The 67,496-nt window shown below is 39.1% G+C and overlaps 1 protein-coding gene and 1 non-coding gene across 2 annotated transcripts; both read right to left on the bottom strand.

The window, feature by feature from the left end:
* Positions 1-12,840: 12,840 nt before the first annotated feature.
* On the bottom strand, positions 12,841-25,399 carry Eif4g2 (eukaryotic translation initiation factor 4 gamma 2). Its single transcript, XM_063249778.1, has 26 exons — positions 25,299-25,399; positions 25,048-25,214; positions 24,580-24,953; positions 24,305-24,436; positions 24,015-24,210; positions 23,236-23,362; positions 22,893-22,958; positions 22,070-22,210; positions 21,446-21,548; positions 20,227-20,358; positions 20,072-20,138; positions 19,835-19,986; positions 19,240-19,350; positions 19,000-19,083; positions 18,816-18,914; positions 18,434-18,575; positions 18,191-18,351; positions 17,731-17,844; positions 16,849-16,974; positions 16,614-16,718; positions 16,310-16,525; positions 15,967-16,225; positions 15,451-15,655; positions 15,113-15,324; positions 14,913-15,034; positions 12,841-13,669 (listed from the first exon to the last, which is right to left on the bottom strand). The coding sequence occupies exons 1-26, from the start codon at positions 25,397-25,399 to the stop codon at positions 13,604-13,606; spliced, it is 3,780 nt and encodes a 1,259-aa protein (XP_063105848.1). The 3' UTR covers positions 12,841-13,603.
* Positions 17,536-17,678, bottom strand: LOC111755623 (small nucleolar RNA SNORD97). The gene has a single exon (XR_002790186.1). It is a non-coding gene; the product is annotated as a small nucleolar RNA SNORD97 (small nucleolar RNA).
* Positions 25,400-67,496: the final 42,097 nt, after the last annotated feature.

Below are 67,496 nucleotides of genomic sequence, written 5' to 3'. Positions count from 1 at the left end.
GCCCCCGCCTTACGTGTTTCCGGGGGCAGTCCCAGCCCACCCCTGCGCACTACGTCCTGACGCTCACCCCATCCCCATGCTGGGCATGCTCTGCCGGCGTGCCACAAAGCAGCTGCTCAGTGGCTCCTCTCAGGTGTGCTTTTTTTTACAGTTCAGCTCCGCTCAAAAGATGCTATTTTTTTATTACAATTCTCAAACCATTTAATCAAGGTTATTGGCCACCTGATAATTTTACCAGCCTTATCAATCAAAGCCTTCACCAATCTCCTGTTTAACAACTAAGGTTATAAATTCCTTTTTGCTGGAAACCACTAGCTCTGTTCCAAGATAAGGGTTTTGTTAAAATTTTATTTGTCTTGGCTCATACTACTGCAAATAATAGGTTTAAAAAAAGTAAACGTGTTCAAAATTTGACAGTATTAGATCAGTTTTCATAGACTTATTCATAAGATTGGTAAACCTTTACTGCAAAATGTTTCCATTAAAATGAGATTATACTCCAAAAGGGGGAGGGCAGACTAAAGCCTTTTTTATTAAATATATAATTCTACACAACACCCTAAAAGTGATATGCCATCTAGATAAAGCCTGTTCTCTGATTTAAAGTGCCAGTATTAAACTCCTGCATACTTACTTAATTCTACTGTAGTCCAAATTCCAAACAAAAAGGCAAAACTTGACCTTCAAACCTTATAGAGATCTTAATATGGTTTTTATGTTTTCAACAACAGAGATAATGATAACATTTGTGATACTTGGAGTTCTGAGACAGGTAAACCTACACAAGATAGAGCTGTTTGGGCGCCCCCCCCATGGACCATGCTCACATGCAGCAGAAGACATTGGGCAAGAAAATGCCCCATCCTGGCATTCTTTGAGATCTTACTCCAGGGCTGCTGGACTGTCTTGGCCACCAGAGAGTGGGTAAGCCATCCTAAAATGCCAACACTGCCAGATTTGTTGCCGTCAAAAATTGCTGCCGAAGACTGAGAGGGGTTCAGGAGCCCCCTTTGTGGGTGTCCGTCTCAGAGTCCAAGTCACACTAAAACTCTCAGGTAAGACATTCTCTGTATTTGTGGACATAGAGGCCATATATACAGAGTTCTTCCTGAGGGGTTTTTTTGTTTTTTGGGTTTTTTTGTCTTTTTTGTTTTTATCGGTACCGGGGATCAAACTCACGACTGCCTGCTTGAAAGGCAGGTGCTTATGCCGCTGAGCTAAATCCCCAGCCCCTCTTCCTGAGTTTTCAGGCTACTATATTAAGTCCTTAATCTCTATGACAGGGTATTGGTGGTCAACCTATGCCATTTATAAACAGGGCCTATTTCGTGCAGGTCCCAGTCCTAAATCTTAAAATGCTTTCACTCCCTTGTGTTTATGCAGGCTCACTTAGACACACTGAGGCCTCAGCAGCTTCCACCTGATGTCGCTGGTGGACCTCTCCTCAGTGATATAAGATCACCCCCTTCCTTTCTTATTCACCAATTTCTCAGGCAACCCTGGTCAAGACTGACAGATACATTTTGTCTTCTCACTTTGTTTATACTTTTTCAGGATACATGAAAGCCTTTCCCACAACCAGGTAAACTGCTGATACAACCAGGTTACAGCGACCCATGCCTAAATCAAAGTTGCTAGACTGCCATCCTGGTTTCACATCACTCAGGCTAAGAGGTGCCCTTCTAGCCCTAAATCTGATCATTCTGAGTGGTCATCTCATCTTCTGTCGCCTACCCATCTCCGTTTCACGAAGGCCTCACAGCCACAGTTAACAGGCTAAGTCATGTTTTGTTATCCACTTTGGTTCCTAATTTCTTACATTCTATTAATGATCATTTTTACAGCAGCACTCTTTAACACTATTGACTACAGACTCCAACGTCATGCATACCAGAGACAAGCCTTACACACCTACTCTTTTCAGATGGGGGAGTAAGCACCTCTCATAACTTCACTCCTCCTAACCCCACATTTAATTTTCAGAATTCTGCCTTACCGTGGAAATGTTCCTACCTCAACGTTGTCCTGATATAATGACATGTCTAAATCAAAGGCACCTTTCCCTCTACCTCACCTGGGTCCTTAAATATGACAGTGCCGTGTCTCCTCATAACAGCTTGTCTCTTTGTTTTTCCAGTCTAACATATGTGCATTCACCAGTGAAGTTGTCCTGGCTAAAACACCTGGCACCAGCGTCTACCTGGGCATCAACCTTCATTCCGTTAACTCCCCTAGGCTCTAGTACAGTGCCCTCTGCCAGCAGGAAGAGGTTAAAGAGAGAAATCTTCACCCCTTTTCATAATAATAATCATAAGACGGGATATGAAAGGGTTTTGGCCCAGACAGGACACTGTAGCCAGGAAAGCCTCAACCAGAAGCAGGAAGCCCCATCTCCCCTGCCCCTAGGAATTTACCTGTGATGCCATCTTCCCGCCCCTGAAAAGTTACCTATGGCGCCAAGCCTAGGACCAATGGGCTACCTGTGCATCCCTAATGCCCCCCTTTAGGTTCCACCCCAAACCGAGGCTACTTATGTGCCTCACTTCACATGTTCCACGGAGAGATCGCCGGACTCCAGCGGTGGGGGATGCTGGTCATCTCTCTCTGTGTTCTCAGAATAAAGGCCTCTTTTTGTTTTATACTTCTCATCTTTTGGAAATATTTTTCATCTTTTAGAAATAATCGTATCATTTGGTGCCGTGACTTGATTGGCAGGCGATTGACTCCTGGGACACACCCAGTTGAGTCCCCAGCTGATTCACAAACCAGATAACATCCTGGATTAATTCTGCACTTTTTCCTCTCCTGAGACGTCCCTGTCGCCAGCCACCTACACTCACCATCGGCCAGATTGATTTCAGGTGAGCACTCCCCGGGGAACTCTTGGCACTGGGCAGCCCAAGTCGACTGTTCTCCCCGTTCGTGTGGTTCTGTGGCATTTTCACGTCCTTAGGACAGCCCAGGGCAGGGTTCTTTCTGGGCAAACCTGTGTCCACACTCTAAAATCTCTCACGTTCTTTGAGTTCGGATAGCCCAAAGCAGAGGTTTTTGGACCACCCACACTGAAAGGCCCTCACTTCCCTTAAAGCCTTGTGCTTTCACGGGCAAAACTGTTACCCCACATGGGCTCCACTCGTAAATCTCTCAGTGACGACTGGAATATACGAGTTTTTGGAACCTTAGCTGCCGTGTGGTGCCACAAATGAGTGACAGCTTGTTCTCTGGACCACGGCTTATTTCTTGCCTGAATCAGTCATGGGAAACGTATTTTCTAACTCCCAAAAGACGCCTTTACAATGCCTAATTTCCAATTTATGTACTTGAAAAATTAAAAATACCATAAAAACTAAACAATTAACTTTTTACTGCTGGGAGGTCTGGCCAACCTACCCACTTAGTGGCAATTGTTGGCCCAAGGAAGGAACATTTGACCCCTGCATTCTCAGGAACTTGTATGATTTCTGTCAGGCCGGTGACAAGTTATTAGAACTCCCTTATATTCAGGCTTTTCTTATTCTGAGAACATGGCCATCTCTCATTAAGTCTTGTGCTCCCACTCAGATACTTTTATTTTATTTTATTTTTGTCTTTTTCCTTTTTATCGGTACCAGGGATCAAACTCACGACTGCCTGCTTGCAAGGCAGGCGCTTATGCCACTGAGCTAAATCCCCAGCTCAGATACTTTTAGCTAACTCTACCACGCCGCAAACTTTTCCATCCTGCGCTCTGGTGTTTTCTTGGCTGCCGCCTCCCTACCCCAAAATGGTTCCTCACCATTATCTCCCGCTGTGCAATCCTCTTCCCCTCTGTCTCCCGGGACCCATAACTCTCCCAGCAGCTCTAATCCCTCTGTTAGCACTTCCTCGCAATCTCTGACTTCTTCTTCTCCTGAGAATTCTCTATCCCCTACAGCATTCTCACCGCCCGCCCACCATACTAGGTCTCGGTCACTATGTCCTTCCAGCAGACCGCGTGATTGTTCCAGCTTGCCCAGGGAACAGTTGTATGTTGCAACCCTCTGCCACGTGATGGCGCCACCATGTTCAGACAGGTCACATGGCAACAGGGTGCCGCCATGTTCGTACGGGTCTCGTGGTCAATGGGCGCCCCCTTGTGGCTCCTCTTGACAGCAATTTTCTCACTGCAAGGCACACAGTGAGACGCCATCTGCCTGTGTTTCTTCGTCCCAGGGTGATCAGCAGCAGCCCTATAGCCAACAGATAATTGCTCACATGAGTCTACCAGATGGATGGCTGCTCAGTGGCCCTCTACTCCTCAGTCTTCTCCTCAACCTCTGCTGCCACTTCAGGAGCAAGCTGGCCCCGGGACTTGTTAACATCCATGTGCCTTTTTCCCTTTCTGACCTATCTCAGATTACTCATAAATTAGGTAGCTTCTCTGTTGACCCACAGAATTATATCAGGCAATTTGATAACAAACTTTTACAACAGGTCCAGGAGGCTAATAAAAACCCAGCTGTGTTCCTAAATCAGCTTTCTAATCCTTGCGCCCCTCGAGCAGTTCTAGCTTCGCGCGCTGCATTGGGCCACCTCCCAGCTCTCCCCCATGCGCCCTCCCAGCCTCTCCCTCCCCCGTGCGCCGTCATGGCCCCCGCCTTACGTGTTTCCGGGGGCAGTCCCAGCCCGCCCCTGCGCACTACGTCCTGACGCTCACCCCATCCCCATGCTGGGCATGCTCTGCCGGCGTGCCACAAAGCAGCTGCTCAGTGGCTCCTCTCAGGTGTGCTTTTTTTTACAGTTCAGCTCCGCTCAAAAGATGCTATTTTTTTATTACAATTCTCAAACCATTTAATCAAGGTTATTGGCCACCTGATAATTTTACCAGCCTTATCAATCAAAGCCTTCACCAATCTCCTGTTTAACAACTAAGGTTATAAATTCCTTTTTGCTGGAAACCACTAGCTCTGTTCCAAGATAAGGGTTTTGTTAAAATTTTATTTGTCTTGGCTCATACTACTGCAAATAATAGGTTTAAAAAAAGTAAACGTGTTCAAAATTTGACAGTATTAGATCAGTTTTCATAGACTTATTCATAAGATTGGTAAACCTTTACTGCAAAATGTTTCCATTAAAATGAGATTATACTCCAAAAGGGGGAGGGCAGACTAAAGCCTTTTTTATTAAATATATAATTCTACACAACACCCTAAAAGTGATATGCCATCTAGATAAAGCCTGTTCTCTGATTTAAAGTGCCAGTATTAAACTCCTGCATACTTACTTAATTCTACTGTAGTCCAAATTCCAAACAAAAAGGCAAAACTTGACCTTCAAACCTTATAGAGATCTTAATATGGTTTTTATGTTTTCAACAACAGAGATAATGATAACATTTGTGATACTTGGAGTTCTGAGACAGGTAAACCTACACAAGATAGAGCTGTTTGGGCGCCCCCCCCATGGACCATGCTCACATGCAGCAGAAGACATTGGGCAAGAAAATGCCCCATCCTGGCATTCTTTGAGATCTTACTCCAGGGCTGCTGGACTGTCTTGGCCACCAGAGAGTGGGTAAGCCATCCTAAAATGCCAACACTGCCAGATTTGTTGCCGTCAAAAATTGCTGCCGAAGACTGAGAGGGGTTCAGGAGCCCCCTTTGTGGGTGTCCGTCTCAGAGTCCAAGTCACACTAAAACTCTCAGGTAAGACATTCTCTATATTTGTGGACATAGAGGCCATATATACAGAGTTCTTCCTGAGGGGTTTTTTTGTTTTTTGGTTTTTTTTGTCTTTTTTGTTTTTATCGGTACCGGGGATCAAACTCACGACTGCCTGCTTGAAAGGCAGGTGCTTATGCCGCTGAGCTAAATCCCCAGCCCCTCTTCCTGAGTTTTCAGGCTACTATATTAAGTCCTTAATCTCTATGACAGGGTATTGATGGTCAACCTATGCCATTTATAAACAGGGCCTATTTCGTGCAGGTCCCAGTCCTAAATCTTAAAATGCTTTCACTCCCTTGTGTTTATGCAGGCTCACTTAGACACACTGAGGCCTCAGCAGCTTCCACCTGATGTCGCTGGTGGACCTCTCCTCAGTGATATAAGATCACCCCCTTCCTTTCTTATTCACCAATTTCTCAGGCAACCCTGGTCAAGACTGACAGATACATTTTGTCTTCTCACTTTGTTTATACTTTTTCAGGATACATGAAAGCCTTTCCCACAACCAGGTAAACTGCTGATACAACCAGGTTACAGCGACCCATGCCTAAATCAAAGTTGCTAGACTGCCATCCTGGTTTCACATCACTCAGGCTAAGAGGTGCCCTTCTAGCCCTAAATCTGATCATTCTGAGTGGTCATCTCATCTTCTGTCGCCTACCCATCTCCGTTTCACGAAGGCCTCACAGCCACAGTTAACAGGCTAAGTCATGTTTTGTTATCCACTTTGGTTCCTAATTTCTTACGTTCTATTAATGATCATTTTTACAGCAGCACTCTTTAACAGTATTGCCTACAGACTCCAATGTCATGCATACCAGAGACAAGCCTTACACACCTACTCTTTTCAGATGGGGGAGTAAGCACCTCTCATAACTTCACTCCTCCTAACCCCACATTTAATTTTCAGAATTCTGCCTTACCGTGGAAATGTTCCTACCTCAACGTTGTCCTGATATAATGACATGTCTAAATCAAAGGCACCTTTCCCTCTACCTCACCTGGGTCCTTAAATATGACAGTGCCGTGTCTCCTCATAACAGCTTGTCTCTTTGTTTTTCCAGTCTAACATATGTGCATTCACCAGTGAAGTTGTCCTGGCTAAAACACCTGGCACCAGCGTCTACCTGGGCATCAACCTTCATTCCGTTAACTCCCCTAGGCTCTAGTACAGTGCCCTCTGCCAGCAGGAAGAGGTTAAAGAGAGAAATCTTCACCCCTTTTCATAATAATAATCATAAGACGGGATATGAAAGGGTTTTGGCCCAGACAGGACACTGTAGCCAGGAAAGCCTCAACCAGAAGCAGGAAGCCCCATCTCCCCTGCCCCTAGGAATTTACCTGTGATGCCATCTTCCCGCCCCTGGAAATTTACCTATGGTGCCAAACCTAGGACCAATGGGCTAACTGTGCATCTCTAATGCCCCCTTTAGGTTCCACCCCAAACCGAGGCTACTTATGTGCCTCACTTCACATGTTCCATGGAGAGATCGTCGGACTCCAGTGGTGGGGGGTGCTGGTCATCTCTCTCCATGTTCTCAGAATAAAGGCCTCTTTATGTTTTATACTTCTCATCTTTTGGAAATACTTTTCATCTTTTGGAAATAATCCTATCACTTTCAAAGAGAATGTCAGCTTCCCATCATCACCTCGATTGACGTCCAGACCTTGGGAACGTGTGTACTCGGCTGGAAATGTGGGCTCCAGTTCTCAGCCTCATCTGCTTCCGGGTAGGATAGCCGATCCCTCCATGTCCTACTACACTTTAAGAACAATCTTCAAAGCTGGTTTATAGCTTTTCTAACTCTTGAGGTTGTGCAGTCTTAGACCCAGGAGTAACAAAACTCTAATTATTTTTGGACAACTTTGTAAGGGTCTCTAGAAATGTCAAGAAACTAGCATTGGTCAGGGCAATTCCAGGTGAATGTTCTCACAAAGAACAACACTGTTCAACAAAAGTAATCCAAGGGCCTCCTGTCATTGGAGCGAATTGTAATTGTCAGAGCTAAAACATCTCTTAGCTCTTTTCTGAAGAGTAATTCAGGGATTAAAAAATGTAGAGTTGGGGTGTGACTCAGTGGCAGTGTTTGCCCCGCATGTCTGAGGCCCCAGGTTTGATTCCCATCACTGCAAGAGAAACCAACAAGTGACCAGGTATAGTGGCGCATGCCTGTAATCCTAGCACTAGGGAGGCTGAGGCAGGAGGAGCATCTCAAACTTAAGGCCAGCCTAAATTAATAATAGGATCCTGTCTAAAAGAAAAAAAAAAAGCAAACAAACAAAAATAATTGTCATATAATGGGATGATGGCTTCATCTTCCTTGGCTTCAGTTTCTTATATTCAAATCGGGATAATTATGCCTTCATCACAGGATTGTCTGAGAATAAAGTAGTCAGGGTTGAAATGGCCTCTCTTAGGATTTTTCTGTTTCTGTGTGTGTGCATGTGTGCGTGTGTGCGTATGTGTGCATGTGTGTGCGTTTTGGTGATTAAGCTCTGCCTTATCCATGCTAGGTAAGTGGCTGAGCTACACTCTCAGTCCTAAAACTCACCTTTTCTTTTTTGGTGACCACTGGCTTTCTTTTCTTTTTACCCCTGTGGTATTTGGAGATTGAACTCGAGGCCTTCACTCTGAGCTACATCCAGTCCTGTTTTGAGGCAGTCTCACTAAATTACCCATGCTGGCATTGAATTTGTGATCTTTCTGCCTCAGCCTCCCAAGTGCTGGAATTAAAGTGCATGTCGCCACACCCAGCTGATTTTCTTAAGAGCTACTGGCGGTCAATCCTTTAATGTATATATGGCAAATATCTTAGCGGTTTCTTTGTCCTCAATTCTTTGAATTAATAGACAAATATTACTAGACAAATACAGTGAAAATCCTTAAATTTGAGATGCTCCTCCCATCTCAGCCTCCCCATCTATAATCCCTGCTGGATTACAGGCATGCGCCACCATTTTGCTTTGTAGATCATGGATTCCTTTTCCAGACACACGGTAGATTTTCAGTGAAGTTAAGAAAGCTAATGTATTAGTGCCTCTCACTTGTTTGGGTTCAACCTCTGCACCTAGCTTTTTAGTTATAATTTTGTGTTCTTTTTCTTAAAGAGAGTTCTCAAAATTATATAAACATTTTTACTTTCATGTTTACTTTTTTGGTTTTTTGAAACAGTCTCACTATGTAGCACAGGCTGGCCTGGAACTCACTGTATACCCAGATGGACTCAAATTTGTGATGATCCTCTTGCTTTAGCTTCCTGAGAGCTGGGATTATAGCTGTGCACTGCCATGTCTGCCTCAAAATTATATAATCCTACAAAATTTGGAATATCTTCTCATACTAAGAAAGGCAGTTCGACCCCAAATTATAGAAACTGCTTATGTGATTGTATATTTGGGGGATTATTTTTATTTTCCAGTTTTTCAATACTAAAGTGGATTACTAGTGCAATAATCCCTTAGAGAGTTCTTAGCACTAACTGGACCTGTTATTCATTCATTCATTTATTCCTTGGTTAATTCAAGACTTGCCTTCACCCTTTGTACTCGACTGAGCTGTGAGAGCAGTTGGCACGGTGGCCCTCACCGGAGATGATGATGTCAGAGTACCCCCAGTGGAGTGGCTTCAGACACCAGCAGTTGATGTTCTCAGTACTCTGGAGGCGAGAAATCTAAAGCAAGTTGTGGGTGGGGCCTCGGATGGCTGTGGGGAAATTACAGTTTGTGCCTTCTTAGCTTCTGGTGTTGCCCACAACCCTCGTTCATTGGCTCATCATCCTCCATCCTAATGATTCATTACTTGATCACATCCACAGCAGTTTCCAGGTGGGGTCATTTAGGTGCTGGCAAGGACTCCACATATCTTTTGGGATCAAGGGGTACCACTCAGCACACGGAGGGAATTGAGGCTGAGTATTCTCTGGCTCACATCCAGGCAGGAAGAGCTCGCTGCCTGCGGGTGGGTGCTTTCTTCCCCATCCTCTTTTCCTGCCTCCTCTGTATGGGCAGTGCAGTGCAGTGGTTAGCAGCACTAGCTCCTGAACCACAGGCAGCAGTTCAGGTACCACTCAGGACTTCAGCTGTGTGAGCGTGCACTTGGAAAGTGTGCCGAAGGGCCGTGACTCCTCACCAAATAAATAAGCAGCATCCATACCACTCTATTCCCTTTACCTTGTTTTATTTCTCTACAAGTAGCATGTTTACTCCGGACATTTTTACTTAGTGTCCTTCTCTCCTGTCACTGGTTCTGCTTCAGATGTCCAGCTGACCTGAGCAGCCCTTAAGTGTATACTGCTTATCAGTCACATCATGGTGACACCTGCAACTGACAGGGGACCTATTTGAGGGTGGAATTCTCCCTTGGCCTGTCTCTGTGTGTCTACTAGTCTGTCCCACTTTCTTCTGGGGTGTAGGGCAAGAACCTTGTGTGATACCTGCTGGGGTGGGCCTGCGGGGCCCAGCAGAGGGCGCTGTAGACAGCGCTCCTCCTGGGTGGCAGTGCTGGGTCCCAGCCTGCTGAGACCGCTCCAGCTGTGTGCGGTGGGGTGGGGCAGGGCGGGCATCTTGTGTGTCTGTGTCATTTCTGCCATGCTCTGCTGTGCTCAGGAATCTCCTGGGCCTGAGCTTTTGCTTTTCCTTGTCAGGATGCCTCTCAATCTAGAGACAAGCAGAAAAGTGCTTTGCAAGTCCTGATGGTTACTGTGGGCCGGCACAGTCCCTGTTGGGGTTGAGTGCCCCTCACTCACAAGAGGCGATGGAATGTGTTCCTGCCTAGAGGAGCGGTGATGGGTCTCTATGGAGGCGGGAGAAAGACAAAGCTGAGCTACCAGGCGGAAAGGGCCACCTTGCCTGGACAGCCCCCATCACTAGTTCTTTGGGATGCTTCCTTCTCCCAGCCAGCCTGGCACCTTGTCACATCCCAGAAAGACCAGTGTCCTCCCCATGGAAGGCTGCTCCTGAGGCGGTGCTCACACTTACATGCCCACATCACTAAATTACTGCGCTGCAGGGAGCCTGGTGCTGCACTGGAAGCACTGGGAATTGGTTAACTGGTGACCATCACACCTGCCAAGAACTGGTCAGATCAACCAGCATTCTCTCATATGCCTGTTTATAGCTGCTGCATAGTGCACTGGGCAGGTAAGTAGACATTCAGTTTAGGGTCAGCTAGAAAGCTCATCCCAAGTGACATGAAGTCAATGCAGTTTTGAGGTCACCCTCAATAGACTCTCAATCCTGCGTATTTTATATTTAGGAACCCATCCTCCCGCCAAACTGTTTACATTTTACATTGACCAACTTGAACACCCTGCATTTCATTACAGATCCCCAATTTGGGATCAGAGCAGTGACTGAGTACCTTGTTAAGACAGGTGGGAAGCAAATAGGGCTGAGATCGCAATTCAGTGACAGGGGTCCCATGATGGGCAGGTCTCTGGTTGGAGCTGCCCCTTCAGTTCCCTTCCTCCCACACTTGCAGAACTGAGGCCCCGAAGGCCTGATCCTCTGCTCAAGTGCAGGCCCGGAGGTATAAAGTATAAAACCCAGCTCAGCTAATTGTTACCTGTGGGCGCTTCCACTGGGGATTCCTCGCTGGCTGGCATCATAGATACTGGCAGGGGAGGTACCAGGGCCCCAGCCCAGCCACATTAGTTCTGTGCTTCAGGTGCCTATCCTTGAAGGCTTAAGTGAAATTCCAACAAACTTCCTTAATTGTCCAATTTTCTTTATAACCCCAAATTGATGTGGTACAAATAAATTAGTCTCAGCATCGGCAGAGTGAAACTTACAAGACTGAGAGCCTTTGTGCTGAGGATGAGGTGGGACACCACGGGGCAGAGAGGTGCGACACTGCGGGGCCAACAGTGGACACAAGTATTATAATAGGAGGGCCAAATTCGGGACTTTTAAGATTCCTATTGTTCTGGATGTTGTCAACAGATAAGTGATCTTGGTGGTCGGGCAGTTTTCATCAAACTGAGTGGCAATGAGGCAGAAAAATCAACTGAGTTCCTCTACCTTGAGAAGGCTTTGCGGTGGGTGGGGGTACAGCTTTACTGAGGTTTGAAGCTGGATGAGTTGAAGGAAATGTAATGAGCAACTGGTCAAAAGCAGAAATTCAGTACAATAAAGACGTACATGGCCATTTGCAATTTCTGTACATGCAGACAATGCTGGGGAAGTCATTCATGCAAGGTATGGATAGAACACACCCTAAAAACAGCATTCTCTCCAGGGGCACATGAAGTATCTCAGACACTCATGAAACATCAGGGGTGGGAAGATAAAGCACCAGTTTAACCACAGAGCAGCACACACCAACTTCAGCTCTTTCAATCCCTTCTGCTCAGTTCCCCAGCTGAACCAGAGCTTGGCTGTGAACATACTCTGGTGGCTCATGCAGCCCTAAACATGTGACCACTGCAGGTCAGATCACTTTTCTACCCCTTGGGGAGTTGGACAGAGGAGAAAACACTGCAACTTAACAGCTTTTAGTTATATAACCTTCAAAGTTAAGTCTTTTGAAACTCAAGCTTGTGCTTAGCTTTAATTTTGCTGTACCTGAAATATCCACCAAAAGTTATAAACTGTTGACTGCTCAGAACACACAAGGTACCTGGTTCAGTGACTTATCATTGGGGGAGGGGGGGCTCTCTAAAACCAAGACTGGGCTTTTAGGTACCAAGCCATGGTACAGGTATGGCTAGAGATTTCAGCAGTTTCTAAAACTAAACTTTTTAACCTCCACATAAACTTCCAATTGGACCAAGTCCAAGAACTTCCCAAGGACACAGGTTTCTTACAAAGAATGGGATCTCTGGGAAAGGCAAGGACAGCTACTGGGAGTGACATCTGTAGCACACTATGCTCAGACACAAGTCTATTTCAGTGTAACAGTATGTTACTGTTCTGATTAGTTCTAATAAACTGACATAAGGAGAAATTAGTAACTCTGAACCTTTGCCTCATCATGAAACAGGAAACCTAAGAGCACAGGAAGAAAAAATTAAGATGTCATAGACCTGTACTAACTTCACAAAGAATCACCTTGTATTACACACATATACTAATAAAAAACTGTCAACTGAAACGGGTGTCTTGCTCCTCAAAAGCTTAACAGTTCTCTATAAACCTTGACACTTAAACAAATACAACTGCATCAAGTATCACAATGTTTATTGATAGATACAAGTATATAAAATCAGGGCATGAACATGACTTGATAAATTAAGTAGACTTAATTTCAATACTATAATAAGAGGGACCAATTCAAATTCTCACCATTTGTTTCACACCCACAAAAACCACTTCAAGGGCATTAACGATCTCTCAAAACTGATCAGTTTTGTGCAAGTAAACCATGTTTCTTTTAAAAAGACTTGTGCACTTGCCCAGGCTCAAGGATATTAAAATCTAGCACATAAAGCCCATTACTAGAGGTAGAAATACAGGCAATATACTATTACGGCAACAACCATCAATTACAGTTAAGAATTTTTCTGTAACAACCAAATGGATAATCAAATATTGCAACAACTCAAGTATTACTGAGCAAAGTGCATTTCTACAGTATTCAGTGTTGCTATTCAGTTTTCTAACTTAAAACAGCCTATGATAACTGGCAGCGAAAAAGGTCCTTGCAATAGACTGCCTCTGCTTGAGAACTTATGATGTAATTATTGCATGCTGCTAATATACTATCTAAACATTAAAGATACTCCTAAAATATTTGATGGTAGACTATGATTAAGACGTTACACTACAAAAAAACCTTATGCAGAAGGAAATCCTAAACTGACGTGCTTCTGCTTTAAATATTGTGAAAACATTACAGCGGAATGAATTTTCGCAGTGGTTAGGTCAAATGCAGTTACATCATAGCAACAGTATGTTTTGCACAATTTAAGGCTTTGGCTGGTTCTTTAGTCAGCTTCTTCCTCAGATTCTTCTTCTTCAGCAGTTTCTAGCCAAGTCAGCCACTGATTTACCTGTGAATTGGATTTGTAAGTTAAGCAGTATATATAACAGATAAACTCCCATGTTTTACTTTGCACCACATATATTTTAGTAAACAGTGGTAAATGCAGTATTTATAAGTTAGTATTAGTATTTATAAATTAGAGTTTAATAAATTCAAGGCCATTTCAATTACTTTCCCAGTTCCATTTCAGGATCATTCAGACTTAGCCTAGAACTATGACTCCTCTAAATCTATCAGCCAGACTTTGGGGTGAGGATGATCCTCAAAAGCAGACATCCAGTTATACCCCAGAAGTATTTATTCCATTAGATCTTTCCCCAAACAGGGCCAAGACTCAGTGCTGCAAGGATGGCCCTCACTGGGCTAGGTATAACCTTTAGGAGTAAAGGTAAGAGGTCATAAAAATGTTTATTTTTTTGAAAGTTTTTTTTCAAAACAAAAATCCACTTTATTGGAAGATTAAAAAAAAGTACAAAATTTCAAAGCACATCAATCAGGGGCAACAACAGTATACACTGCACATTGTCAACATCCCCATATCATTTACCCAGAGCACAAGACATCTGCATTCAACTGTCCGAACAATACCAAGTATCTCTCGTCGGCAAACTCAAAATTAGTGTAACTATCTTATCTATTTTTTATATACCTATACATAGATGTATGTATTAAACCAGTGTTTATAAACCAAAGCCTGGTCATAAAAACTACTAACAACAGTATCTTATATACCATAAGATCTATCATATCAGAACCTTTGGAATCAGAATGAGAATCTGCTTTTAAATTACTCAGTAAGTGACCTTATACGTGAATTCTTCCTTGCAGGGGCTGATTCCATTCAGTAAGACAAAACCAGCAGCAAAAACCCACAGTTTCTCTCCTTAAATGAATTAAAAAAAAAAGACCCTCATTTTCAAATTTCCATAACCTCCTGATATGATTACCCAATTTGATGAGTTATCTAGTAACATTTTCAGACTAAAACTTTTAAGTATGATTTTAAGTCAGTTTTACACCACTCTGCCCCATGGAAACACGACTCCAGCAAGCTGAATCTGTTGTTTATTCCTTCTAAGGCTTTCCTGAATGTATTGGACCAGTGCCCCAAACTGGAAGTTGACATCCCCTTGGTGAGTAGTAAAATCCACACGGGTGAAGAAACCATCTTTCACTTGTTTACAAAAAACGACATTCACTTGAAATATTAAAAACCAAAGAAAAGCAAGCCAAATTTCTTTAACATTTACCTGGAATAAAGCCTTGCCTTTTCCTGGAAATTCTTGGGTTATATCTTCTTTCCAAGCCAAGAAAGCTTCCTCTTCAATAATTTCCATGTCATAGAAGTGAACAAAAAAGCGGAGTAACATGCCTAAAACCCCAAACAATCCCATTATTCAGTTGCTCTCTCAGTAGGCCCCATGCCCATCCCTGGGATGGACCACCTCACCTTTTGGGAAGTTGCTGTTGTAACAGTGCACCTGCAGAGCGTACAGGGCACTGACCTGTAGATCAACATGATCGTGAAGGAATTTCTGCATCACTGGCTTGAAAGACAGCAGCAGCTGTTTTTCCTGCTCTAGCTGTTCTTTGGAAGGAGCAGAAGAAGAATCTGTCTCATCACTGGGTGGGCTCACTTCACTAGAAATATACTGTAAGAAGCTGGGAAGGAAAAAAAGGTCTTGTCAGATGACCAAAGAGAATTTTTTGGCTTGAAGAAACAACTCACTACCACTTTTTAGACCTGCTTTTCCCCTAGATATTAAAAATATAACTTTATCATCTTACCTAGTCATTAAGATGTTCACAAATCCTTTATCTACATGAAGCTTGGGAGAGATGTTATCTTTTATCCATTTATATATGGTTTGAGGGGATGGATCCAACTTTATCTGCTTCAACAGTTCCTTCTCCAATTTGAGGAGTGGGAATAAGAAACTCAGTCCCTTTCCTTCCAAAATCTCCAACATACGGTCCTTATTCTGATCAATTTCTGAAGAGACAAAGCCATTTCTAGAATGAGCAAGTAATTCATTTTATCTAGCTGACCCACCTAAAAAGCAACTTTCCAAAAATTATTTCCCAATGTGTAAGGTTAAGTAACAACAAAGAACCTCTGAAAATCAACTAAATGTCCGATCAAATAAAAGTAAACTGTAATTCTTTATAGAAAGGCACTGAGAGATGTATGTATAGCATTGCTTTTATCATTATTTGGACACGACAGTCAAGTTGCATGACCCACATAAATCCACTCAGGGTAGTCAGAGAGTATGTACATTGAATATTAAACCATTCTCTTACCTGGGAGCATTTTCTGCATATTGACCTTGCTTTGTTGAAAAAGTTCTGTTAGCCATTCTCGATCTTGTAATTTAGCTAACTGCTGAAGACACAGTAAGAAGAGAGGAAAATGGGTGCCACTCTCCAGTGGTTGAGCTAGTTCTGAAATGCTCACCAGCTCTGAAATGATGGCACGAGCTGCAAACTGTGCTAAGTATGATTTCACCAAGGGGATATCAACCTCCAGTTTGGGGCACTGGTCCAATACATTCAGGAAAGCCTTAGAAGGAATAAACAACAGAGTCAGGCTGTTCATATTCAAACTTGAGAAATCTTTTACTACACAAACACAAAAATGTTTTACCTGCATGAAGTTGTCACTTGTGGCAATTCCTTCCTGTTTGAGTAAACTGATCAAAGAACTTGCTTTTTCTTTATCTTCATCACTTCTGTCTAGTGACAAGATGATTACTTTGCTTAACATCTCAGGAAGAAAGTGTTTAGGAGCTCTCATTTCTCTTACACCATTGACAGCCTCATTTGCATTTCCACTATTTAGATACTCAGTTACAACAGTTTCCTAAAAAAAAGTATAAATCCAATTACTTTAGTGCTTTCCCCATCCCTAATATACTCCAAATAGCAATTATGGATTGTTTGACACTCACAGTTAGTTTAAGTAGTTCTTCCTTGGATGGTGGTGGCTTTTTGCTGGTCTTGGCAGGCTTTTCCTGGATAAGTGGTGGATTAGTTTTGAGACCAAGCTGAGGTGTCTGTAAGATAAGCAGTGTGACATGAATGTTTAATTACAAAAAAGCAGTTTATGATGTTGGAAGGGAGAAAGCATCACGTGAAAACAAGTCAAAGTGTAATGACAAATGGTACCTCCCCACAGACCCATACCTGTCCCAGAGGTGGTGTTTGAGTGCGTGGTGGTTGTGCACTAGGAGGAATCATAGTTATCTGGGGCTGAAGCTTTGGCACTTGATTTTTATTCATTAGGAACGACTGAGCAGGCCTCAAGCTAATCTGAAATTGAAAACAGGTCATAATAGACACATAAGTTAACAACACATAGTCACATTAAATGTAATACTTTAACACCCTATAATTAATTCTATATACATTACAGAACCTAAGGCAGAAACAGAAATTCCTCTAAAACCTAAACAGGTTATTCTAAGCTAAGTGCTGTGGTGTAGGCCTTCTGTAAACCCAGCACTCGGAGGCCAAGGCAGGAGGATCTAAGTTGGATGTAACCCTGGGCAACTTAGTAAGATCCTGTCTCAAAAAAAAAAAAAAAAAAAAAAAAAGAGAGAGAGAAAAAATGGCTCGGAATAGTTATAGTAAACAGATCCAGAGTCAATCCTCAATACCACACAACAAAAAGGATCATTTCATGTTAACAGGTTTAATTTCTGACAACTAAAAAATCTGATTGACATATTTGTACCAGAATTCTCCTAGAATTGGCATAATCAAAACAGTGGCGGAAAAAAAGTCTTGCTTTAGTCTTAGCTGAATCACACTACTTTCAGAAACACAGTTATCTTGACAACCATTTTTCTTACTCTTAACAGATTTTTATACTTGCCCTCATATCTCATAATCTTCGCTCATAGGACGCTGGACATCCAAAGAAAGAAAAAGTAGTACAGAAAAAAAGAGAGAAAAGAAAAAGAACTCCAGCATAAGTCCTCTTAATAACGCGTCTTTTTATAATCATCGGGCAGTAGATTTCTGAATTGACAAACTACCATATATAAATAACATAGGCAAATGTACCTCATCTGCATTAAGCTGTCCTTTCTTAGAAAACCGAGGTGGCATATCCTTCGACTGTCCTTGCAGCTGGGATAAGAGTCCCTGACTCTGGTTATGGTAGAGCTGGCTTAGCCCCTATTTCAGAAAGGGAGAAAGAAAGTCTAGATAAAAAGGGCGTCCACAAATTATGGTAATCAAGTACCAAAGGGATGAGCTAAGCTATAAAGAAAGCTTAACTGAATCTGCCCAGAAAAAGTAGGAGACTAAACAGGGAAGAATATAAATCTAACCTCGCTATCAAATAAAGCAATACGATTTTACTAGTGCCTTATTCATTTGAGGACAAGCACTTACTGAATTTTAAGTAATGGTCATGAATGTAAATTTGATTTTAGAAAAAACATCTAATAGCTATACTTCAAGAAAAAGCATTCTAGGATTTAACACTTGTTTTCCTAATCACTATTAATTGTCTTCTTACCTGGCTTTTCATAAACTTGCCTCCCATCTCTCCAAACTGTGATTGTGTGGGAGGCATGATGTGTCCCCCATGGCCATTAAAGAGCTGATTTGAACGATGACGTCCCATGGTGGGTGAAAATCTATCCTGGATAACTCCTGGACCAGTACCAATTCCGCTACCTTAAAATACACACATGGACAACTCTTAAAACTCTGAAATGCTGACATTTTTAGTCTAATCAAGCCTTTTGTTTAAAATTACCTGGCATTTGTCCAAACATATCAGCAAGTCCTCCAAGTGGGTCCCTATCCATTTTCATCCTGGGTGGCATGAACGGCCCCTCCAGAAAGAAGTCACTTCTCATCCCTTGAGCCATAGGAGCAGGAATAAACACTCCTAGATCCTTTGGAAATAAAGCAAAAATTCTCATCTCTGGACACTATTTTACTTAAAACTAAAGTTTATACTCTGGGGAAAATAGGAAAATTCTTATTCATTAGATTGCTACTTATTTCTATAAATATCTTCTTCCCAAAATGGCATATAAGACACTAAACATTAAATTCCACCAAGATGAAACAGCTTTAAGAGGTAAGATGGGGAACTACCTGTGCTACCACAGAAACATGGGAAACTAGCTTACTTTTACTGCATCTTGACGGATTTGATTGATCGTCTTTGGTCCATTGTCAAGAAAAGCCTTGCGAGGAACCCAATGGTGCTCTCGCAACTCTACGGTATCCTTTAAAACAAAGACAGTATAAAATTTTAATATTCCTACACAGAAAAACTATGTCCACCTACATCTTTAAAGAAACCAGTTTTACCTGCAGCAGGAAACGAATCCTTGCTGGCAATTCCTTACTTAACATCAAGGAGCACATTCGGGCAAAGTACTGATCCATTAAGGACTGATAAAATAAAAATACATAATTGGAAGATTTAAAGCAATGTGTACTACTTTAAGACTTTTGATACCTGTACATTATAACCAAAGTAAGTGACTAAATAAAGTGATTCCCTATGTCACAAAAAGGTGCTAGATTTGAATAGAATATTTGTCCTACCTTGGCTCGTTCATGGTCTAACCTAGGTCCCACTGTCCTCATTATCTGACAGAGGCACTCCAAATCCTCTCCCATATCTTTGAGTTGGACTCTCTTCTTCTTTTCCAAAAGCTACCAAATAAAATGCCACATGTTGATGAAATTTCAGTTATTCCAGTTTACACAGTGCTTCTTCCCCCTTAGGTCTGTATTACTCCCAATTCCTATAGCAGCTAGTACAGTGCTATCTATGGGTCTGTGTTGAATTCCTTCCACAAATTATGCAATTTAAAAGCATACAATGGGGATTTAGCTCAGTGGCATAAGCACCTGCCTTGCAAGCGTGTGGTCATGAGTTCACTCCCTGGTACTGATTTAAAAAAAAAAAAAAAAAAAAAAAAAGCAAGCATACTATGACTTTACTTCTACTTTTTTTTTTTTAACTTGTACTTTTGTAAAACCCAGTGTATACTTCCATATTAGTTACCTTTTGGTGGCCATCTACAGGCTTAATATCCACACACTTTCTCAGCTAGCATAAAGCAATTAGAGTTGACTGATTCTCAATACTGTTCCCATTATCTTAATGGAAACCTAACCTGTCCATCATACTTACTGTTTTGATGCACTTATGAAGGATAGATTCATGAATAAGATCAAGCTTGCCAAGTTCTCCAATGAATTTGATGTTCCCCAACATCTTGATCTTAGCAATGGCTCTCTGTTCCTCCTCCTCAGGGAGAAGGGGATTTTCACGCTTATCATAGACTGAAAGGAGAAAAAAAACAACAAAGTCATTACTTGGCAGTCAGCATTTCATGTATATTTCTATTTAATATAAAAAAATTCTTACCATCAACATTTCTGGTTCGGTTTTCAAATTCATCTTGTAATTTGGAAATTAGGAGGCGTCTGAATGTCTGTTTGGAAACAAAACCCATTTGTAGGCTTCACTAATGTAGTCTTTCAAACCAACTTTATAATAAGCAAACATAAACTACTACTCACTGTGCTTTGCTTCTGTCCTGGTTGACCCTCTGCTGCTGGGCCATCAAAGTTTGGTGCATCTTCTGCCAATCGCAGACATAGCTGAGCATAAAGCGAGCTATACTTTGGCTCTTCTAGGGCTTTGTCCACAATCTAGAGAGAAAATGTTATTTTATTTATATTTTTGGTACTGGGGACTAAACTCACAACCTTGTGCTTGCCAGGCAGGCACTTGTGCCACTGAGCCAAATAATCCCCAACCCAAGAGAAAAATATCATTTTTAAAATCTAAACTGGAACCTTTGTTGTGGTACAAGGGACTGAACTCAGGGCCTTGCCTTTGTAAAAACTCTTATCACCAAGCCCTTAAAAATATGACTCTAAGTTAGTAGCTGGGATTGCAGATGTGCTATAGTGGAAACGCACGGTCCAACAAATTAAGACTTCATCACAAATTACTTCTCTGCCTCATTTACAGTAAGGGAAAGAGAATGTTTCCTGTGTAAATTAAATTAGATAATACAGACCAACTATTTAGCAGACACTCTGGGAAAATTTCAACTTAAATGTAAATGTTAAGCCTGTACACATTGCACCAAAAATATCCAATTATACTGATTTTCATGTAGTTGCATTCCTCTCCTCCCTATTGGAAAATACCTTGGACAGAACAACTAGACACTGGAGGGCTGAGGATGTAGCCTACGTTAAGAGGGTACGCCTAGCAAGCTTGAAGGCCATGGACTTAATCCCCAGTACTGCAAGACAAACCAAAACAATACTGGAAGCATTATTAACTTTTAAGTCCAAAACAGCATCTTTTTTTTTTTTTTGTCTTTTTCGTTTTTATCAGTACCAGGGATCGAACTCATGACTGCCTGCTTGCAAGGCAGGCGCTTATGCCGCTGAGCTAAATCCCCAGCCCCTCCAAAACAGCATCTTTCACAAAAGGTAAACCAAATGCTGATAGCCTCAGCATAATTCTCTATGCATAGTGTAACAACTTAAAATTTAAAATTTTTGAGACAGACTATATATTCCAAACTTGAGGCAAGCCCTCCTCAGTCTAACACTTAAACTGATGCCAATTTAAAAGTCAGCAGTTCTTTTATCTCTACTAGTATTCACATAAATATATACCCATCTAGCAAACACCTCATGACTTTAATAATTAGTGGTAAAAACACCTAAGGCTTGTTAAACGTTTCCCTTCTCCTTTGAGCCAAGGTTTAAAACTTACCAGCAGTATGACCCCTTTAAGGATGAGTTTAGACTCTACACCCACATTGAGGAGCTCAAGGCATAGCTTGTCAAACTTCTCAGGAGTAAGCTTATTTAATATGCTATGGGAAAGAAATCATGTTTCAAACATCAGCTGATACAGAACTGTAGAAGTAAAAAACTCAAATTGTGTATTTCTACTTGCTCCCTTTTATACCAAGACATGCATTCTTATATAACCAGAGATGTTAAAATGAACTTCTATCTTAGAGTATTACAGTACCTGTTATGAGGTTTGACAAGAAACCTTTCTCTAAGCCCAAAGCGCAAGGGCCTCATTATCAGGGATGGCCCATAAGCAGTGACCATTGTACTCTATTTAAGAGTTACATACCAGGCCAAAATAGAAATGCCAGCACAAGAGTTATGAGTTATAACTCAATAACTACAAGCAACTGTAAACCCTGCTTCAACTGATGCGCTGCTCAGTTAAAAAAAAAAAAAAAGTCAACTGTCATCACTACCTTTATCAAAATCAACTCTCTGGATACTAAGCTTGCTTTGTGAATAGCACACCATCACCCACAGAAATACAGCTAATTCACACATCTTCCCTTTCATGAAAACAGACTTAGAAACTTACCCTCTTACTTTCCTGAAGATTGCATCATGTCGTTCTTTTTCATTTGCGGAGTTGTTTGCTGCGGAGTTGTCATCTCGTCTAGTGCTTCGTGCAGGAATCCATTTCTGAGCGTTTTGCCCTGGGGTTTTCCCCAGGAACTCGCTGATTAATAAAAATCAAGTAAGACAAGAAAGCTTTAAAAAAAAAAATCCATGATCTGGGATGTAGCTCAGCAGCCCAGTGCCTATATGGCAAGCATGAGACCCTGAGTTTGATTCCTGGTACCCACTCCCAAAATCCAGCCACATATCAGATGCCACAATGCTCAGAAATTCTGCTATATACAGTAAAAATGTAGGCTCTTCTCAACTTCCCCCACAACAAAGCAACACTGGAAATCACTGGTTTCTAACCTTTAGTACATATAAATATCACTTAAAGGACTTTATAATATATAGGCCATTCTGTTTTTGCTTTAGCAGGAGTGGGGCAGTGCCTGAAGAATGCATATTTTAGTACACACTTTCAGGTGGTGCCAGTGCTACAGAAGTCAGCAGTTAAGATGACTTTTAAGGCCACATTCCACACACTTTACTAATACCCATTAGAAGAGATTGTAAGGGATTTCAGAGCAACCCTCAGTAAACACAACTCAAGAATAGGAGCAGGAAAAAGTCACTTTGAAAGCCTCAACTCACATTAGATGATCTAGAAATGGAATAAGCTAAAGGGAACGTTCTGTATTTAGCATTAGTTAGCAGAAACCAACACTCCCAAAAAGATTAAGATTCTTGATCTCTATTACCATACACTGTTTTAGGCTGTTTTTACCCGTTTATCATACCTGTTGCCAGCAGTCTTGGGATAGTGCTGAGGTGCACCCCTACTTCCTCCTCCGCCCGAAGAAGCACTAAATACAAAGTGGAGGATTAAAAAAAACCCCTTTACTATACAGCACCAAGTATTTAACTAAAAAGAAACGATTATTTTGGATTGCAAAAATTATACCACACATGCAGACTAAACATGGCCCCAAAAGAACCCCAAATAATCACATTTACTAGTAGTAACTACTAGAAAGCTGTCATAAAATTTGAGGTCTATTAAAAATACAGTACATCAAGTCAGAATTATTTGCGGTTTTGATTCGACTTTTCACAACAATGCCAAAATAAATCTACTCATACCTGAAACGAGAAGCACCCCCTTCTGCAATCGCACTCTCCACTTTGGCGGCTTGACAACGAAGAACCCTCAAAAGAATAATATTAATGGAAGGGGTGGGGAGGGGAGGGGATGGGAGAAATGAAAAACCTAGAACGAGAAAGAGTACCAATATTAGACTTCACTAACAGGGATCTATAAACCTTCACGCAACTATTAAAATACTTAAGGTGGGGGCACTGCAGTTGATTCAACTTTCACTGCATTGCGGGGCTCATAGGACTAAAATGGAATGTACTCAGAGACACAAATGGACAGTAGATTCTATTTTGCTTAGCCACCTGGAAATTCCCCGGCGTTCAAGACCGCGAAGAACAGCCTTCACGGAAACAACGTCTCAAACCGCTCGGACCCAGGCGACACTCCAGGGCCCTGAAACCTGGCCCGAAGGACCCACGCCGCCGCACATGTGGCAGCGCCGCCACGCTCCGTCCCCTCCCGCCGCGGGCGCGGGGCCGCTGGCCGCAACATGGCAGCAGGAACCTACGCCGGTGGCAAGCCGCGAACAAAGGAGCGGCAGTTCCTCCCGCCGCCCCGAGTCCGAGAGCGCGGCTGCGGCCCCCAGGCCGGGAGGCGCCGGCCGCCTTGCCAGCGCAGACCGGCCCTTTGTTCTCGGGCAGGAAGGCGCCTCGCACCACCGCCGCCCACAGGTCCCCGGGGACGGCCGCCCCACCGCCGCTCGGCGACAAAGGGCCGCGCCCGTCCGGCCCCCACTCCACAGCCCCGCGGCAGGCCCGCACACCTCCTCCCCACTGGCGGCCGGACCCCGGGGAGCCAGTGCCTCGCCGGTCCCGCGCCAACGGCCGGGTCCTGCCCGCGTCCTCGTCGCTCCAGCGCGCGCCCCCGTCAGGCTCGCCCGCCGGCCGACACCGCGCTGGACTCCGTCGCCCCGGCACGACCCGGCGGTAGCCACAACAGGATGCACTTTCCCTTCTAGTCTGTCAGCACCGGGAAGACAGCAGATACCAGGAATTTCCAGGCGTCCGAAATGCAGAAGAAACGCTCAAACAGAGACGCCCCGCCCGGCTCCGCCTGCGGCCGCCATTTTGTACCACTCAAGAAGACACGGCCAGGGACGGCGGCCATTTTAGAGCGCTCATCGGTGCCGGCGGCGCCGACTCCACTCACCTTCACCGAGAACTCAGCAGCTGCCGCCGCAGCTGCCTCCTCAGGATCCGGTCGTCGGGGACGGGGAAGGGAGGGGGAAGGGGAACGGAAAACAAAAAAGGGGGAGGGAGGGGGAGGAAGTTTCGCGGACTGGAAACTCTCAGCTCAGAGGAGTCGCTGCTGCAGCCACCACCCGGTACCCGCGGCCACCTCCATAGATCTCCAACTCGCTGCTGGCGCTGAGGCGTGTCTGAAGCCGAACTTATCACTCTAGGGCAGCCGAACCCACCAGAGCCGCCCCGAATGGCTCCTTTGCTACCCAATCGGCAGCCTGGTTTCCGCCCACCACCAATCCGCGCCCGGCATTGGGGCGGGGCCACAGGGCAAGTTTGGTTGCGGCGCAGCCCCGCCGCAGTGCGCAAACCCGTATTCGCGAAAGGCTCTGGGGCCAAGCCAGTGGCGTACGGACGGGGCGTGGAGCGCTGTCGGGCTGCGACCGCCGGTGGAGGGCGGTGAGCCCCTGGAGTCTGTGCTGCTCTGCCTGCCTTCTCTTCCTGCACGGCCCCTTTGTTCCCTGCGTGCGGTTCCCGTTGCACGGGCCCCTTTTTTCTCACCCTCGTTTTTGCCACGGGAATACGGAAAGAAAACGCGCCTTTCTCTCACCTTACTCGACTCCGGCTCGTGCTGGGGCGGAGCACTGAGTTTCCTGGCGCCCCCGCGGAGCTGTGAGCGCAGTCCCGGGTCCGACCTCCCTGGGGCCGGCCGCTGGGCCTGGCGCCCCGGGGACGCCGCGCGGGGGATCGCCTCTTGTGTCCAGCTCCTCGCCTTCAGCAGCCTTTAGGGAGATTCCTGAGGAGTCGAGGCATGCATCCCAGCGCGAAGGGAAGGCGTTCGCGCCTTGTGGAATCGCCCTCCGCACAGTGGAAGGCCGGGACGGAAGGAAGGAAGGAAGTCCGGCTGGTTGACCGTGTCCCTTGGGCTGGAGTGTGTGGTCCGCGGCTGCCGGGGATGCCCACTCATGCCAGGCTTCCCAAGTGTGTGCACAGCGCGGGCGTCGGAATTTAAACTACTCGCTTTATTTTTATTTTCTATAAAGCCCGTTAAAGATTGTAAATGAATTTTCATTTTATGTAATGTCTACATAAGTGAGATTAGGGTTTTCAAAGCTGGCAGGTGGAGCATTTGTACTTTTCAGATAATACTCTAAGGATGAGTTGGTGTTCCATCGTTTGCGACAAAAAATGGAGTCCTAAGTCCCGTTTCCAGATACTTAACAAAAATGTCCCTATCTCCATTTTGAATATATAGTTCCTAATACAATGTGTAATAAGTGTGTGTGTTTTAACATGCATGACCCAAAAGTCATGCGTGTAAAGGGCATGATTTTCAAAGCCCCAAACTTTGTTTTGACATGTTAGAACATGGTTCTGAAAGCATAAGAGTAGATAATATAGTTTTTAGGAGTAGCGCAACGTACTGCACATCCCAATCTGGTAAGAGGGTGTGGTGTGGCTCTGAAGGTGTCTAGTACCATTCTAGCGTCCTGTAGATCTTTGCCATAGAATATTAATTAGTTTCCCACGTATTACATTACTGCAACGAGGGCTATTAAATCAATGTCACTTCAATTTTAACTGGTAAAGTCATTGTCAGTCTTGGAGCTAGTTTCTGTGTTTAAAAAAGAGCAAACGTTTTTGGGAAACGTACAAATTTTGTTTCAAATATAAGAGGTTTCACTGTGATTTTGGGACACTTCTAGCTTCAGAATACAAAAATGCTTTCATATATGTGATTTTTGCATAACTTCTTTCACATTTCTCGGTTCTGATAATAAATACTGTACATTTGTTTGACAGTTTGAAGAATAGTGTTTGAAAACATACTCGTCTAGGTGTCAAAGAGAATAGTCATTTTGCTCTATAGCCTGGATGTTCTAATAAGGAGCTTGAAACTCACTAAAAATTCTAAAGAAGGTTCTACTTTGCTAATTGTGAATCCCTCTGCTATGAGCTTTGCAGCAAGTATGAATGTATGTGAGAGACTGAGGGAGGGCATAACCAAGGTACAAAAATAAAAATATGGCTGAAACACAATCTTTCAATTGTCTTTTAATCATTGGGAGAAACAAACATTCAAAGTTTTGAAATGTTTCCATTACAGTTTGAATACCTAAAAATTTCACTAATTATCTGGAATTTATGAAGTGTGACTGTAAAATGTGGAAAAGTTAAATTAAAAACATTATGGAATGTCCTCATTCATCTTTATTCACTGGCACTGGCACCTGTGACTTCTGGCTCTTTGCCAAAGTCAAAATAACCATTAAAGGTAAATGTTTTAAGACAAGGAGGCAACCTTGGCAGTACAACTAAGCACAAAGAGAACTTCCAGGGTGCTTCAAAAGTAGCAAAAAACAAAAACAAACAAAAAACTGTGCCAAGGAGGAGTATTTTAAAGGAGAGTAACAACAATGTCTTTTGTGTCTTTTACTGTAATAAATTTTTAAATTTAAATATTCACTGTATCTTGTGATTATAACTTGTACTTTTTAGTTCATAGAAAATTGAAATTTACTTTTTTTTTTTTTTTTTGGTCTTTTTCCTTTTTATCGGTACCGAGGATTGAACTCACGACTGCCTGCTTGAAAGGCAGGCGCTTATGTGCTGAGCTAAATCCCCAGCCCCTAAAATTGAAATTTATTTATTTAGGTCTTTTGAGATGGGATATTGTGCAGTTCAGGCTGGTGTTGAACTCACCATCTACTACAGGCTGGCCTCAAACTCTTAGTGATCCCTTGCTCAGCCTCCTGAGTACTGGGATTACAGGTGTGCACCATCATACTCACTTGAACTGATAGTTTACACTTATGTTTTTCATTTTTCTGCAAGAGTCCTAACTTAACATATATAAAACATGTATATACACTTTAGCAGTTACAGTCACTTTGAGCACCTCTTGTAGAAACCAAAGGTAATTTGTATTAATCTTATGTTTCAATAAATTTACTATTAAAATATTTATATAGGCTTTTCTTTTCCTGATGTATACATTTTTTTTTTTTGGACAGACTGTATTTGCGTTGTTTTAACTAATGTCAAATGCTGGTTATTATTCTAGCAGTATATACTGCTATAGCATCTACTACCTGCACTGTGCTTGAGGATTCCCTTAATCCTGTATCTCAAGCCCAGCTCTTTCACTTTAAATCCAATTTGAATTTCCTTTTGATCAGAGAAGCAAATTTGTAGCCATAGTTAGTTTGGGACACATAGTTTTAAACATTAGCTGACATTCAAATACCGGGAAATTTTACATACAAATCCAGATTTCTATCTTTTCATGAAACATCTTGAAGTAAAACACAAAACCTGAAATTCCTATGGGGCAACATTTAAGCACAGTTGAGTAGGAACTACTACTAAGTGTTTTTTCTTGGGACTGGATATGTAGCTCTCGTAGGACACTTGCCTTGCTATGAAATTCTAGGTTCAATCCCTGCACTGCAAAAATGAATGAATCTTTTTCTATGGTTAAATCCATTTTTTTCTGGTACTTGGAACTGAACTCAGGACCATGGCTTGCCAGGCAGGCACTTGAGCTACTAAGCTATATCCCTGCCTCTCTCCCCTTTTTCTGAGACAGGGTCTCAGTATGTAGTGCAGGCTGGCCTTGAACTCACCTTGTATAATGAAAGTTGCCTTGAACTTGCAGTAATCCACCTGCCTCAGTCTCCTAAGTGCTGGGATGACAGGCATGTGCACTATGGCTGGTTTAAGTTAAATCCAATTTAATACACATATTTGTGTTATTATCTGGCCTTTATAAACATTTTGCTTTTTTGTGTTGTTCAATTTCAACAGACTCAGTGTATAACTGAATTAAGAAAAGGGAGTCAGACTGTTTGAGTTGAAATATCTCCTCTATCACTTACTGTGTAATTTTGGACAATTTGTTTAATTGCTTCCTCTTTAGTTACTTAATCCCTAAAATGGGAATGATAGCAGTATCTGTGGAGTTGTAAAAACGAAATGAAACTGGGTATAGTGGCACAAGCCTATAATCTCAGCATTCAGGAGGCTGAGACAGGATGATCACTGCAAGTTCAAGGCCAGCCTGGACTACAAAAGTGAGTTCAAGGCCAGCATGAACTGCATAATGAAACCCTGTCTCAAAGACACACACAAAAGAAGACTGAATGAGACAATGTACATAAAGCCTATAGCATAGACCCTGAAATGATGTGTTACCAATGTTAACAATAAATCTGATTAACCATTTCACAACCATTTTAGTTTTGCAAAGAATTTACTACATTGGAAACACATACTGTTAGAACCTACATTTTCCTCATTCCTTCTGGTTAGGTTTAACATTTAGTTACTGAGTCCAAGGCGTTATTTCTGTGTAAATGTTTCTTGCATTTATTTTCTCTTACTGTGTCACTGCTGCATGCTTCCCAGACCCCAGTAAGTTTTTAACTACTGAAAAATTCTAGTTGTTTTTCTAGTCTTTTCCCTGTACACGCATATTAGTCTTCCTTAAAACACCTTTTTTCCTAACATATTATTACCATGCCTAAGAATCTTAGTGCTTCCCTATTTTTCTATACTTGTTGATCTCAATGTTGGCTGCAAAAGGGGATCTATCATCTGGCAAACTTTCAAACAATCTCAATGTCCAGGTTGCTTCCAAGACCAGATAAACCTAGGAGCAGAATCCAGACATCAGTAGTCTTTGAAGCTCTCTGTGTGTTTCTAATATACAGTCAGTCAATGTTTGGGAACCCCTGGAGCAGGTCAGATCTTCATAGAACATTACGTTAACAGCTGAAGAAAATCCTGGAATGTAGGAAATGTGTTCTAGAAAAGAAAGGGCCTTTCCTCAAGAGGGAACCAACCAGGCATCGGAACCCAAGAATCCTGGGTCATATGCTCTTTTGCCTGCCTTTCAAGTCCTTCATGCTCTGGCCCTACCCTACTTCTTCACTGGCCTTATTTTCACCACTCCCAGACACTGAGTCTTCTCTCAGGGAGCCAGTTAGACTGGTATTGCTGCCTTAAAAATCCATTCCCACTAATGTCCCTTTGCTTGCAATTTTAAGGCCACTCCTGTGTCCCCCTCAACTATACCAATTCATCCCCGAAGCACAGATACGAGTATCAAGACTTCATTAGCTACAGAAAAACATTTGAACTCCTAAGTTTGGCATAAAAGGCTTTTGTAGACTATTTCCCTATTTGTAGGTACATCCCTCCTTCATTCCTTTTTTTTTTTTTTGGTACCAGGGATCAAACTCATGACTTCACACTTGCCAGACAGGTGCTTACGCCACTGAGCTAAATCCCTAGCCCTCTCCTTCATTCCTATTTTAAACCTTAATCTAGTTCTAAGATATTCAAGCTTTGATCCATTATAACATCAGTGTTCTACATTAAAGTTTAGTGGCCTTTGTTCACTTGGTTAACAAAAAGAAAAATAACAAAACCAAAAAACTTAAGCAAAGAGTTTAGGCATAATCTATTTTCAAAGGGCTTGTGATCCAGACAAAGAAAACATAAATACACCGATTACAAAGGCAGTAAAGGATAGAATCAATGCTAAATTAGGAACCAAGGCTGTAAGAGTTCATAAAGGAAATAGTAGATGAGGCTGTAGCCATTCTTCCTTGAGTACCAAAACGATGATCTGGTACTTGACTACATAGGCAAAGAAAGTTCTTGAATGCACCATAATGCTGATCACTTTTGTTTAAAGCTGATAATTTTAATTAGAGTGCTATCATAATGAAATTAACATTATGGTCTGTGTAGAATGAATTGGAGGAAAACCTGAATAGGGAGACAAGTTAGCAGGCTATGGACTATATTGTATATGGTGCTTATGTTTATTTCCTTTCAAAATTATAAGATTCTTGAGATTGGTTACTTCTCTGGCATTACCAGTAGAATTTTTTCTTTTTTCTTTTGCATATATAGAATCTTGCTGATATTTTGTGTTTTCATTTTCCTCTAAGATTACCTCTTAACCTCATTGGCTCCTTTACCACCAATTCAGCTCATTTTTGCTGAATTCTCTGCCTCTTATTGGCATCGAAATATTGAAGTACTCCAGTGGTTTGTTCTGGGCCTTTTTCTCTCTTCTGAAAACTTTTCCTTAAGATAACTCATCTATTCTATGATGATATACCAGTCATATAATAATTTCCAAATTTTTATCTCCATCTCTTACCTACCCTTCCTCTGATGCAAACAACATATGTGTTTCATCTATATTGAAATGTGATTTATGATTTCTCCTTGGATATTTAATAGGTATTTTCAAATCTAACTTTTTAAGAATTTTTTTTAAGAATATTTTTCCCTCAACTGTTGACTTTCTGCAAGATGCTAAGGTCCAAACTGTATGAGTCACTCTTGATTTGTCTTTCATCTTCCATACCCAATCCACCAAAAGTTATGTTGAGTCTATTCCAAACTATATCTTAAATTGGTACACTTTTCTTGGACTTTTATTGGTCTATATTATTATCACTTTAACGTACTCACCATTCTCTCTAGCTTGGATTACTACAATAATCGCCTCCTCTTTTACCACTGTTTCTCACTCTCCAATGTTCTTTGCCCAATCATCAAAATGTAAACAAGATAATGCCATTTCCATGCTTAAAATCTATTAATCATGCATACTTATTATTATTACTATTATTGTATGTTTTTCTGTCTTTTAGAGACAAGGTCTAACTGTGCAGTTCAGGCTGGCCTTGAGAAGACTCCTGGCTGTCACTGAGGCATGAGTGTGGTTACAATGTCTAGTCCCTGGCTTATTCCTTTCGTGTGCTGTGGTTCTTGATTTCACTGAAGTGAGCAGCTTTGGTCCACTATGCCCTTCTGCCATGATGCTCCTGTCTTAAAGGCAGCCAACCATGGGCTGAGTCCTCTGAAAGCATAGGCCAAATTAAACTTCTCAAATTGTGGGTGTGGGTATTATGCCCTAGTGACAAAAAGCAAAGACATCAAATTTATGAAAAACTTTCTGTTTCTCAAACATGTAAAACCTATGGCTACTTCCAAGTTTCACTGCCCAAGAAGTTCTTAAGTTTTTTTTTACATGCTAGCCTTTTTTTCTTTCTTCCATAATTTAGGTTCCAACTTGAATAGCCATCTCTTTAGAAAAGCCTTCACTGGTGATCTTATATAATGTTCCTTCTTCCAAGCACTCTATCACATTACCCCATGTAATTTTTTTTGTAGTTATCATTATCTGAAATATTTTTTTTTGTACTGGGTATTAAACTCACAACCTTGCTCTTGCCAGGCAGGCACTTACACCAACTGAGTTAAATCCCAGCTGAAATAACTTTTTTTGTGTTGTCTGCTCACTATATTAGGTTATAAGCTCATTGGGGGAAAATAGGGAAGAGGAGGAAGGGAAAGTAAAAAGGCTCACGCACTATGCTTAGGTACCAATACCACATGTTGAATATATTTATCATGTATTTCAAACACTCATTAAACAGGGAGGAAAAAATTAGCTTGCAAGCTCAACAACAGCGGGAACTGTATCATGTTATATCTCTCAGAGCTTTAAAAGATGACTGGCTTTTCGGCAGAGAATGCATTAGAGAACAACAGATTAAGTGTTTAGAATAGTTCCTTCCATATAGTAGTCATCAGTATTTACTGGATATGGATATACATTCTCTCAGTTGAATCATACTATAAAATCATTTGGGGGTAAGCAAAGATGTGTCATTCCTCCCATTTTACAGATGCAAGAAATAGCTAAGTTTTCTAATAACATGGCAGAATCTCATATGTTCCAAAGTGTATCAAGCTCTCCCCTATTACAACATGAAGACTATAATGAGGATATTCTTTTTTCATTTTTGTATATAGTAAAATGCTTCTGTTAGTTTTCTCTGACTGCCATAACAAATTACCACAAAATGGATAATTTAAAACAACAAAGGGTCTGGGTGCTCAGCGGCATAAGCACCTGCCTTGTAAGCAGGCGGTCGTGAGTTCGATCCCTGGTACTGATAAAAATGAAAAAGACAAAAACAAAAACAAAAATTTATCTTCTCATATTCTTGGAGCCAGAAGCTCAAAATGAAGGTGTTAGCAGAGCAAAAATTTCTATGGCAGCTCTAAGGAGAATCTGTGTCTCACTTCTTGTGACTTCTGGCATTCTTTAACTTATGGTCAGATCTCTCTGCTCTGTATTCATAATCCATTCCTCTGTGTAGGTGTATGTGTGTGTTCTATGGATCAAGAATCCTTCCATGGCTGGGCGTGGTAGCGCAAGCCTGTAATCTCAGCACTTGGGAGGGTAAGACAGGAGGATTGCTCAAGGCCAGCCTGAACTGCATAGTGAGACCCTGTCTCAAAAGACAAACAAAACAAAAGCAAACAAACAAAAACTCCCATGCTAGCTCTATAAGAATACACACAATTTTACTAAGATAATCCAGGGTAAATGTCAGCTCTAAAAATCCTTAACTTAATCTAATCTTTTGCTATAAAAGGTAATAGTCACAGGTCACAGGGGTTAGGACATCAGCATATGCTTTGGAATCTCATCATTCAGCCCATCATAGTGTGCATAGCTGATCTAAATTCTTAGAACTCAGTGTAATGATCTAGTCTCATTTAGTACATATCCATCTCTCATTCATTTAATAACTGGTTAGTGAGCACTTAATACATGCTGTGTATAATACTAAAAACTGGGTATACACTGATAAATAGCAGTAAGAACTTTATCCTTGGAACAAAAGGGGATGTTATTAATGATCTCACTGGAGTTGGGAGATGTGGCTCAGTGGTAGGCTGCTTGCCTAGCATGTGTGAAGCTCTGAGCTCACTCAACCCTCTGTACTGTAAGCAAAACAAAACACTGGAACAGTAAGCAAAAACCAGGACTATAATAGGCAAAACAGGGCCTATGATTACCTTCATTACAATACATTTTATTATGCCAAAAGAATGTAATATACTGAACTGCTGTTATATTTTTCCCTTAGCGATTTCTAAGTCAAACTGTGTGTGCCCATCCCCCACCTCCCCAGGGCTGGAGCTCGAACCCAGAGTCTCACATGCTTGCCAAGTGCACTACCTGTTGAGTTATATCTCCAACTCTGTTAAGTTTTTAAAACTCTTAAATGCATAAATATTAACATGACTAAGGTGATCTCAATAGGCCTCATCAGTATAGAGATCATTTACAAGTATACCTTTAAATATTGGACTTTCGTAAGTTGTAAATGGGAGCTTCCTTTTCATGGAAAATTTTTTTCTATACTAGATAGAGATATATTTGAGCCTTGAACTAGAAGACAACAACTGATACTTTTAGTTTACTGTAATTCATAATTTATTTCATTTAGAAAAACTAAAGTTAGAGAATGAGTGATGTTCATCTGAAAAAATCACTTCTGAAAGATGATTAAGAGTACTGACATCAACTTCAAATTATGCACAATTCTTAGCATTCCTTTTTTCCAAAGTAATAAAACACACATCAATACAAGTTATATTAGGGTTTATATTGAATCCATTCTGATTTATTAAAAAGAAAATCATTTTCAAACTGTATATTTTAGTATTTTTTTAATTTTTAGTTTTGTAGTACTGGGATTAAACCTAGGCCCTGTACACTGAGCCACATTCTCCTATCCCCTTTTTAATTTGGGAGAGGATCTTGCCAAATTGCCCAGACTGGTCTTTAACTTGAGATCCTCTTCCCAGAGGGCTGGGAGGGACTAGAGGTGTGAGCCACCATGCCTGGTTTAAACTCAGCACCTTATAATCTTTATTATTGACAATACTTATATATAATACATTTTATAAGCAAATGTGATTTTTTTTAGCAAATGTGATCTTAAAAATATAGCTGAAGCAAGGTGTTGTCTCAGAAAAAGAAAAAAAAATGCAGCTGACAATCACTTTCCAAAAAATGCAAATTATTGAACTGCAATAGAGAAATATAAATGAAATATTATGTTGTGCTTTGGAGGGCAGAAAGTAAAAATTGAAAGCACAGGTTATATACATAAATAACAATTTGTAAAAGGTTCGTGCTTATATTTTGAAGAATGCTTCTGTATGCTGGAGTGTTTGTGTACTCATGTCTAGGAAATGAACCCAAAGCCCCACACCACACTGTGCTACACTCCCACCCAGGGAAAAATGTTTCCATTGTACAAATGAGGAAGAAACTGAAGTTTGGAGAAACTGACATCTGTATCTACTTTTCCTTGACTTTAGGCATCACCTCTTAATAGACTACAGAATGAGCAGAAACAAATGAGTATTATAAAAACCATAGAAAAGGCCAATGAAATGAAAAGTTAAGTTTTTTAAAAAAGTAAAACTAGGGGCTGGGGATTTAGCTCAGCGGCATAAGCGCCTGCCTTGCAAGCAGGCAGTCCTGAGTTCGATCCCCGGTACCAATAAAAAGGAAAAAGACAAAAAAAAAAGTAATATAAATCTCTAAGTGGATTAAGAAACAAAGACAAAAGACAAAATAAGAAATGAGAAAACAGAACAGTTGACACAGAGTTATATTCATCTTAGGAATGCAAGATACTTCATACACGAACCAATAAATGTAATAGATTAATCAAATGAAGACAAAACACATATGATCATTTCAACCGGTACAGCAAAAGCATTTAACAAAATTAAAATTCCTTTCATGATAAAATGCTCAGCATATTGTGTATAGAAGCATGATACTGCTGTACAGGAAAGTCCATATTAACAAACCCACAGCTAATATGAGTCAACAGGAAAAGCTGAAAGCTTTCCCCTAAAATCTAGAAACAATGTTTCCTCTCACCACTTCTAATCAACACAATACTGAGTAATTGAACATGAGAAAGAAATAAAGAGCATTTAAATTGGAAGTTGGAGTTAAATTGTCCCTGTTTGGAGATGACATGGTTTTAAATATAAAAAACTCTAGGGGCTGGGGGTTTAGCTCAGCGGCATAAGCACCTGCCTTGCAAGCAGGCGGTCGTGAGTTCGATCCTCGGTACCGATAAAAATGAAAAAGACCAAAAAATAAATAAATAAATAAATAAATAAATAAATAAACAAACTCTAAAGATTCCAGTAAAAATAGAATTCAGTGAAATCGAAGGGTACAAAAGCAACATAAAAGATAGTAGTGTTTCTATACACTAACAGTTTCTAACAGTGAGCTATCTGAAATAGAAATAAAACAATTATGTTTACGATAGCTATAGAAAATATACATAAATACATCCACAGAGGTAAAAGATCTTTCTTTTGAAAACTATAAAAGAAGGCCAGGGATTTAGCTCAGTGGCTCAAGTGCCTGCTAGGAAAGCACAAGGTTGTGAGTTCAATCCTCCGTACAAATAAATAAATAAAATATAAAAAATCAATTATAATGATAAAAAATTAAAGAGAAAAATTGAGTAAGATAACCCCCAAATGGAAATATACTCCATGTTCACTGATCGGAAGAATTAATATTATTAAAATGTCTACATTTACATGTTCAGGGAACCCCTATCAAAATACCAGTGGCATTCTTCACAGTAATATATGTGCTGCTGAAGTGAGTGCTCTTCACAGTAATAGAAAAAAACTTTTAAAATTCATAGGGAACCACAAAACACCTGCAACATTCAGAGCATTACTGAGGAGAAAAATAAAAAACAAAACCAAAAACTCAATCCCTCTCCCAAACCACAAAGAAGTAGAGCTAAAAGCCAGGCATGATGGTGCAGCCTGTAAGTATAGCTCTTTGAGAGGATGAAGCGGGAGGGCAGCCTGGGTGACTGTCTCAAAATGTTTAAAAAAAAAGAGGCTGAGTGTGTAGTTGAGTGATAGATGACTGGCATTGGTTCAATCCCCAGCACTGAAAAACAAAAAAAGAAAACTACAAGTAGGGGCACCACACCATCTGACTTCACACAGACCAGTGGAACATAACAGTCTACATACTGATAGCCAATTGACATACAATAGGGAAAGGAACACCTTTTTTTTTTGTCTTTTTGAGACAGGGTCACGCTATGTAGTTTAAATTGGCCTTGAACTCACTTTGGAGCCCAGGCTGGCTTTGAACCCACAGCAATTCTCCTGCCTCAGCCTCCCAAGTACTGTGATTATAGGCATGCGCCACCATGCCCAGCTACTTCTGTTGTTTTTTAAGAGAGACTTGCTATGTAGTCCAGGCTGACTTGAACTTACTATTAGCCTAAGCATCCATCACCTAAGGGATTACAGCCATGTAATACCATGCCTGGCAGAACAGTCATTGCAATAAATGTGTTAGTAAAAATAAATAAATTATGTTGGGGGGGGGCTGGATATCCACATGCAGAAGAACAAAATTAGATCTTTATTTAATGACAATTCAAAATGAATTAAACACTTTAATTCAGAAGTTCTAAAATTACTTTAAGAAAATATAGAAAGAAAGTTCCATGAGGTTTGTTTGGACAATGATTTTTTTGGTATGACCCCCAAAGCATAGGCAACAAAAACAGAACAGACAAATGAGATTATATCAAAAAGTACCACCAAGGAAATAAGAGAGTGAAAAGAATGTAAGGGTAGGATAAGATATTTGCAAACCAGGCATCTGCTAAGGGGCTTATATTCAAAATAAATACAGAATACAGACAATTCAATAGCAAAACAAATAACTTGATAAAAAAACTGGGCAATCAGGACACTGAGGCAGGAGGCTCCTTTGAAGCCTGCCTGGACCATACATCAACATTCTGTCTCAAAAAACAAACAAGGGCCCCCAGGAATATAGTGGCATAAGTGCCTGCTGAGTCTCAGTACCAAAAATACACAATGACAGCAATGAAACAAACAAAACAATAACAACAAAAAAATGAGTTGGTTATGGTAGCACAGGCCTGTAATCCCAGCACTAGGGAGGCTGAAGCAAGAGGATTACTGTGAGTTTGAGGCCAGCCTGGGCTACACTGCGAGTTCAAGGGTAGACTGAATGGAGACCTTGTCTCAAAACAAGAACTAAAACAAAAAACAACTCAAAAACTAGGCAAAGCATATAAACAGACATTTATTAGAAGACATACAAATGGCCAATAGGCATATGAAAAACTGTTCAGTGTCATTTACTAGCATTATCAAAAGAAATTAAAAATAGACAAGTGACATGAAAAAAATGCTCAGTCACTTAGACTACTGCAAAAAAGACGAAAGGTATCAAGTGTTAGAGAAAAGGGAGACTTTGTATACAGTTGAGGGGCAATACAACTTAGCCTGGTCATTATGGAAAGCAATATGAAGTGCCTCTAGAACTGTAACTACTATGTGATTCAGGAACTTCACTACTGGGTATATAAAATTAGTATGTCCAAGAGATGTATGAACTCCATGATTATTGAAACATTAGTCATAATAACCAAGACATGCAATCAACCTAAATGTCTATAACAGATGGATAAAGAAATGTGGTATTTATACAAAATGGAATACTATTCACCACAAAAGGGAAACTCTGACATTTATGACAGTATGGTGAACTTCGAAGACATTATGTTAAGTGAAATAAGCAAGGCACAGAAAGACAAAAGTTGCATAGTCTTATTCATATCTGGAATCTAACAAGGTTGTTCTCATAGAATTACAGGATAAAATGGTGATTTCCAGGGCCTGAGACATTTGAGGGGTTTTGGAGAAATTTTGGTCAAAAGAAACACGTTTTCAGTTAAGAGAAATAAGTTATTTCAGTTAAGAGAAATAAGATATCTATGTACAAACATGATGATTATAGCTAGTATATACTGCATTTTTGAAAAGTGTTATGAGATGGATGGTAAGTGTTCTCAGCCAAAATAACCATGTTAGGTAATGCATATGTTAATTAGTTAAATTTAGCCAGTCTATAATAGATAGATAATTCAAAACATTATACTGAAAAAAAAAAAAAACCAAAAAACATTCAACAGTACATGGTGAATACATACAATTTTGTCAGTTTAAAAATAAGAGGATATACTGTTCATAATTAAGATAATACATAAGAATGTTTAATGCCACTAAACCATTTATCTGAGACTGAATAATATAATTGAAATAGCTGTGTTGGTTAACTTTATGTGTCAACTAACTTGGGTGATGATATCTAGATATCTGGCCAAATACTAATCTGGATGTATTCCGTGAAGGTGTTTTTCGGAAGAGATTATCATTTCAATTAGTGGACTATGTAAAACAGATTACCCTCTAATATATAGATGGATTATATTCAATCACTTCAAGGCCTTAATAGAACCAAGAATTATCTCAGTAGGGCACGACTGCCTTTGGATTTAACCTGTAACTCTTTTGGACTCACCAAGCCACACATTTAAGTAGGCCAATTCCTTTAAGTAATCAGTATCCCTCTTTCTCTCTCTCTCTTTCTCTCTCTCTCAAACACACACACACACACACACACACACACACACACACACAGGTTCGATTTCTCTAGTGGCTATGTAGAAAATATTCGACATTAGGTAGAGTTGTTTTCTTAGAGAAGCTGCAACAAATCTCATTCTCTTTCTTAGCAACATTGACAGCTAATCATGACTGCTCACTTGCCAGATAGGTGCTTATGCCACTGAGCTAAATCCCCAGCACAGCTATTAACTTTTTTAAAAGGTTTAGTTGTATGTAACTTTTAAAGTGGAAGTACAGTTATGAAAGACATTTAAAATACTAAGTTAGTAAGGAGTGAGTTTATAATGTTGCTTTGACAGCCAATGCATACATTTATATGTACTAAAGTGGAATTCTGGCTCTGGGCTAACTACTAACTTGTTTAAAAATTTGGGCAAGTTACTTAATTTTCCCAGAGCTATGCTATATGAATATATATGTCTGTCTTTATAAATTTACCTGAGTTTGTCCGATGAAAGGGACATTAAGAGTAATTATTCCCACAAAAAGAGAAAGCACCAAATACAAAAATGATGACAGTACTATAAGGATAATGTGTTGAAGTATGTAGCACTATTTTTCTGCACAGTCAAAAGCCCTTTTCCATGTCAGATCTTAGCATCCTTAAAATGGGATGATAAATGATGGGCAGTAGAATCATAATTCCACAGATGATTAAACTGAAGCATGCTAAGGTCTATATTTTGGGTCTTGTCCCTAAAGTTGCACAAGGCAGTGTATAGGACACTAAATTCCCTTGCCAATTTCTCCCTTTTGAATTTTGTTTTCTTCATGTTTCCTTGGCTGGCAATTCTGAATTCCAGATTCTAATCCAGATTTAGGCAATGAACTAGAGGTGTACTTAGTGCTCCTAATAACGTTGCTATAGATTGCAGTGTAACCTTAAAGGACCACTTCAATGATGGGGAAGAATTCCATAGACTTATAAATACTATCAAGAATCTATCAAGACTATCAAGACTTATAAATACTATCAAGAATCCCTGAAATCTAGTACTCATCATGGCTACTAACTTTGGACTGATAATATTAGTGAAAATGAGAAAGATAATGTGAGAAAATGGCCCAAGTTTTGTGATGCCAGATGAAGCAGTTGGCAGTTTTTATAGTGTAACCAGCTGTGTCCTTTCTTCTTCTTCTTTTTTTTGGTCTTTTTCGTTTTTATCGGTACCAGGGATCGAACTCATGACTGCCTGCTTGCAAGGGAGGTGCTTATGCTGCTGAGCTAAATCCCCAGCCCCCCCTTTTTTTAACTTTAAAGAAAAAAAAGCAAAACAGAAAAAGGGTAGAAATAACACACAATTTCAAAAAAAATAAACAGTAAGAAATCATTGGTTGATGAATTACATATTGTCCTCTTAGAAATAATTGTTCAAATTACAAAATTAAAGCATACAAAGTGGCCATTCAAACAGTGAGGCTGCAAACAGTTCTGTTAAACAATCCAACAAAAACTTTGTAATACGATTATCAACCCTACACACTTAACCATACATAGCTGTGTCCTATTTTAAATCTTAAATTTTGGCACTGAAATTAAAATACAGGATATTTCTTTATTTTTTCCTCCTCAAACTGAAAAAAAATTAAATGCAACTGCCCTGGTTCATATAAACATAGGCCAAAGCACATTTATTCTAATAATTTTGGTAGAATTTTTGTGATCTTAAAGTTTGTTAAAGATTAAAATAATTTTAATTGTCACTAAAACAACTTTAGTTATCACTGGTTAAATAATGATTGGCTTTATACATAGAGAAAAGTGAGTCAGTACAAAAAGAAGTGAAGACTGTGGGAGACCTACACAGAGCAGTGAATTTTGGCAGCTATTGCATCAAATATCTGCCTATCCTTTGCTACACACAGTTTTCTGGTTGACACTTAGATTTTATTGTGATTGATAAGGTGCAGAGAAAGAATGTGAACCACGAAGGAACTCAAACATAAAAGCGATGCTGGCCAGTGCTGACCCAGAGACTAGTCTCTGCCCACAGCATTGCACAGTTCTTCATTTTCATGATCCTAATGTTGAGATTGGGGCTTTTCTAGGACTCCTCCTCTCCTTTAGAAGAGCTACCGCTTGTCAGAGTACACAAACAAAGTATCTTTGTTTTGGGTGACAATGATAAACCAGAACAAAGTATTATTTTTATTTTTTAGTCAATTCAATATATATTTTTACTCTCCCCCAAGTATTATTTATACTTGAACTTTGTATTTTGTTTTATAAAGGGCTCTTTATTATCTTCTATTGAGACATTTTAAAAGTTTCTTTCCCTTCTGTATTCTTTTATTGTGATCATAAGTCAAGCTGGATCTGAAAAACAATTGGTGAGAGTCTTAAATAAGAATGGATATCAATGGTAAATTCTCAGATGCCTGATTCCAGCTTAGCTTTTCACATCTTACTGTTGCCAAAATGAAAATACATAAAACCAATCATTCCAATATTAAAAGTGAAGATATCTGAGAAACTGAAGAATTAAGAATTTGGGAAAAAAATGAGTTGTTATTCATTTTTAATTATAAGAAAAATAATTTTAACAATCTGGTAAAGTTAGGAGTAAAATGAAGGGGAATCATTGTTTATGATTATAAAATATGGTTCTGACTTTTTGAAGAAAATAATATTAGAAGTCAAAAGTTGAGCATTGTTTCTTGCATTCAAAAATCAATACAAATAATAGTAAAGAACTATCTAGAAAATAGCTATTCCAAGGGGCTGGGGATTTAGCTTACCGGCATAAGCACCTTCCTTGAAAGTGTGCGGTTGTGAGTTTGATCCCTGGTACCAAAAAAGACAAAACAAAACAAACAACAACCAGCTATTCCTTTGCTTTTAGTACAAGCTCATTGAAACCAGCATTCGTTTCTCTGTGTTCTGCCTACATGTTTTCTGGTGCTTGTGGTTACTGCACAAACATCTGCTGAATTATTAGTGTGATTTAAGTAACATAGGTCTCTCCCCGACAAGGTCATGGAAAAATTGATAATAAAAAGCAGCAAACACTAAATATTCACCATATTTGAGACTGTGTTTTACATTTTTACCTGTATACAGTAACCTTAGGAGAGAGCTGATCTTCTTCTCTTTAATAGATAAGGAACTTGAGGCATAGAGAAGGAAGTCAGCAGTTGTACAGGGATTTAAGATTAGGCAGTAAAGGTTCTAGAACCTAAATGATACACCACCACTTATAAACCACCCCAGGTTCATCAGGAAAGAGCCCCAGGCTATCTCTACAATGTGTCAAACCAGAGCTGGATACTGCCTGACTCATAAACCAAGAGGAAGTGCCATACTAGGCTGGGAATTTATACGTATGTGGGAGTTGGCTGATAGTATGCCCTGGCAATCAGGGAGGGTCTCTGCTAGCTTCTAGAGTAGGGCAAGCACATTCACTGTACCCACAGTTTGGTTAATGAATAATAGACTAGTGAATTTCAGGAGATCATAAACCCCTGGCTGGATACCCTAATGCTAAAGCAGAAACTGCAGAGAGCAAGAGGAAGGGAGAAGCGGGGGAGGGGGAAGAACAGAGAAGAGGAGGGAGAAGAGAGAGCAAGCAAGAGATTAAAAGTCAATGACCAAAAGTGGCAGGGGGTGTGGTTGGGGAGCAGATAGATCAGGACACCAAGCTCAGAAGTTGAATTACTTATAGTGGTAGCATGCTTAAATTTAGAGTTTAATGTTGTACCTCAAGTCCATCCTTAAATACCTCCCCTAAAACATCTTGCTCCTGTTGGTCTGAGGAATATAAACACTGATAAATAATAAAAAAAAGCCTTTTATAAAAAAGTACCCTCTCTATGGTCTGAATGTTTCTGCCCCTACCTCCACCCCAAAGTTCTATATGGAAACCTTAACTCCAAAGGTGACTACTATGAAGTGGGGCCCTTGGAGGTGTTTAGATCAAGAGGGCAGAGGCCTCATGAGTAAGATTAGGTTGCTAGTGTGTGAGGACAGTGAGGTGTGTCACCTGTGAATCAGAACAGCAGAACAAGGGCTCTCACCAGACACCACATTTGCCAGCACCTACCTCCACAAACTCTGAGAAACAAGATTCTGTAGTTTAAGGCTACCCAGTGTATGGTATTCTGTTTTAGCAACCTACTGGTGCTACAGACTCTCAAACCTATTTTTACATCACAAAGACCTGAAGGTGAAGTGATACATGAAATTTAACTTCACTTGAATGGAGTTGTTAAGTTTTATTTGGCATAAGTCTTTCTAAAGGAGAAAATTATGAAGAAACAGTGTTAATGATTAGACAAGTAATATAGTTTTTTTTTCTAAAGGAGAAAATTATGAGGAAACAGTGCTAATTATCAGATAAGCAACTGTTTTTTTTTCCTCCCTCTTTGACTAAAGAGGCTTGTGATCTCCCTTGGTTCAATCATTATAGACAGATATACAGAAAGATACTCTTCTAACAGGCACCAGAAGAGTACCAGCACCTAAAAAAAGAAAAAAAAAAAAAAAAAAAAGACCCACATACAATATTCCTTTCATGTCTAATATCCTCCAAGATTTACATACTTGAGAGCTCAGGAAAAGAAGGGGAGAAAGGAGAAATACTGTAGGTGAGTGACATGGTCAAGTTGTGAGGAACACATTACATAAGCCTGGGCATTAAGCAGTCTGTGCTAGAACATAAAGCTATACTTTCAAAATTTGAATTTTCCTTTTATGTAGCTTCTTTGTTCAACTTTCTTTTGGAGTCTGTTATGTTTTTTTTTTTTTTTTCAGACAGGGTCCACTCTGTAGTGCGGGTTGGCTTTGAACTCATAGTGATCATCCTGCCTCAGTCTCCTCAGTGCTGGGATTACACGTGTGTACCACTATTGTTTTAGTGAAATTCATTTTGCAAAAAACACCTAAAAAAGAAAACCCCAAACCTTCAGTTACAGGTATTAATAGAGAAAGTAGTTAGAGATACTACAGGTATCAGTAGAGAGAGCAGCTAAAGATAAGCAGAAGAAACTCTCAGTAAAAAAGTAAAAAACTAAGATGAAAACAGAGAATACTCAAGAATGAGTGAGAAGCTAAAATCTACCATTCTGGAAGTTGAGGAAGGTATAATTTCAGTTTAAGCCATTCTGGGCAAATTAGTGAATTAGAGAGACGCTGTCTCAAAGTAAAAAAAAAAAATTAAAAGAGCTGGGAATGTAGCTCAGTGTGAAGGCTCTGAGTTCTATCATGAGTACTACAGAAACAAACAAACAAAAAAGACAGTTATTAGGAGACCACAAGTAACACCTTAAGGAAAGCACAAGAGGAAGGTGTTATGGGCAGGAGTAATGAGAAACAACATCTTGATTGAACTGTCCTATTATAGAATTTATTGGTGAGCAATTCTAAGGCAAGGCTAAGTGAGCAAAATTTGGGTCTAAAATTATGCCAGAATTTCTCAGCCTCAACACTACTGTCATTTTGGGCCAAATAACCCCTTGTGCTGGGAACCTGTTCCACGTGTGGTACAGTTGGAAGGATCCCTACTATCTATCGACTAATCCAGTTATGACAACAAAATTGACTATCACTACCAAATGTTCTCTGAAGGAAAACATCGGCCCTCATCACCAGATGAGACCCACTACACCGGACAACTGTACCAGAGAAGAACCACTCTACCATGGTGGGCCTGGCTGATGACAGGGGCCAGTTTGACAACATAGGAGAGATTCAATAAAAGGGAGATTATGGGTGAAAGGGGAAAAGAAAGTAGGGAAAAGGCAAAAAATGAAGTCAGTAATACCATTAGTGTCTCTTAGTTCATTAAAAAGGAAGATTTGTGCTAGTATCTATTGGAGAAATTTTAGCTCACTGTTTTTTTTAATCGGTACTGGGGAACGAACTCACAACCGCCTGCTTGCAAGGCAGATGCTTATGCCACTGAGCTAAATCCCCAGCCCTATTGGAGAAATTTTTATGCCTATATCTTTGTTTTATTTTGTTTTTTGGTACAAAGGATTGAACTCACAACTTGTGCTTGCCAAGTGCACTTGCACTTATGCCACCGAGCTAGGTCCCTGGCTCTTTATACCCATATCTTGTATTCTGAGCAAGTACTTTAAAGATAAAAATATGTAACGTATTAACTATTGTTATTCTGCTATTATTCTCCTCTTATTTTGATATGAAATTGTTTCATCTTTTTTCCATAAAATAAAAAATATTTAAGGGAGATGAACCATTGACAAGACAAGATAGCTATTTGTCAGTCAACTAGGGTAGCAAATTTGATAATAAGTTTCGGTAAAAGGGAAGATAAAAAATACTCAAGTAACTATCTCTCAGGGATTTGAGGATATAATTGTATCAATATAAGAGACACATAAGAAATACTGTTTCAATATACAGAAGATGAAGTATGCATGAAATGGAATGGGTCAAAGCAAGATGCAAAATTTCGCTTTTGTTAAATGTCTACTGTGTACCAGGTACTTTCATTTAATCCTCACAACTTTTATTTGGTTTTTATCTTCTCATGACTTTGTGAGAGGCATTACAACTCTTAGAGTACAGCTCAGATTTAGATGGGTTACTAATTTGCCCAGGGATGTATAGCTAGTAAGTGAATAAGCCAAAATTCAAATCCTGATTCGTGTGGACCCAAGCCCTTGATCTTCCCAATCACCAAACTATCTTCTAAAGTGTAACAAGAGAGGAAATGATGTGAAGGAAACTCTGCTTTCAATAAGGGGTTGGGGTTAAGGCAATGAGTAAGGTCCCACTGAAACAACTCTAAGAACCAGTCTTATAAGAACTCGCATAAAAATTCCTAGTAAACATTTAATAAATGTTTGTAAAATAGCACTGTTTTAATTGCAGAATTTGTTTGAGGGAGGCACTGGTAAATGCAAGTTATTACAAATATGAATTCAATTTTATTAGTTTTTTGGTCTTGAGACAAGGTTTCACTACTCTGCAGTACAGACTGTCCTTGAATTTCCAAGATCGAACTTGCAGTGATCTCCTGTTTCAGCCTCCCGAGTGCCGGGATGACAGGCATAAGCCACCACACCAGGCTTATCCTTGTTTTTAAAAAACTCAATCTAATACAGCCAATACAATCAACGATTCTGTAGTATAATTAATCCTTGATCTAAACAAATGTTATGAGCTGTGGATTGATGTTATAAGAATGTTACAGAAATGTAACCCTTTTCCAATCTGCAAAGGCTGGTAAGCTAACAAGATATATTTGTTAGATTCTCTTTCAGTTAAGACTCCAGGTTCAGTGCAATGTATTATGTGAGAAATGATTTCAGAACTAAACCATGTGAAGAAGAAAGGTATATGGATTCTAATTACTGTGTGGATTTTTCTGAAGTGATGAGACTCTGGAAGCAGCAAAATCCTGTAGGAGCAGCAACAGTAGCAGCAGCAGCAGACATACTGTGACCGCTTGGTGCGCAACAATGGCAGCAGGTTCCCTGATGTAGAGGGAGCTATTCTAACCATGGTAGAAACGTGGTGCACAGTAGTGAGCATCGTAGGTTGTTTCAAGGAGCTGGACTTAAAAGCTTGCTCCTTTAGTCCTTGGGCAATTTTGTGAGTTTCACTATCTTGCCTTAAATCCTTTCGCTGAAATGAAACTGGATGCTCTGCTATAAGTTACTTAAAGTATCACCTGAGAGTTGCTAAACTAGAAAATGTTAAGACAGTGATCCTCTCTGCCATCAAATGGAAAGAGTCTTCCTGGGAAACAATACTACAAGAGGAAAGCATAGGTGAGAAATGGCAAGGATGCATTCTTAACTCTTATGACTTGAGTTGTGGATTCAGGTCTATCCATTGACTTTTCAGTTATATGAGAATATACACTGTTTTTGCTTACAATTATTATCTGAAGGTATCTGGAATGAAGCATCTATTAAAGAAAAGTCTTTAGTGGATCAACTGGCTGCAGTGATGGAACATTATGGAAGGCAGGCCATAGGCTGGTGTCTAATTGTGTTAAATAATTTAAAATGGTAAGACTCAAGATTTTAAATTTTTAGCTGAGGGCACATTCAAAAACCACATAGCTTTATGATCATCCTGAAAGTGTCCTTATCTCTATAGCCACAAATCTCACTTATCAAAAATAAAAGCAGATTCAGTGTAATGCTTACTATAATTGAGGTAGAATTAATAGTGTTGCTTGATCTCCAATGTGGAAGATAGGGCACTGGCTAAAAAAAAAAATGGGACTCTAAAACTGGCATTCTGTGCTCCCCAAACCTATTGAATGTCTCTTGCTTATAGAAGTAGCCTCCTTTCTCTCCTAGTAAGGTTGTTTTACCTTTTTTGAAAACTCTCATGATCTTATGGTAGAAGAAAGCCTTGGTGATCTCCAATTCCTACTTTTAGGTAACTGTATAATCCCATCCCATAATGCATAGGGAAACCTATAGAATATTGTAGAAATGATGGCATGTGCTTTCTGAGACTAGGTCATAAAAGATTGCAATTTTTTTTTTTTTTAGTCTTTTTCGTTTATCGGTACCAGGGATCAAACTCACGACTGCCTGCTTGCAAGGCAGGCGCTTATGCCGCTGAGCTAAATCCCCAGCCCCAAAGATTGCAATTTTTACTTGGTTCTCTGATCTGGAAAAATCCAGATACCAGAACCTGAGGCCTCCAGCCACCAACTGTTAAGGCTAGCTTATTAGATATCTAAATGAGATATTTTAGAATCAGATCTTCTGGGGCTGGGGATTTAGCTCAGCGGCATAAGCACCTGCCTTGCAAGCAGGTGGTTGTGAGTTCGATCCCCGGTACTGACTGAAAAAAAAAAAAAGAATCAGATCTTCCCTCTGTGGTCAAGCATTCTGATGACTGTGGCCTCATCTGACATCTTGATATCAATTTCATAAAAGAACCTAAGCCAGAGTCACCCAGTTAAAAGATAATTCTAGATTCCAGATCTAAAGAAACTATGCAAGATAATGCTAATCATTTTCAATTGCTAAACTTAGGCCAATCATTATGCAATGGTTAATAATGCAAGCCTTATCCTGAACAGGAATATTAATATTCTTCCTCTCCACCCTATCCTCTCTTACTAACTGTAGACATATAAGGTGAGTCAGATCCCAGCATGACCTAGAGAATCGATTAGGAAGTAAATCTGGGAAGAGAAGGATTACATGCCAGAGAAATGACAAGATTTACTGAACTACATTAGCAAAAAATCCGGGGACTGTGTAGGAACAGATTCTGAGGGTGCAAGATCAGAAAATGAAGAAGACAATGTTAGAGTGGGTTGAATTTATTGATATAAAAACACTTACCAGAGCTTCTGTAATCATGCTAGTTTAGGTAGCTTGGATTATTCTAGTTGTATTCAGTTGGTTAATTACAAACTAGATTTAACTGCTGCTGACTGAAACTAAATAAAGCTGAGTTGCCAAAATTTTTAAATCTAATATTGAAGACAAGCTCATGTTTTGAGAAGACAGCAACATTAAAGTGGGTTGCTATTTGTATTGGATCACCCACTCCTGTTTTTTCCAAAGGACTGGGAGCATGTTACTGTCCTACCACAGCATGAAGAAAAACACTGGTGGGGATAGCACAAGCATCTCTGTACATTACTGAAATGGCTGTGCTCGAAGGATGGAAGATGAATCCACTGGCACTGAAATGGGCTAATTTCAGTGATGGTGAGGGATCCTGAGGTGGCAGAACACAACTGCTATAGTCACACTGCACACAGTTACCAAGTAGGGTCAGAGTACTAACTAAAAGGTCTGACCTACAGATCTTTGGTGGTGGCTAAGTGACCGCAGAGTTCGTAGTGCTAAAATAGATGGATAATTTACTGAGGACTTAATACCACAGAGTATTCTATGTGCCTCTGAGAAAGGAACTTGTGATTACACTACAATTATGATGCGTAATTCTTTTTCTCAACCCCCCCCCAACCATGCATATTTGCTAGCTTAAAACCATGGAAGGGGGTGGGTAAGAGAAACATTCTGACATTTAAATACATTGTCAGACAATAGTGTTTCTCCCTGGTAACCCAGAATACTATACTCACAAAAGTCACTGTTCTTACCCATACCTATCCTATCATCCAGAAGCAGCTAGCCTTTTGGAGCCTTGAATGGCCTTTAAAGTCTCAGTTTCAGGGCCAGCAGGAAGGAATACTTTGCTAGACTAGGTGTTACTATCAAGGGGTTAGCAAATTACAGTCTGAGGGCAAATATGGCCTTGTAAAAATGGTTTTTACACTTTTAATAAGAGTTGTAGACCAAAATAAAGAGTATGTGATAGATACAACTATCATATTTATGCCTATAATATTTATACTCTGGCACTTTAAAATAATAGTCTGCCAACTGCTGTCCTGCAGCATTATGTGCAATGAACCAGTAACCAACATAAAGTGCTTTCTCTTGTATCTGTATCTGTATCTGTATCTGTATCTGTATCTGCATCTGCATCTGCATCTGTATCTGTATCTGTATCTGTATCTGTATCTGTATCTGTACCTGTATCTGTAATACATCAGCTGGGAAACTCAGGATTAAAAAACATTAAGTTATACCTACTGATCTACTTAGAAAATGTATTGCTTTCTATTCCTACAACTTTGAACTTTGCCTACTTAGAGGTCTCAGCAGCAAAGAAAGGAAGGATCATCCCAGAAAATCTAAGAATGATTTCACTTCCTTGGAAGTTTATACCATTAGTTGATTATCTTGAGTTCTGCATGCCATTAGAAAAATAGGGCAGAAGGGTGGATACTTTTTAGACCCATTATCAGGGAAATGCAGGGCTGCTATTTACTGAGAACAAGGACCAGTGTCTTTTTTTTTTTTTCTTTTTGAGACAGGATCTCACTAGGCAGTTCAGGCTGGCCTAGAACTCACTACATAGCCCATGCTGGCCTGGAACTCACGGAAATCCTCTTGCCTCAGCCTCCCAAGTGCTAGGATTCCAGGCATGCACCACCACACCAAATGCTAAGGATGAGTGTCTTGAAACATTGGAATACTTTGCACTTCCTAGTATAATCATGCACAACAATAAATGTCAAAAGGAAACAACAGCAATCCAGGCAGAAACAAGCACTCAAATTTCTCAAGTTTGAGACCATCAAATCATATCAAAACTTCAACCAACTACTGGTGCTGGCAAAATAAATATGAAAGATGATGAGAGGATATAGTAAACAGTGGCCTCAAGACCAATGGTACAAATAAGGGTGTAGTAGCTATCCATCTTTTCTATTTAGTATATATTTATATAATCTTTTCCATTCTCTTGTTTTTTGTCATAGTTTATACAATGTGTGTTTGTATTCTGGTTAATGGTTTTGTACTTATGTTAATTTTGATAATTATAGTTATTATAAGATGTTAACATTAGAGGAACTTAGATGGAGGGTATTTTTCCATGTTTCTATAAGCCTAAATTTATTTCAAAGTTAAAAAAGTGCAATTCTTATCAAAATAGTATCATTTTAGAAATATATATTATAAAAGTGATGAATTTTAATGCAACTTGGCAGTAAAAGATATTTACATGTTTGCCCATTCTTTTTAAAAATGCAAATTAAATATACTGTGCAAGTTATACTAGAGTAGTACCAAATATTTTTCTTCTGTCATTTATTTAATTGTTTCTTTACCCAAATTCATTCATCTCTCTTTGAATCTATGGAGATACTGAAATCTCTAAATTTGCCTTACCAGTCTCTTAAGTCACCCACCCCCAATCTTTGTTCTTTTGCAGAATTTCAACTGACTCTTCCAGTTTTGCTGATTGGCTTTTGGTCACAGTATGTCTTTCTTTCTTTCTGGTACTGAGGACTGAATATAGGACCTTCTTACTGGGCAACAGCCCCCGTCCATTTTTTATTTTGAGACTAAGGAAACTGAGTTGTACAGTCTGAGTTTGAACTTGTGATCCTCCTGCTTCTGTCTCTCAGAATATTGGGATTACAGGTGTGTGCCATACCCAGCTTGTTCATCTTTTAAAAATTTGAACAATTTTTAGCTCATTCTTTTCAAACGTTATTTCTTGTTTCAAGGATGCTTCATTCTCTCATACTCCTCTGTGGATATCTTATAAGGATTACATTTTAAAAAATATATTTAAGGAAAATTTCCCAAACATGGGGAAAAATCTGATATGCATATAAGTGAGGCATATAGAATACCAAACAATCACAACCAACATAAATCTATACCCAGACATATAATAATTAAGATCCCAGACATGCAGCATTAGAACAGAATCCTAAAAGCTGTTAGAGAAAAGACACAACTCACTTATCAAGGAAAGCCCATTAGAATCACAGACTTTTTAGCACAAACCCTCAAGTCAAGATGAGCTTGGAGTGAGGTATTTCAAGTCCTAAAAGAAAACAACTTTCAACCCAGACTGATATACCCAGAAAAATTTTCATTCAAATTTAATGGAGAAACAAGATACTTCCATGGCAAAGAACAACTGAAGAAATTCATGTCTGTCAAACCAACCCCAGAAAGAGTGTTGAAAGACATACTAGATAGAGATAAAAATGACCACAATCCTCAGAACAACAACAGAAAGAAATCATCAGGTAGAACAAGCAATTAAACAAAGGGGAAAAGCAGAAAGCAAACAACTGGAACATGTTATGACATGGGAAAGTCAAGCCAGTATATATCAGTTATATCCATAAATGTAAATGGCCTCAATTCTCCTATCAAAAGAAATAGGTTGATAGAATGGATCAAGAAACATCATCCTACAACATGCTGTATACAAGAAACACATCTGACCCAAAAGGAAATCATAGATTAAAAGTCAAAGGATGGAAAACAGTATTCCATGTACCAGGAACCCAGAAAAAAGCAGGGGTAACTATTCTATTTGCAGACAAGGTGAACTTCACCTAAAGTGATTAAAAGAGATAAAGAAGGTTGCTACATACTCGTTAGTGGAAAAATTCAAGAGGAAGAACTAACAATTTATATATGCACCAAATACAGGAGCACCCAACTATACAAGATAAACACTAATGTACATGAAAAACCAAATACACAAGAACACAATTATAACAGGGGATCTTAATATCTCATTGTCACAAAAAGACAGATCAACTAGACAAAAATGTTAGCAAAGAAATAATAGAGCTGGGAGGAGTAAAGATAGCGGATAGATAACAACTTGCTACAGAGGCTCCCTGAGATAGTCAACTTAGAATTCAACATAATACAGGGTGGGGAGCCCCAAAACAGAGGGAGATGAATTCTCTCATCCCAAGAAGAAATTAAGGCAACTTGCCAACCATCTGAGGTCCTGCCATGACTTGCCGAGGTCCTGCCGTGACTTGCTGAAGTCCTGCTGCGACTTGCTGAGGTCCTACTGCAACTTGCTGAGCTGTCCAAGGTCTCACTGCTTCAACTCACTGGAGGTGTAGTTACATTGAATCCAGGGGTCAGCGAGCCGAACAGACAGCTGAGTTGGCAGGGTGCCTACATTGACCTGTGGTGAGTGACAGGAGTGGAGCCATTCCATAAATAGGGGGGCTCCAGTGGATGACATTCTGGGACCCAGCAGGACTGGCAAGTGCAAGGGGCAGCAGTGACTTCAGTCAATTGTTCCCTTCCCGAATGGGATTGGTGAAGTGAGCTAGGCCTGGGACACGTGACCTGACTGAGACCCAATAGGTCAAGTCCCTACAGCGGTGGCGCACACTAACCACACTAACCCAGTGAAGTCTCAGAAGTTTACCTGGAGGCGAGTCAGTGCAAAGTAATACACTGTAGGCCACAGCAGCTTGACTAATCTGGAGGGGAGAGGCCAGTATACGCTATGCCTGCTGCAACTCACTAGCACATGGCAGTGTGAAGGGTCATCTAGCAAGTGTGCTTCAGAAGAATTGTAACCAACAAAGAAAGAAACTGGGCCTCCCGGAAGAAGCAAAAAAGATGGGTCCCAGGTCCCAACCCTGAGAACACTGACCCAGGACAGGTAAATACAAAGGAGAATGAGAACAGCAAACATGCAATATCAGACACAGCATCAGTGGACATAAAGAGATATATTCAGGACTTCATAGATGAGTTCAAAAGTGAAATATTTAGCCAAATAAAGCAAGATATAAGAAGATTAATAAAAGAGACATTAAGCACCCCTCAAGCAGATACGAATAGAAGAAGGGAGGAACTCAAACAAAGGAGAGAACCATTTGGTGAAGAATATAAAAAAATATAGAATACATGAAACAGATTCAAAGAGATCACCAGGAAATTAAAAACTCTATGGAAAGATGGCAAATCAGCTTGAAAGAAACTAAGGATAGATTATCCACACTGGAGGACAATTTTGCAATGCGGGAGTATGAAAGGGAAAACTTTTTAAAAATAGCAAGGAAACAAGCAGTAATAATACAAAGGCTAAAAGACAACAAAAGGATCTATAACTTGAGAAAAAAGAATGTCAACGAGGAAGCTGGGGTATAAACAATGGAACTACAAAGGTTATTCACAGAAATAATTAAGGAAAACTTCCCAAATGTAGGAAAAGGAAGTGATATTCTGATATATGAGGCATACAGACCTCCAGCCACCTACAACCACAACAGAGCTACATCCAGGCATATAATAATCAAGATACCAGAAATTCAATATAAGAACAGAAAATTAAAAGCTGTTAAGAGACAAGAAACAGATAACCTATAAAGGAGGGCCAATCAGAATAATGGCAGACTTCTCGACACAAACCATCAAGTCAAGAAGAGCCTGGAGCGAAATATTCCAAGCCCTGAAAGATAATAACCTCCATCCCAGACTGATATACCCTGCTAAACTGTGTCTAGAAATTTATGGAGAAACAAGATGCTTCCAAGACAAAGAGGAACTTGGGAAATTTGCAACCACCAATCCAACTCTACAGAGAATACTGCAGGGCATTCTAGAGAGAGAGAAAATTCCTAGGATTTCACGAACAGTGCAGAAAGGCCTCAATGAATGGAGCAGAAAACAGAATGAAGAAGATAAGCAGACAACTGATGGCAAAAAAAAGAGCATAACAGAAATGAGGCAGAGAAGATTTTATTCAAAACTGGTATGATTGACAGTATCAAGTCTGAGAGTATAGGCAACTACACTGAAGATGACAAGAGACTATGATATACATTCTGGTTTGATAACTCTGGTTTTCGAAGTTTATACTATATACAAAGTTGTGTTTTTATTAATACTGTTATGTACTGATATATTCAATTATACTATGTCTGATGATATAGCCAATTCTATTGGAGATAACAAGAGACAACACAGGAACCATGGTAGAACTCTTTGTACAATGGTCTTATAAGTTTATTTTGCTTCATGTGTTTATAGGAATATGTTTTGTTTTGCCATGCTTTGTTTTGTTTCTTCCTCTAATATAGAAAGGACAGAAATACATGTTAAGACTCATGCATGTGTAGAATCATAAACAGCTTATGAGAACTGATCTTATGACACATGATGAAATGAACAGATACTTTTGAAGAAAAAGAGACACTAAAATACCCAGTGCTGATCCATGATGTGAAACCCAGCAATAGTATTATTCTTTTTTCAAAGTGATATTAGCCTGCTTGGGTTTATACAATCTCAACATAATTGAAGATATGGAAAACAGCATGTATTTTTAAGTGTATAGGATTGATAACCATATTTCTAAGTTTTTGTTGGATAGTTGAACAGAATTGATTGCAATGTCACTGTTTGAGTCCCCACTTTATTTGTTCCACTTTAGTATCTTGAATAACTATTTGTAAGAATACACTCTGTAATCATCAACTAGTGATTTCTTACTGTTTATTTTTTCTTTGAAATTATGTATTATTTCTACCCGTCTTCTGTTTTGTTTAGTTTTTCTTTAAATTAAATTTAAAAAAAACAGATACTACAGTACTCAGTGCTGATCATGGAGTGTCATGATGTGAAATCTAGCAATACTATTATTCTTTGTTCAGAATGATTTTAACCTGCTTTAGTTTGTTTAATCTAAACATAAATGAAGATATGGATAACTGCATGTATATTTAAGTGTATAGGATTGACAACTATGTTACTAAGTTTTTGTTGGACAGTTGAACAGAACTGTTTGCATTCTCACTGAACTTTACATGTTCCATTTTTGTGTCTTGAACAACTACTTGTAAAATGATAATATGTAAACATCAACTAGTGATTTCTTACTGTTTACTTTTTCTCTGAATTTATGTATTATTTCTACCTATTTTCTGTTTTGTTTAGTCTTTAAATAAAATTAAAAAAAAAAGAAATAATAGAACTGAATCATACCTGTGAGCAACTGGATGTTTACAGAGTGTTCTACCCAACCACATCAGAATATACATTCTTCTCAGCTGCACCTGGGACATTCTCCAAAATAGATCATATATTATCCCATAAAACACTCTTAAGTAAATGTAAAGGTGTTGAAATTATCCTATGTATAATATCTGATGATAGTGCACTGAAATTGGAAATTAATGGCAAAAGAAATTGCAAAACCTGTACAAATGCATGGAAATTAAATAACAACCTTCTGAACAACCAGTGGGCTACAGATGAAATTGAAGAAGAAATAAAGTGATACCTACAGTTCAATGAAAATGCAGAAACAACATACTGCAATCTGTGGGATGTAATGAAAGTGGTTTATGAGGGAAATATATAGCAATAAACTGTCATATCAAGAAAACAGAATGAGGGGCTGGAGATTAGCTCAGCGGCATAAGTGCCTGCCTTGCAAGCAGGCAGTTGTGAGTTCGATCCTCGGTACCAATAAAAAGGAAAAAGACAAAAAAAAAAAAAAAAAAAAGAAAAAGAAAACAGAATGTGTATAAATAAACAACCTTATGCTTCACCTCAGGCTTCTAGAAAAAGAAGAGCAAGTTAAATCCAAAACTCATAGAAGAGAGGAAATTGTAAAGATTAGAGCATAAATCAATATAATTGAAACTAAAAAAAAATTACAAAGAATTAATGAATCAAAAAGCTGTTTTTTTGAGAGAATAAACAAAATTGACAAACCTCTAGCTAATCTTATCAAGAAAAAGAAAAAAACCCAAATTCATGTAATAAGGACTGAAAAGGGGGAAATTACTACAGATCCCATGGAAATTCAAAAGATCATGAATACCTGCTTTGAAAATCTCCACTCACAAAGAGTGGAAAACACAGAGGAAATGGACAGATTTCTAGAAACATATGAACTACCAAAGCTCAACTAAGAAGATACAGTAATTTTGAATAACCCAATATCAGCTATTAAAATTGAAAACATAATTAAAAACTTACCAACAAAGAAAACCCCAGGTCCTGATGGATTCACAGCTGAATTCTACAAGAAATTCAGAGAAGATTTTATGCCAACACTCCTTACACTCTTCAATGAAATTGAAAAGGAAGCAGTTCCCCTTAAATCATTCCTGGAGGCAAGTATTACTCTCCTACCAAAACCAGAGAAAGACCCAACCAAAAAGGAGAACTATATGCCAATCTTACTAATGAACACTGATGCAAAGATTCTCAGTAAAATACTGGCAAATAGAATGCAACAAATCATCATGAAGATTATATATCATGACCAAGTGGGATTCATTCCAGGAATGCAGGGATGGTTTAACATATGCAAATCAATAAATGTAATACATCACATCAACAGAGCCAAAAAAAACCCCTACATGATCATCTCAATAGATGCAGAAAAAGCTTTTGATAAAGTCTAACACATGTTCGTGATAAAAACCCTTTAGAAACTTGGAATTCATGCTGTCTACCTCAATCTCATAAAGGCCATCTATGACAAACCAACAGCCAACATTATACTAAATTGACAAAAATTGAAAGCTTTCACACTAAAATCAGGAATAAGACAAGGATGTCCACTATCACCACTCCTATTCAGTACAGTTCTGGAAATACTAGCCAGGGCAATCACACAAGAGAGAGAAATAAAAGGAATAAAAATAGGAAGGAAGAAGTTTTAACTATCGTTATTGCAGTGATATGATACTCTATGTAGAAGACCCAAAAAAACTCCATTAAAAGACTACTAGAGGTAATAAACAAATTCAACAGTGTAGCTGGATACAAAGTCAGTGCTCAAGAATCAATAGCATTCCTGTACACAAAAAACTCACTGAGAGAGAAATGATGGAAATATTGCCTTTCACAGTGGCATGTAAAAAAATGAAATGCTTAGGAATCAACCTAACCAAGAATATAAAAGACCTATATGCTGAAAATTATGCTAAGCTAAAAAAGGACACTGAAGAGAGTATTAGAAAATGGAAAGATATTCCTTGCTCTTGGCTAGGAAAAACCAACACTGTGAAAATGGCCATACACTCAAAACTGTTACACAGATTTAATGCAATCCCAATCAAAATATCATTGACATACCTCATAGACCTAAAGAAAACACTCCTAAAATTCATTTGGAAACAGAAGAAACCTAGAATAGCAAAGGCAATTCTGGACAACAAAGGCAATGCAGAAGGTATCTCAATTCCTGACTTGAAACTATACTACAAAGCCACAGTGATAAAATCAGCATGGTAGATTTAGAAATAGACCTGAGGATCAATGGAACAGATTAGAAGATGCAACAACAACTACAAAGACACTCAGCCACCTGATATTTGACAAAGGGGCTAAACTCGTTCACTGGAAGGACAGCCTCTTTAAAAAATGGTGTTGGAAAAACTGGCTTTCCACATGCCGAAGACTGAAACTAGACCCATGCATATCACCATGCACAAAACTAAACTCTAATGGATCAAAGATCTAAATATTAAAATAGAAACACTAAATCTACTGGAAGACAAGATAGGCAGAAACCTTGGAGACATAGGGGTAGGCATAGAATTCATGAACAAAATGCAAGTTGCATGGGAAACACTTCAAAGAATCAACAACTGGGATCTCATATTATTGAAAAGTTTCTGCACTTCAAAATCACCAACAAAGTAAAAAGAAGACCCACAGAATGAGTAAGAATTATAACCAGCAACCCCTCAGACAAAGGACTTATATTCAGAACATATAAAGAATTGAAAAACATCAAGCTCCCCAAATTCAAAGAGCCTCTCCAAAAATGGGCACCTGGGATGAACACGTATTTCTCAGATGAAGACATGCAAATGGCACATAAATACATGAAGAAATGTTCACCATTCACTGTTCATTCAAGAAATGCAAATTAAAATAGCATTGAGATTTCATCTCATTTCGGAAAGAATAGCTGTCGTAAAAAAAAAAAGAATAGCTGTTGTCAAGAAAACAATTGATAAGAAACGTTGGCGAGGCTGCGGCGGGGGTGGGGGTGGGGCGTGGGGAGAAACATTGCTCCACTGTTGGTGGAAGTGTGGGCTGGTGCAGCCACTATGGAAATCACTATGGAGATTTCTCAGAAGAGTAGGATTCGAAGTTCCATTCAATCCAGCTATTCCCCTCCTGGGTTTTCCCCAGAAAATCTGAAAAGGTCATGTTGCAGTGGTATATGTGCATCTATGTTTATAGCAGCACAATTTGTAATAGCTAAATCTTGGAAACAACCAAAATGCCCATCAACTGCAGAGTGGATGAAAAAGATGTGGTATTTTTATACAATGGAATATTACTCAGGATCTTGAGGCCTTCATAGGTAAATGGAGACAACTTGAGACTATCCTTTTTCGTTTTTACCCGTACCGGGGATCAAACTCACAACTGCCTGCTTGTAAGGCAGGCACTTATGCCGCTGAGCTAAATCCTCAGCCCCCATCTTGAGACTATCCTAAGTGAAATAAATAATCATATTTATAAATATCACATTGTGTCTGTAGTGTAAAAAAGTCATAAGAACTGTAGAAGTAATAAAACCCAAAATATGTAATTGCTATTGTAAAACAGAGAGGAAGAGAAAGTGCTCTAAAGGATATAACTGCATGTATGTTTAAGTGTGTAACACAGAATGACCATATTACTAAGTTTTTATTGGATCACTGAGCAGAACTGTTTATAGTCTGTTTGAATGAACATTTTGTATGCTTTAATTCTGTAACTTGAAAAACTATTTTTTTTTTGTATTTTTGTATTTTTACCGGTACCAGGGATCGAACTCATGACTGCCTGCTTGCAAGGCAGGAGCTTATGCCGCTGAGCTAAATCCCCAGCCCTATTTCTTTTTTTAAAAATTTTATTTAAGGAGAAAAGAAAAAAAAAAACAAAAAGGGTACAAGTTATACAGAATTTCAGAAAAAAATAAACAGTAGGAAATCACATATTAATAGACTACATATTGTCATCTTAGAAATAGTTGTTCAAGTTACAAAATTAAAGCATATAAAGTGGACATTCAAACAGTGAGACTGCAAACAGTTCTGTCAATGATCCAACAAATTCAGTAATATGGTTATCTATCTTATACACTTAAATATACATGCAGTTATGTCCTTTTGAGCACTTTCTTTTCCTCTCTTTTGTACAATGACAATTACACATTTTGGGTTGTATTACTCCCACAGTTCTTATTACCTTTTTTTTGAAGAGAATAAAACCAAATATGACATAACAGAACAGAGTCAATCAAATCAAAAGGATGGACATAATACATAATGTAAAAACAAAATACAAGGTAATCAACAATGGTTACCACAATGCCTCTTGCCATCTTAAAAAGAATTGCCTGTATCATCAGTTATAATAAAATTGAACAAAATAGTAAAGAACAAAACCAATAAAACCAAAACATTGGAGACATTAGAGGACTTCAGAAGAAGATAATAGTCAACCAGAATGGGCGTCATAAGGAATCTTATTGTCTTCATAGTTGTTGCCAATACTTTTGAACTTGGTACCATCAAGCAAAACAGAATAGAGGAAAATCAGTCAAAACAAGATGGTGAGAGCTATACAGGGTTTCAAATCAAGTTAATAGGAAATCAAAGTGGGTTACTATAATATAACCTGCTATTTTTAATTTATTTTTCCTTTAATTAAAAGGATAAAAATGAAAATGTAAATAATAAAAAAAAGGAGATTGAGATAAAAGAGGTCATAACAACAAAACAGCGCAGGTCAAAACATAACCATTTAAGCAGAATAGTGTTTCACCACAAGATAATCCTGACGTAAAAGTAGTTACCATAGTGTCTCTTTCTTTGAAATCTTTGAGTATAACTTCGTATACTGTAGCATGAAACATATCAAGACAATGTAAAACCATTCAAGAGAATGACAATATTAGAGGGTATTTAGAATCAACTAACAGAAAATAAACAATGGTTTCTGTATAATCTCCTTGTCTATAAAGTTTTTGTTTATAGTATCACATATAATAAAATCCAATAAGATACAACATGTTAAGACCGATGGAGACAGAAGAACAAAAGCTTGATGGGACTTCAAAACAAGATGATATTAAATCAGCACTAGCTATTATTGATGTCTTGTTTTCTCCAAAATAGCTGTTCCTACCATCTAACCTTCTCTGCCTCATTTCTGTTGAGCTCTTTTTCTGTCATTAGTGGTCAGTTTGTCTTCTTCATTTCACTTTCTGCTCCATTCATTGTGGCCTCTCTGCCACTGTTTCTGGAATCTTGGTATTTTTCTTTTTTAGAATGTCCTGCAGTATTCTCTGTAGAGTTGAATTGGTGGTTGCAAATTCCCCTAGTTCCTCTTTATCCTGGAAGTACCTGTTTTTCCATCAATTTCTAGGGACAGTATTGCAGGATATATCAGTCTTGGCTGGAGGTTATTATCTTTCAAAGCTTGAATTATTTCCCCCATGCTCTTTGTGATTTGATGGTTTGTGCCAAGAAGTCTGCTGTAATTGTGATGGGTGTTCCCTTGTAAGTGATCTGTTTCTTGTCTCTGATGGCTTTTAATATTCTGTTCTTATATTGGATGTCTGGTATTTTGATTATTATATGCCTGGGTGTAGCTCTGTTTGGGTTGTAGGTGCCTGGGGTCCTGTATGCCTTATACATCTGAATATCTTTATCTTCTGCTAAATTAGGGAAATTCTCCTGGATTATTTCTGTGAATAGCTTTTGTAGTTCACTTGTTTGTGTCCCTATTTCTTCTTCTACATTCTTTTTAAAAAAATTTTATTTAAAAGGAAAAAGAGAAAAAACAAAACAAAACAAAGCAGTATAAGGGTACAAGTAATATAGAACTACAAAAAAAAAAAAACAGTATGAAATCTCCAGTTAATGGATTACACATTATCATCTTAGAGATAGTTGCTCAAGTCACAGGATCAAAGCATACAAAGTGAACATTCAAACAGTGAGACTGCAGACAGTTGTTTCAATGATCCAACCAAAAACATTAATATGGTCAGCTATTTAACACCCCTAAACACACTTGCAGTTGTATCCTTTAGAGCACTTTTTCCCGCTCTTTTTTACAAAATTTACACATTTTGGGTTTTATTACTCCTTATTTCTTATACTTTTTTTGGAAAAGAATAAAGTCAAATATGGCAAAACTTCTTTTACATTCCTAATACTTTTTTTTTTTTTTTTTGTCTTTTTCCTTTTTATCAGCACCGGGGATCAAACTCACCACTGCCTCCTTGCAAGGCAGGTGCTTATGCCGCTGAGCTAAACCTCCAGCCCCTACATTCTTAATTCTTAAGTTATACATACTTTTATCATCATCTAGCCTTTGTATTGTTGCTGTTTGTTTTTTTTTTTTTTTGTTATTTTTAAGTTTTTCATTTCATGCTCCCATATTACAAATTTGCCCTCCAGTTCAGGTAATCTATCCTTAGTTTCTTTCAAGCTGTTATGCCAGCTTTCAATAGAGTTTTTAGTTTCCTGGTAATCTCTTTGAACCTGCTTCACGTATTCTATGTTTTCTCTATTTTCTCTATCAAACAATTATTCCCTTTTTTTCTGTTCTTCCATTCCACCATCTGTCTTTTCTTGGGCGGTACCTAGCATTTCTCTAACTATTCTACTTATATCTTGCCTTACTTCATTAAATGCTTCACTTTTGAACTCGTCTATAAGGCTCCGGAGATATCGCTTTATGTCTATTGGTGCCGTGTCTGATATTGCATGTTTTCTGTCCTCATTCTCCTTTGCATTTACCTTTCCTGGATCAGTGTTCTCAGGATTGGGGACTGAGGACCCTTTCTTGTTGCTCCCTCTGCCTATACTTTTTGTTCCTTCCATACAAGCATATATAGGAGGCCGTTTTTTTTTCTTTGTCTGTTACAGTTTGTTTGAATCCGCTGGCTAGGTGTTCCCACCCACTGCAGTGTACTAGGGAGACACAGACCTGGGTAGTCTCTGCTGGGCCCACCCCTCCAGGTCAATCTACTGAAGGCTTCACTGCTAGGGTGTACCGCCAGGCACTGGGACCTGGCTTGGGCTAGCCTACTGGATCTTAGTCTGCGGCATCAACCAAGCCAAGTGCTCCCCACCAATCCTGCTTGAGAGGGGACTATGTGACTAAAGATACTGCAGTGTCCTGTTCTGGCTAGTCTGCCTGGTCCCAGAATGTCCTGTTGGAGCCTCCTAGTCTATGAAAAGGTCCCCATTCCTCTCACTCACCACAGGTTGATGCAGTGCTCCCCACCAGTCTCGCTCTGAACTCCATTCGGTTTGCAGATTCCCATTTTCAGAGCTTTTGTGCGTCTCTCTCCCTGCTGTGCTGATTCAGATGCAGCAGCATCAGCAGGAAATTCAAATCATGACTTCCAGAGGCACGGGTTCCAGCTTCCACGCTGAAATTTTATCTGTTCCTCTTATAGTACCGGGATTGCATTTCTAGTTGGTTTCTTTCAACTTAGTTCATTCTTGGGTCAGCAGGGTATATCTCCCCTTGCTTAGGACTCCTCACACTGCATCATTCCTGGATTCTAAGCTGGCAATCTCAGAGAGCCTCCATGGGTGCTGTTATCTGTCTGCCATGTTCTCCCAGAAGTCTGAAAAACTATTTCTAAGATGACACTATGTAACTTATCAACTAATTATTTCTTTTTTTTTGTTTTTTCTTTTTTTCCTTTGGAATTCTGTATTGTTGCTATCCTGTTTTTTTTCTCATTAACAATTACAATTTCAAAGTACTTTCTCTAATAACTGTTTAGGCATTAATTCTTTGTTTGTTGATTGGTATCATCTTTTCATAGTATTTGTTTTCCTTGGGTGTTTGGTGGTTCATGATTTTCTTCTTGCCTTGGTATTTCCTGTTTTCTGTGCATGACATCTTTTCGGCTTATCGTAGTTTGTTCTAGTAACTAAGTAAGATGCAATCTTGGACAGGAAATACCAGTGGCTAATGTGGGTGTGAAGAGAGGATTCTTTTCTTGGACATAGCTACCTGCATACTGCCTGGCTCATTTGCTCCAAGTTTTCAGTCACTGTGCTAGCTAGAGGCAATTCCATTCTGGAGTTTGCAGAAAGTGAATGGCAGCAAAAGCCATCTCATACAGAGGTTCAAATCCCATTCTCCAACAATTATCCTTTATGGGTGTTCTAGGGCACTGTATGCTTTCCTTCCCCTTATAATCCCAACTGCATCCTTCTATCACCTCTGAGGGCTTGAAGTCTAACTCTTGTTCTGCCAAATTTATTCCAGTTTCATCTTCTTTCAGAAAGTTCTCAAAATTTCAAATCTGACAGCAATCTCAAGCACCAATCTTTTTAAAAAAACAACCTAGGAATTTGGCCAAATGTTAAACTCAAATTGATGGCTCAAGATTAATGAATTTTTTCCTAAATTAATTTCTTTGATCATATGTTTTCTGTGAATTTCAGTTAATGCTTTTCACATTCCTTTATTTTTATTTCAACTGGCTCTGTCTCCTCTCTTCTAAATTGTGAATAGATGAAATATATGCTCTCTGAAAGTCTAACAGTAACATACCTACCACATTATTTTCTTTACCTGGTCTTACTGAAGTAACTTCCGTGTTTTAAAACAAAAATTCTAGTATCATTAAAATTTGGAAGTTACCATCCAAATTAAGAATGAAAAGGTTGACCTGGTCCTATCTATGAAGAAAATGAGTGGGATGTACAATCTAGGAAAAGCAATTACAATAAAGAGTGTTTACTCTATCTTAAAGAATAAACCAATTTTTAAAAATCATTTTAGAGTGATTGATTTCTAGGGAAAGGGCCTAACAAACATCATCCCTTTGGGAGCAGAGTAGTAGATGGAAACATTGTAGACCTTGTTTTTAGGCAAAAGTGATTTGTAACCTCAGTTTGCTACATACTAGCTTTGTCAAATTGGATAGGCAACTTGAATATTTTCAGTCTGTAGATGACTTCTCAAAGAGCCCACAATCATCTCTGCCTCCCGGTATTTGTGGCTTGTGTATTGTCCCCACCTGAAGCATGGGTTGGATCCAGTTATCTGCTTTCAAAGAATACAGTATAATAAAAATGACCGGATTCAATTCCTAAAGTAGGTTTTAAAAGAAAGATTTTAGTCTATCTTACTTTGATAGAACTAATGGGCATGTTATAAGCTGCCCTACAGAAGTTTATGTATCAAGGAGGTTCCAACAGCCTAAGAGAAACCTGACAACAGCACTGTAGCTTCTGAGAGACTCTGAAGCAAAGATTCCTTCCCTGTGGAAACTGTAAGGGGTAATTTGTTTTTAAAAAGGTATCTAACAGAACCTTAGTTTCCTCACCTTCAAAATAAGGTTGAAGGCCCACATCATGATTATCCTCATTAAGTGAATCAACACTAGATACCCAATATACAAGTCAAAAGAAAAAGGTTAGCACTAACTCAAGTCCACTCAGGACCTCTATGCCATGTAATGTTACAACATTTTTGGTATTAATAATTTTAAAGAATGCTATAATACTTTATATAGTGGTTTTATATCATTAGATTACTTGACAACACAGGACTGTGGGTAAAGCAATACAATATTTTTCTTGAAAGAGACGAAGAAATTAAAGGGTCTGACTACTTCAGTGATTTCTTCAAGGTTTCACAATTAGAAAAGTATCAGAGCTAAAATTCAAATCTGGACCCCTTTCCCACCATTATCACACTGAAGTTCAAGTATTAAGATATCAGATACTGTTTTAGGTCCTGAGATTACAGAGGTTATGTGCATAACTCAAGAACCTTACGCTCCTGAAACTTCCATTCATTCTCTTTTATATGACATAAAATTGGAAAAAAGAATTTAAACTTTTCATTAACTATTTCCTGTTTAGTCTGGATTTATGGTATTAGGTATTTTATAACTTTGAAATACAACATTCACTTTATTAGTAACTTCCCCTGGATTCCTTAGTTCATTTCACTAAAAGGAGGTAAAAAAAGTAGAGCCCACTTTTTTTCTATAAAATCTTGAAATGATATGGTTTGAGGAGAGTTTAAAAACTACACTAAAAGAAACTTCCAACAGTGAGTTAAATAACCTTTCCTTATTTATTTAATTATTCTTGTTGAGACAGGGTCTCACCACGCAGTTCAGGCTGGCCTTGAGCTCATTTTGTAATCAGGCTGGCCTTGAATTGGTAAGGATCTTCCTGCCTCAGCCTATAGAGTGCTGAGATTACAAGTGTGCACCACCACACCAGGTCTTTCCTCCTTTAAAAACAAAGCAAAAAAACTAACAATAAAATTCCCAAGAATGTTTCCTTTTATTCTTTTACCCACTAAATATTTTGAAATTTCTTTCCTAAAGGGATGGGGGAGATGAGGGAAGAGCTTTAACAATGATACAGGAATGACCCATGGTGGGGGCCAGGGATTTATCTCAGTGGCTCAAGCACTTGCCTTGTAAGTGTGAGGTCGTGAGTTGGATTCCCAATAACACATGGGGATATAGGTGAAAAGAAATCTAAACTATCGACCCTACTCCTTGAAGCTCTTTTAATATATACGTTTTCCAAAGTGGAGCTCCTAAAGTACAAGATCAACTCAAGTCTTTGAAGGTCCCAGGAAACTCAATTTTGCATTTTAAAAAAGATAACCTGCATTGCACAGGAACTATCACAAAGAATGAACAAATGGGATCTTATCTTATTAAAGAAACCACCAACAGAACGAAGAGACAACCCACAGTATGGAAAAAATTTTTTTTGCCTATTGCTCCTCAAAGGACTACTATTTAGAATATGTAAAGAACTCAAAGCAGGCGGTTTAGGTCAGTGGCATAAGCTCCTGCTTGGCAAGCATGAGGTCATGAGTTGGAGCCCTGGTACCAAAAAAATGAAAACAAAACAAATAATCAAACAAACAAAAGAACTCCAAACAATTAGATGCCACAATCCAAAAACAGACATCTGAAATAATCAATACTTCTCAGATTAGGTAGTAGAAAAAGTAAATAAATATATGAAAAAGTGTTCAATATTATTAGCCATTTGAGAAATTCAAATAAAAACAATGCTGAGATTCCATCTCACCCCAGAAAAATGGCTATTATTGAGAAATCAACCAATTACAAATGCTGGCCAGGTTGTGGGGGATAAAGAAACCCTTTTCCACTGTTGGTGGGAGTGTAGACTAGTGCAATCACTGTGGAGCATCCTCAGAAGACCAGGACTGGAGGTTCCATTTGACCTACTTATATCTCTTCTTAGTATCATCCTGAAAGAATTAAAATTATCATTCTACCACAGTGATACATGTACACCTGTGTTTATAGCAGCATAGTTTGTAATTGTTAAATCTTGGAAACAGCCCAAATGCCCATCAACTGATGAATGGATAAAGAAATGTGGTTTTTTTTTAATACAATGGAGTACTACTCTGATGTAAAGATAAGCTTGAGATATTTCTAGCTAAATGGATGCACCCTGAGGCCATACTCTGACATGAAATAAATCAGAAACACAAGTGTAAATGCTGCACTGTTTCTTTGGAGTAAGAACCTGAAAGTGTAAATGAGGACCAAAATGTGTAATAGATACTATGAAAAAGGAAGAAAAAATTCAAATGGGAAGGGCAACTAGGGAGGTAGGAGGAGGAAAGGAAAAGAAAGAATGAGAAAAAAAGGAAAAAATAAAAACAAAGCTTTTGTAAATAAGGAAGGGAAGAAGGGTTGAAGGGAGAGTAGGAGAAGGAGGACAAAGAATTAAGTTATATCATGTGCAGATACAAATTCCTTATAATGAATGTGATCATTATGTATATCTAAAATGTACCACCACTATATTTAATTTAAAAAAAGATAATTTACTATGTGGATGAACAGTATACCTGTACTAAGAGATCCCTTAGGGAAGTTATTTACAAATAACTTTGATAGAAAGCAATATTTTTTTTGAGACAGGTTTATTTTTTAAAAGTTCTATATTTTATGAGGGCCTTAAAGCAAATTAAAGGAAATAACAAACAGATGTTTTAAATATTTAATTTCAGTTATGTATGTAAAAAATTATATATGTGATCCATGACTAGCCCAGACTAATTTGTAACATTAGATAACTTTATTGTTATCAAGTTGTCCTACTAAGAGAAGTAAATTGGTATTTAATGATAGCTAACATCAATACATGTACTGACTTAGCTTTTGGTCTATTAGACTATTACCAGTGGTAGAGTCTCAAATGACTGCACTATAATAGATTTCTGAATAATCAGGGATCAAACTTAGTTCAGGATGACACTCATCATTGCAGCTAAGTTTACTAACAAATTCTAGTTTTATATTGCTTTCCTATTAGCGGCCACTATATTGATTT

Source organism: Cavia porcellus, unplaced genomic scaffold (genome assembly GCF_034190915.1).
Source record: "Cavia porcellus strain 051 isolate PalLab524CR breed Dunkin Hartley unplaced genomic scaffold, mCavPor4.1 scaffold_6, whole genome shotgun sequence".
In the NCBI taxonomy this organism is placed as follows: domain Eukaryota; kingdom Metazoa; phylum Chordata; class Mammalia; order Rodentia; family Caviidae; genus Cavia; species Cavia porcellus.
This window is presented reverse-complemented; position numbering and strand designations above follow the sequence as displayed.

What these genes read in the sequence shown, in the direction of transcription:
- Eif4g2 (XM_063249778.1), bottom strand. Translation starts at nt 25,399, where the DNA reads ATGAGTGGGCATCCCCGGCAGCCGCGGACCACACACTCCAGCCCAAGG. An exon ending in ATCTTCAGGAAAGTAAGAGG is followed by an intron (nt 21,549 to 22,069) that starts GTAAGTTTCTAA and finishes TCTTTCCCATAG; the next exon opens with CATATTAAATAAGCTTACTC. An exon ending in CAAGTGACAACTTCATGCAG is followed by an intron (nt 16,226 to 16,309) that starts GTAAAACATTTT and finishes ATTCCTTCTAAG; the next exon opens with GCTTTCCTGAATGTATTGGA.